General features: G+C 37.8%; 3 protein-coding genes and 2 long non-coding RNA genes across 7 annotated transcripts; 2 read left to right on the top strand and 3 right to left on the bottom strand.

Moving 5' to 3' along the window:
- Window positions 1–22,619: 22,619 nt before the first annotated feature.
- LOC110798250 (hydroxyethylthiazole kinase) lies at window positions 22,620–28,552 on the top strand. The gene is made up of 2 exons (XM_022003424.2): window positions 22,620–23,161; window positions 27,770–28,552. Exons 1-2 carry the CDS (start codon window positions 22,709–22,711, stop codon window positions 28,160–28,162), a joined length of 846 nt encoding a protein of 281 aa, XP_021859116.1. The 5' UTR covers window positions 22,620–22,708; the 3' UTR covers window positions 28,163–28,552.
- Window positions 28,553–29,279: 727 nt separating this feature from the next.
- LOC110798251 (dirigent protein 18-like) lies at window positions 29,280–30,289 on the bottom strand. The gene has a single exon (XM_022003425.2). It carries the CDS (start codon window positions 30,198–30,200, stop codon window positions 29,439–29,441), a length of 762 nt encoding a protein of 253 aa, XP_021859117.1. The 5' UTR covers window positions 30,201–30,289; the 3' UTR covers window positions 29,280–29,438.
- A 2,703-nt stretch (window positions 30,290–32,992) lies between these two features.
- On the top strand, window positions 32,993–36,093 carry LOC130465872 (uncharacterized). Of its 2 annotated transcripts, XM_056834692.1 has the most exons (3): window positions 32,993–34,891; window positions 34,977–35,055; window positions 35,135–36,093. In XM_056834692.1, exons 2-3 carry the CDS (start codon window positions 35,035–35,037, stop codon window positions 35,561–35,563), a joined length of 450 nt encoding a protein of 149 aa, XP_056690670.1. In that variant the 5' UTR covers window positions 32,993–34,891; window positions 34,977–35,034; the 3' UTR covers window positions 35,564–36,093. The 2 variants fall into 2 exon arrangements, 1 of the variants encoding a protein (XP_056690670.1); XR_008925889.1 differs by having other exon boundaries at window positions 34,977–36,093.
- Window positions 36,094–45,530: 9,437 nt separating this feature from the next.
- LOC130468011 (uncharacterized) lies at window positions 45,531–59,971 on the bottom strand. 2 transcript variants are annotated; one of them, XR_008928293.1, is made up of 3 exons: window positions 59,617–59,971; window positions 47,092–47,177; window positions 45,531–45,693 (listed from the first exon to the last, which is right to left on the bottom strand). It is a non-coding gene; the product is annotated as an uncharacterized lncRNA (long non-coding RNA). The 2 variants fall into 2 exon arrangements; XR_008928302.1 differs by lacking the exon at window positions 45,531–45,693 and adding an exon at window positions 45,867–46,569.
- A 3,839-nt stretch (window positions 59,972–63,810) lies between these two features.
- LOC130465873 (uncharacterized) lies at window positions 63,811–65,429 on the bottom strand. The gene is made up of 3 exons (XR_008925890.1): window positions 65,381–65,429; window positions 64,293–64,368; window positions 63,811–64,189 (listed from the first exon to the last, which is right to left on the bottom strand). It is a non-coding gene; the product is annotated as an uncharacterized lncRNA (long non-coding RNA).
- Window positions 65,430–72,089: the final 6,660 nt, after the last annotated feature.

Raw genomic sequence — 72,089 nt, forward strand, 5'->3', positions numbered from 1 at the left:
TGTTGCGTCACGATTAGATCGTTCTTAAAATTTTAATTTGAAATTTTCAGTTTACGTAATTTTAATTAATTTTAAAATTAATAATTTAAATTATTTTCTTGGATTTTAATTTTGAATATTGTAATTATAATAAATTTTATTTATTCTAATTATTTTACTAAAATTAAAATCATGAATTAATTTAAATACGACTGAAAATAAATTAAATTTGTGGATTCAATTATAAATTTATATGAGCTTTAAATTTTAATTAAATTTGTATGTTTCAGGTTAGACTAGAAATACATTTTTATGTTTAAAATTAGTAAAGCATATGAATTTATTGGTTTAAGTGGGAGCCCTTTTAGTCAAAAACTCTTGATTAGGTCTGCAAATCCTTAAGGTTAAAACAACTTGATTAGAATTAATAAGGACTGAATAATTGGTAGATTATTGGTGCCCTTGATTAATTGCTGCAAATATTTATGTGATGCATAACGTGTTTTACTAACCAGCTATGTGGGCCATTCATGATAATGAATGGGTGAATGGTATATATTGTATATGTACTGTTTTGCAGGTTATGAAGTGACTAGTATGGCCCAAATAGGATAGAAAATATGGTATGCGTACCATTAATTTGAATGTAATTGGTCTAAAGTACCAAAATTGTTTTTCAATTCAAATATGGTCTGCGTACCATCAAATAGTTGTAATTAGTTTAATTATAGCTTATCCTATTTGAAGAAAATGGTGCCTCCCACGGGGATTTTTGAGACGGACTTTGAAGTTGAAGCTTCAAGATGAAGTCGGGCCATACTAGATCACATTTATCTTATGCATGCTTTAAGTTATTTATTGCTTTAAATATGTCTTAATTATGCATGAGATTGCGGCTTGATTATGTTGCATGATTAAGGATTTTAGTTCACTTAAAATCTAACCAACATAGTAAGAGCCTTAAGTTCCAAACTTAAAAATTGAGTTAAAAGGTGCCATGCCAAAATATACACTTTCTTGGAAATCCTTTACATCAATCTAGTAATAGTTTTCGCTCAGCGAGGTGTTACTTATTGGTCCTAAAGGGGCAAGGTACACAAATAATTGTGAGTACATGTTAGTTTTGGTGAAACTCAACGATATAAGTAAAGAGTCCTTTTATGTCGTGGCAAATTCGATAGGTTTTCCTAATAAGTTCTTAGACGTACCTATCAACCAAGAGTAGTTTCTAGACTATTAGCAAAAGGTTTTTGCTTACCTAAAATGTTTTAGGATTGAGTCGACAAACTGTGCTTAATTCTTCAATGGTTTTAGGATCTTGGAATCATTTTATTCACACCTGCCGGAACACATAACTCGAATAAAATGCTAATAACTTGTTTGAATTGCATGATTGCTTTAATTTCAAGTTATTATTCATGATAAATGTTTAGACTTTTCATACTTCAATGTATGTTTTAATTATTGTTTATAATTAAATATCTTGCACTGTAGTAAATCCTTTTAGAAAGGTAACAGTAAATTTCCTCGATTGGTAGTGAATCCAAGAACGATTCACGGAAATGAAAGAAAATGAGCAATTTAAAATGTACGTTTCTTATAGCGACTTTTATGGTTGTTTTCGAGTATCAAAGTCGAATGGCAAACCGATTGGTGCTTGTGAATTCAAAATACAATGTAGTTTTGAGATCATAAAGCATTGAGTTTAAACGCTCAGCTTTACCAATGGTTAACAACCTAATATCTTTGTCCATTTAATTCTCGAATGAGTCTAGTCCCTAGACATTCGAATAGATCGGTGCTTAGAGAACTTTAGAAGCTTCTGGTAAGATCATCTAGTTGAAACTTAATATTCAACATAAAATGGTAAGAACCTTATTGGAGTGACATTGGACATGTCTAACAAAGTATAAAAGTCAACACTAAAGAATTCAATTCTTAAGACTATAAGAAAGGGTACAAGAAATAGGAAAACAAAGGAACAAATGAAAGGAATTTACGATTCCGTTTCCACCTATAAGTTTATGTTTAAAGAGAAGTGACCTAGCAATCAAACTTCCTTGGTATCATATACCGCTTGAGGTTCTTACTTCGGTAAAAACTCAAACAATGGAAGCTAGGATACACTAATGACCTACAAGTGGGAAATGAAGCATGGCAATGCTACATTAGTTGTAGGGTCATCTAGTTTATTTTAAGTCCTTTCAAAGGCTGGGACTTAATGGCTATTTTGTTCCATAATCAACATACCTAAATTTCTGTTTTCAAACACAGAAAGACTCACATTCAAGAAAAACAAAAACAATGTTTATTTGTTTATTTGAATGAAATGGTCAATTACAGGTTGAGTCAATATGCTTGATTAAAACAAACAACTCTTTAAAGAACTTTACTAGGTTCAAATCAACCCCTTGATTTGAGTTCCACTAATCTTTGGCATTGTTGCTTAGACCATATCAACAAGTTAACATTCAAAAGCTCTATTTTGATGGACTTTTGAAAGTTCATTGATTTCTAGATCAATTTAAGACAACTAGTCTTACTTGTTGAAAGTAACAAAAGATATGAACTATTGTTAGAACGCCTAGACAATAGAGTTCAAAGCTAAAGAAAGATTTTATGACTTTATTATTTCACATGGATTTGAGCGAATATAGGTTTATTTACTCAAAGTGATATAAGTTTGAATCTGTTTGGCTAGTTCAAAGATTCAGAAGTATAAAATCCACTTGGCAAGAAATCATAAAGATCTAGGTTAGATCATGTTGATGATTACTTGAGACCAAATATGATCATCAATGATTGTGTGTTGTAATTTCACAATCTAAGTCCTTAAGATATGGCATATCTTAGTTGGAATAATCGAAGTCAATTAGTACTTGATTCGATTAATGATGAATCATAAAGACTTTTCCTATAATTTCTAAAACAAAATGCTCAACTACCACCAAACTAAACCAAATTCGTCAAAGCTATTGAAAAGTAATTTCATAATAACTTTTCATAAAATATATCTAGAGAGTTGCAAAACTCAGTGGGAGCTTAGTGTTTGTCATTCGACAAACTAAGGCCCAAGTATAGATATATGTTTCATTGTGATTTATTCAAATGAGACACAAGGGTATTGTTTCTACCACGAATTTTTGAGAACATAATGTTTGTTTGCTCGAAATAATGTCCTTTGGAGATTCGTTTCCAAAATGACAAGTGGGAGAAAAAAGACCTCGAAAGACTTCGAGGCGAACAACAAACATAAACGGACATTCCGGAGGCTTTTCGAAGTACTTCAGAAAATCCGAACGTATTCTTTAAGGACTTTAGAAGTGGCTTTTAAAGAATAGACATCTCTTAGAAGACTTTACAAGTGCTTCAAGGAGAAAAGAATATTCAAAGGACTTTCAAGTGGCTATTGATATTCTATTGTTTAATGTTTTATACCCAAGTAGGCATAGAGTTCAAGTCACTGAAGCTATGCGATTCTTCTATTAGATAGTGAAGAAACCTACAACTTGCAGTCAAACTATTATCATGTAGATTAATAAGTTTGTGACTTGTAAGAAAGCTATGACGAAACCCAAATTCCCTAAAATGGTTAGAGGCCATATATAGACTCAAATGTTTTAAATGGTTAAGAGGCCATAAAACATACTCAAGGTTTTGATGACAAAATTGAAATTTTGTTGATTTGCAAGAATAGTTTCACACCTATTGGTTGCAAGTTTGTTTTAAGGATAAAAACCATCAAACATGAAATTGTGTTCACACACAAAGCTAGATTAGTTGCTAAAGGTTACAAGCAAATTCACGATGTGGATTGTGTTGAAACCTCATGCATAATTGTAATGCTCAAGTCTATAAATCAAGCAATGATTGCATATTGGTACATATGGAAATTGGATGACAAAACAATTCCTCAATCAAATGTTGGAATGAACTATGTACATGGTATGTCATAGGATTTGTGGATCCAAATAAATGCTTGAAAAAGAAAGCTAGCTTATGAAATCTAAGTACAGATTTAAGCAAGCAATTGGGAATTGGAATTGTATTTTAGTGAAGCTAATAAGTATTTTAGTTTCATAAAATGTACATGATTCTTATAGATATATAACAAGTTTAGTGGGAGTACATAAAACTTAATTGGTCCTATGTGTGTCATACACATATCTCTCTATTGTGAAATAACATTCAAATGCTAATAACTTAGGTTTGAAATTATTCACCAATGATGGACCAAGGCGAAACTTAGTACATACTGGGTATTAAGATCTATTTACAAAGATCTTATAATATTGTTTTGAATTAAGTAATGGTATTTACTAAATCAAACACGAAAGACTCCATTGGAGATATTCGACCCATGTGAATAAATCTAAGTAAAGGATGCTTGAACTATGTATAAGTATTTACTAAGTTAAACATCAAAGAGTCTAAATGAGATTCTTAAACCTATATTATATGTCAAAGAATTTAGCTGGATTCAGTATCTATTGAAAATGAATGAGCTAAAGTTACATGAATAGAATTCAATTGGGAATTATTCTGCAAAAGAATTTATCATGTATGATATAATATGAGGATCGCCAAAAACGTATCGTATGACTTTAGGCATGACGAACATATACCAATCTCTATTGATCTAAGTGAAGATCAACTAGATTGAGATCAAGAATACTTATGGTACTTGAAAAGGTACATAGGAACAGTTCTTGATTCAAGGAAATAATAATATGCTAAATATTGATGCTACACGCATAAACACTGGCAAAGGATCAAGCAAGACCCTTTGGAGTTAACCATTGATAAGGACGATCTATAGAGCATCGTGTTTTGAAATGGAAACATGGATTGGAGACCATGAGTTGTTGCGTGGGAAATTAAAATATTAATTTCTATGTTCCAAAGATACAGCTGGAAAGTCTTCCACATATCTGTGAACTGCTTGGATAAGTAAATCCAAACAAAGCATCACTAGCAACCTAAACAGTTGAAGTAAAAGTACTTATTGCCCAAGAAGCAATAAAATAGAGTTGTTTATATTAATAAGTTCTTCATTGAACTTGGGAAGATCACATGTCTGTTGACTTGATGGTTCTTCATTGCAAAATGCGTAGAACCACTAATGTAGCAAGAAAGACTAGATCACAAAATAAACATACTCAAAAGATCTTATCATCATATCTCGAAGAACATTCGATGAAAAGGATATTAAGATTGGCAAAGCATGATAACTAAACCTATGCAACAAGTGGGAAGCAACACTCACGTTGTAGCACTGGAAATCAAGCATAGCTTTGAATTCCATGAACTGTTTTAAAGATGGGTTTGAGGCCCATGGTTGTAAAACAATGGGATTGAACATTTATCATATATGAAATGTATTTTCATATTCCATTTAATCTTGGTTTAGTATTAAATGATGAGTCCCTTCAATTTGACGAAATATTCAAGATAGACTGTCAGGACCAGTCCTGTGACTAAGAAATGTCTATCAAGTGAACTTGAATGTCAAAAGTTGAAAATGGTCTCTGGTCGGAGTTTTCTATAAGATTGGACGCATAGAAAACGTTAGACGACTAGAATGCAAGATGACTAGTAGTTCTGTTTCTTGAACTATGTGAACATGGCAATGTCATAATCATTTGCATAGATACTTACTTTGGGAAGACTAGTATCGGACAGACCTATGAAACTTTACTGTAAGAGATGAAAATCTGTCATAAGTAAATTTCATTAAAATTATTAGACACTGAATCCTCAATACCTGAGTGATTTGAGATTACTTGTTTGAGAACTGGTTGCTTTGACGTTGACCAACCGTCGCACCGTAAAAGGAGGCTATAAAGGCAACGCTCAGGTAATCACCTATCAAACGAAGTCTAATCTCAAGATTGCAAGATTGGGATTGTCCTCCCATAAATCGGGATGAGATGCTTAAAAGTTGTACAAGGCCACTCGGAGAGCTAGAAACTGTAAAATGATGGCCGTGTTCGGATGAATCATAGGCTATGATTATCTGTTTATTTGATCAGTTGAACTCTGAAACCGAGAAACACATCTGGACATAATAAGGATGACAACTCTTACCTTATGTTCAAGAGCAAGCATCGAGCGACAAAGGAATTAGGTAATGCACACTTGTCCCTAAGGACAAGTGGGAGACTGAAGGAAATAATGCCCTTGGTCCAAGTATGCATTCAATGTTAAGTCTAATAAATGCGGTTCAGTATTAATTAACAAGTTAATAATTCAGCGAGATCAAGTGAGCTGAATGCCTAGCTAGAGGCCGCTTCAGTTCAAGTGGAATTAATGATATTAATCCACAGCTTACTCTTGACTGAACCCGTAGGGTCACACAAATAGTACGTAAACGGATCAAGTATTTAATAGCATTAAATACTCTATCTATGGATATTCGGAATCGACGGATCTTGGTTTCAGTGGGAGCTGAGATCGTCACAAGCAAGAAATGAATACTCCGGAAATGATGATATTGCCGGAAACGGAAATATGGATCGTATCGGAAATATAAATATTATCCAAGTCGTAGATGTTGCCGGAAACGGAAACATGGGTACGTATCGGAAAATACTATCGGAAATGGAAATATTGCCGGAATCGGAAATATTGCCGGAAACGGAAATATTGTCAGAATCGGAAATATTATCGGAATCGGAAATTAATTCCGGAAACGGAAATATTAAATATTTGTTCGAAACGGAATTTAATTCCGGAATCGGAAATATTAAATATTGTTCGTATCGGAAATGAATTCCGAAATCGGGAATTTTATCGGAAGCGTATCGTACGAATAAGCATCGGACGAGGCCTGCCGGACGAAGGCCCAGCACGAAGCCAGGCCATCGCCCAGCAAGCAATGGCGCGCCACAACACAGCCCAAGGCTGCGGCAGGCCTACCGCAAGGCAGGCCCAGCGCGCAGCTTAGGCCATGGCAGCCTCGTGGGCTGCGGTAGCTCGCATGGGCTTCGTGGGCGTGTGGGCTGTGCGCGGGCATGGCCTGCATGCTTGCGGGTCATGCTCGTGTGTGTTTGTGTCCATGCATAATTCCTAAAACTATTAGGATTTGATGTATGATTAAATTCCTATTCCTATTAGGATTATTTAATTAATTAGAGTCCTTGTAGGATTCTAAGTTTAATTAAATCGTATCCTACTAGGATTCCAATTCCCTTTCCAAACCTCTATAAATAAGGGCCTAGGGTCATAATTTATACGCACAATTGAAGTATTCAAAGGGTAAGTTTTTGAAAGAAAAATCAGCCATACACTTGCAAACACATAGCCGAAAGTTCCAAAGCACCTTAAGGGCGATTCTAGTTGGTCTAACTTGAGGCGGATCCGGACGTACTGTGGACTATCTACGGAGGGACGACATTTGGAGTCCTAAAGACTTGTTCGTGTTCGGTTCGGGCGCAGCTAGGGAAGGCACGCTACATCATGTATGCATCTATTCTATGCTAAATGATTATGTGTAAATAATATGCTTTCCTGGCTTTATGGTTTTTCCGCATGATTTATGAATTGTCATATGTATCATAACCTAACATATGGCACAGCAATAAGCCGGCTCTTTCCTTCGTTCGACTCGAAGGGTCATTCTGTCCCATTCATTCGGGATGTTGAGCATTGAAGCTAGCTTTTCTAGTGCATCCGCGAATTGGTTGTCGTCTCTTGGTAAGTACGTATACTCGATTTTTTCGAATTGCTCGACTATTTGGTCTAAGTGAGCTTGATATTTTGAGAGACTAGTGCTTCGGACCTTCCATCTTTTAGATATATGGTTGATTATTAGGGAAGAATCCCCGAAGACTTGTAGATGCTTGACTCCGAGGCTAACTGCGGCCTCTAGCCCAACTATGCAGGCTTCATATTCGGCGGCGTTGTTTGTGGCCTTGAAGTCAAGTTTGACGGAAATTGGTATATGGGCCCCTTCGGGACTGGCTAGGAGAACTCCGACGCCGCATCCCTTCTGATTGGACGCGCCATCGAAGTATAGTATCCAATAGTTGTCTCGTATCATCAGAAGTTCCTCGTCAGGGAGGAGGTAAGCTTCCGTGGTTTCCTCATTCGTGGCATGCTCGGCCAGGAACTCGGCTACCGCTCTTCCTTTGATTGTTTTTTCTGGCATGAATTTTAGGTCGAATTTTGAGAGCATGACTAGCCACCTGGACAGGCGACCATTTAGGGCGGGCTTTTCGAACATATATTTTAAGGGGTCTAGTTGCGACACTATATGAACAGTGTGGGCCAATAGGTAATGTCTGAGTTTTTTGGATGCCCAGACGAGGGCGAGGCAGGTTTTCTCAAGTTCTGTGTATCTCGTCTCGTACTGTATGAACTTCTTGCTCAAGTAGTAAATGGCTCGCTTGGATCCATGTACACACTTTGAGAGCATAGCTCCGGCTGCAGTATCCGTGACGGTTAGGTATAGGCGTAAAGGGGTTCCGGGCAAAGGCGGGGAAAGGACGGGTGGTTTGCTTAGATATTCTTTGATTTTATCGAAGGCAATTTGGCATTGTTCATCCCATTCGGCTTTTTCTTCTTTTCTTAATTTTTTGAATATTGGCTCGCAAGTCATAGTAAGCTTGGAAATGAACCTACTAATGTATTGCAGCTTTCCTAGGAAGCCCCTTATCTGTTTTTCAGTTTTCGGTGGGGGCATTTCGGTAATGGCTTTGATCTTGGATGGGTCAATCTCGATTCCTCGCGTACTAACAACATATCCTAGCAATTTTCCAGAGGTTACCCCGAACACACATTTTTGTGGATTTAGTCTCATGTTATATTTCAAGATTCGGGTGAAGAACTTTCTAAGTGCCGGGAGGTGACCGTGCCGGTCTTTAGATTTGACGATCATGTCGTCTACATAGACCTCGATTTCTTTGTGTATCATGTCATGGAGTAACGTGGTGGCTGTTCTTTGATAGGTGGCCCCCGCGTTTTTCAAACCAAAAGGCATTACAGTGTAGCAATATGTACCCCATGGGGTAATGAAGGTTGTTTTTTCCATGTCTTCTTCTGCCATAAGTATTTGGTTATATCCGGCGTACCCGTCCATAAAGGAGAGAAGCGCGTGTTCTGCGGTGTTGTCTACTAGTATGTCAATGTGAGGTAGAGGGAAGTCATCTTTGGGACTGGCTTTGTTGAGGTCTCGAAAGTCTACGCACATTCGCACTCGTCCATCTTTTTTAGCTACGGGGACAATATTGGCCACCCATTCTGGGTAGTTGGAGACTTTTATGAAGCCGGCGTCTAATTGTTTAGTGACTTCTTCTTTTATTTTCAAGGCTATCTCTGGTTTGAGCCGCCGTAGCTTTTGTTTTACTGGCGTCATTTTGGGATCTAGCGGAATTTTATGCTCAGCGATTTCTCGATCTATTCCTGCCATGTCTTTGTAGGACCAAGCAAAGACACCCTCGAATTCCCGCAGAGTGGAGATTAGATCGGCCTTTTCAGTGGGAGTTAAGGTGAGGCCAATTTTAATGATTTTAGGATTTTCTTCTGTTCCAATATTTACCGATTCTGTGTCCTCAATTATAGGAGTTTTGAGTTCTTGTTCACTTACAGCTTTTATTAGTTCGGTATATTCCTCTTCTGGCTCTTTTTCGTGCTCATTAGTGGCGAGACATTCTGCATTATTACTCGGATTTTTAAGCGGCATATACTCAAAAGTTTTGTTTATCTTATTAAAGTCATAGAGCATTACATCAAAAAGATCTCCCGGAGTAGATATTTCCGGGTCTAAACTATTTTTGGGAGGGGTTACAATTTTGCTAGGTTCGAACTCGGAGTCAGACTCGGATTCAGACTCTAATTCTTTGTATATCGGACCCTCTCCCGCAGATATCTTGAACTTCATCCCACGAGCATTAGTCCATTTGAAAGTCTTGCGCCACCCTCGTTGGATTTGGTCATCTTTTGAGGGTGATGGAGCGATCAACTTAGTAGGATCGAACAATTCATCTTGAAGGGCTAATGCCATAATTTCTGTTTCATTCCTCGCTCTTTTCTTTTCTAACCCAAACAATAGCCCGAAAGCATGTGAGTTGGGGAGCGTTTTTGGCATAGCATGGTTCTTTGAGGCGGGTGGCCTTTGAGAACGTAGAGGGTCGTGTTCCAGAGCATGCATCTCTTGGGTTTGTGCGACCTCTAGGTATAGATGTTCGGGATATGCTTCTTCCATCGCGCTCCTTGATGGCTATCACGGGTAGGTATTCAGGGGCCCTGCATTATTGTTGTGGAGTAGGAGACACATTAGTTTGTTTCGTGAGTCGGTTTTTAGACATTTTATGACTACCCTTAAGTCGGACTAGTATATTTGGACTACTATGTGTGCAATTTGAACTCTTTATATTTTCGAAATCTTTTCCCGTGTGACATTTATAATTATTGGTAGGTTCGGTTTTGGTGCCGAGCATTGTCGTCGTAGGAGGCCTAACAACAACACAAAGAGTTATTTATTTTGTGCTACGTAGCAATTTTTTTTTACGAACGTTTTTTGTGCTACGTATTTTCCTTTTGCGCGGGCACCGAGGCTGTTGCGCCTGACCAGAAGGCCAAGCAGCAACTTCAGCGCCCAGCGTAGGGCGTGAGAAATTCTGGCGCCCAGCCAGGGGCGTTGAAAATGCGTCCCTGGCTGGTTCTCGTTTTCTGCTTGCGTCTACTTTTGTTTATGCGACTTCGATTTTGCGTGCTTGCCTAATAACGTCCTTTACGCGTCGTGCAGCGTTTGTGGGATTCGTTACAGGCCATCCCGAGCGTCGCTTATTTTTGTGGCGATCGTTCGGGTTTGCGGAACACGTATTTCGGTATAACTCTTTGGCAAATTGGTTTATGAATGTTTGGGCAATTTTTTTTTTTTAGGTCGTTGGTTTGCTAACATTGTTTGTCACACAATCACATATTTCGCTACACATTACTAATATTACATCATGAAGCAATAATAATATGTCATGTAGTTTATGATAGGCTTCTATGGGTAGTTCTTGCGCCTGGCTTGGTACCGCTTCTATCGCAGATCCAACACATGCCCCGGTCGAGGTAGTGCCTTCAACGGACGAATTTCGCCCAAGAGGCCAATCACGATGTAAGCCAAGGGGGCATGCACCAATGAGAGGGACCTAATGGGCGAGAGATTGGGTTTGGGACGGGTGTACTACTAGCGAAAGTGCCGAGTGGACAACATTCGAAGCGTATGCACCCCCCGGTTGGAGATGGGTATCCTTAGTCCCAACTCCCGAGATGAAACACCAAGGGAGCCAAGATTCGTTATGCGGTTCTGTCCGTTCACATTAATATGCTGATTTTCAGGTCGTCCCAACTTGATGGGGAAATAAACGCGGGGTAGGATCGTTTCACCCTTCGGCTATTTTGATTACCTACAAGCACGAGTATTTCCTTCACTATCCCCAGTGGAGTCGCCACTAAGAGGGTGTCGAAAAAGCACGTGGCTAATGCGTGACCTCGTCCGATCCCTCGTGGGTGTGACGTTTCTTTTTGTCAAATCAAGTGTAATTGGATTTCCTGTGAGTTTACACCCAATTGACTAGTAATATAGGAGTCGCCATTCAGTTTTTAACGACAATGAGAAAAACTGACAAAACCCGGTTATCGTGACATAAAGGGAGTGCAATTATGTTTGACCACGACGGCCATAGGTTCCCTTGTGATCCCTGGTGTGGGGATCTCTCAACATACACCTGCAAGGTTGAGATTGAGGGTTCGGGGGACTGTAACTACCGAGAGGAGTACTCGCTCGTCGATAACTCTAGAGGCAGGATATCCTTACTAGCTCAGCATAAATAATTGAAGGGACATGCGTTAACTATTAAACTAATCTGAGTTGATTTTAACAATATGCAACACATAATACTAGATCGATCACGATTATCTGACTTAGATTGCTTTAAGGGACCTAGCATGATAGTTCAATTTCCCAAAATATTATCTTTATTAGGCGTGGTAGAACAATCAGATTTAATTAGTTTAACATTTTATAAAAGGGCGAGGAAAGCAATTAAATCACAGAAAAGGGACACATTACGACGCACCCTTGAGAGGTGCGTCACGGTTCTCAGAAAACTAACCACTTTGACTTTGCTATTTCTCCTTTTATTTAACGAATCTCAAATTATGGGACAGGATACGTTCTGTTCGATTTATGGATCGATTGCGACAGAACGCGTGATCAGTTTTGCAGCGTGAGGCTTAGGCTTAGGGGCTTAGAGTCAATACTCAAAATAATAATTGTGTGTGTTATTCTTTCACGTCGAACTTAAGGCCCTATTTATAGAAAAGAGTTCGTGGAAAGATAGAATTGTAGAACTCTAATCCACGAGGAATTAGGAAAGAATACGTCCCAGGTAATTTCAGCGCCCAGGCCTGGGCGCCGAAGATTTCGGTGCCCAGAGCCAGGCGTTGCAAATAGGATCTGGGCTGTTTTCTTAGTCAGATTCGGATTCCTAGAATCCGAAGTGTTTGAGATTTAATTGAGTCTTTTAGTGCGTATTAACCTTATGACGGAATGCGTCTGGGCCCGTTACGAACTCTAGGCTCGTTAGGATTTTAATTAATACGTGACTCTTATTTTCGAATCATATTAGGAATAGGATTCTCTCGTAATCTCTATCTCATTTAGGATTTATGTTTTAGTGCAACACCTAATTCTGACAGGTTTCTATCTTTTATGACTTGCCACTTTTAACAACTACCCATTACGGCAGTTACTATTTTTAGCAGGTTTCCATAAATAGCAGGTTTCTATAAATAGCAGGTTTCGGGTGAAATGAAAAGGGGAATTGAGATTCTTTATTTTATAGGAGATGCGTTGTCAAGTGAAGATTTATGCTTTCATCATCGAACCTTCCCTTTCGGGAATGGGGACAAAAGTAGGTGTCTACAGTGTGCTTGAGAACTGGTTGAGAGAGTTTGATAAACTCATTGTAGCTGTGAATTACCCCGAAAACCTTAGGGTGAATAGTGTTGTGTACTACCTAAGAGGTGAAGCTGATTTATGGTGGCAACGATGTGAAAATACCCTTAGAGCCACACCTAAATTTTGATGGGAAGCATTCAAAACTGCACTAAGGAACATGTTTTACCCACCTTATCTGAAAAAGCAAAAGGCGCAAGAGTTCATTGAACTCAAAATGGGAGGTCTGTCTGTGACGGAATACTATTCTAAGTTTATAGAGCTGTCTAGGTTTGCACCTAAAGTGGTGACAATGGAAGAGCTCAGGGCTCAAAGATTTGAGAATGGTTTGACCATGGACTTACAGCTGTTGTTGTCTGGAGAGACCTTTACCTCATTAGACACCCTGTACGGAAAAGCTGCTCACCTGTATGGGTTACAGCAAAGGAAGAATGGTAGTGCTAAAAAGAGAAAGGATGGTGGAAGCTTGAATCAAGGGAATAACCATCAGAATCAGGGGAATTTTAAGAAGCACAAAGGAAATAGGAATTTCCATTTTAGGGCTAACAATGGTGGTAATCGCAACAACCAAGGTGGTGGAAATCAGTCTGGAAGAAATGGAATACGGACCTACGAATGTAGGCGCTGTAACATGAATCACCCTGGAAAGGATTGTGATGGAAATTTGGTGACTTGTAGATTCTGTCAAAAGTTAGGCCATAGGGAGTATGAATTCTATTCTAAGAATGGAAAGCCTAACCAAGGTAACCACCAAGGCAATAACCGGAACAATCAGAACCGGAATGGGGGAAATGGAGGTGGAAACCAAAGGAACCACCAAGGTGGTAACAATAGCAACAGTAATGGCAACCACCAGAACCATGGAAAGCCTGGAGGAAACCAACAGCAGAATGGGAACCGAAACAACAATGGGAACACCAATGGAGGTGGCTATAACAAAGGAGTTGCCCAAGGAAAGTTGAATGTGATATCTAGGCAAGAAGCGGAGACTTCCTCTGACGTCATAGCAGGTACTTTTTCTATTAATTCCGTTTTAGTTAAAGTTCTATTTGATTCTGTTGCGACTTATTCTTTTATATCAGTAGATGCTTTGGGGAAACTAGGGTTGAAAGATCCTGAACCAATTGAGGTACCTATAGTCATACCTAATGGTAGTATAGTGAAGTGTACCAAAATTCATAGAGATGTGCCTTTGACCATAGCCAAGACCGTGTTCTTATCTAACCTAATCGAATTTGAGTTAGGAGAGCTAGATGTAATTCTAGGGATGGATTGGTTGGCCAAGTTCAAAGCCAAAATAGATTGTGAGAAGCAGAAGGTTCACTTGAGGTCTATCCTAGGCAAGGTAGTGTCATATCGTCGTTTTGGTAAGCCTAAGAACATAGGAATCATCACGACAATGGAACTCGTGAAGCTAGTCTGTAAAGGGAACTCAGCCTTCTTATGTAATGTGAGAAACCTAGAGCATGTGATCAAGGATCAGCTTGAGGATATTACAGTAGTCAATGAATTCCTTGATGTATTTCCAGAAGAGATCCCGGGGATGCCTCCCAATCGACCTATTGACTTTACCATAGATTTAGTGCCTGGAACCGCCCCTATTTCAAAAGCACCCTATCGAATGGCTCCAGCAGAAATGAATGAGTTAAAAAGCCAACTAGAGGATCTATTGGAGAAAGGTTACATTAGACCAAGTGCATCGCCTTGGGGAGCACCAGTGTTGTTTGTGAAGAAAAAGGATGGAAGTATGAGGCTCTGTATAGACTACAGGGAGCTCAATAAGGTCACGATCAAGAACAAGTATCCATTACCTAGGATAGAAGACCTATTTGACCAACTAAAAGGATCAGGAATCTTTTCAAAGATCGATTTGCGTTCGGGTTATCATCAATTGAGAATCGCTGACCATGACATACCAAAGACCGCATTCAGGACTAGATACGGACATTATAAGTTCACTGTTATGCCTTTTGGGTTAACCAATGCCCCTGCAATATTTATGGACTTAATGAACCGTGTATTCCATGCCTATTTGGACAAGTTTGTAGTGGTTTTCATAGATGACATCCTAGTGTATTCAAAGAGTGAAGAGGATCACGCGGAACACTTGAGATCGGTGTTGAGGACCTTGAGAGATAACCAGTTGTATGCCAAGTTCTCAAAGTGTGAGTTTTGGTTGGAAAGAGTTGCATTTTTGGGATATTTTGTGTCAAAAGAAGGAGTGGCAGTTGACCCTGCTAAGATCAAAGTTGTTAGTGAATGGCCTACACCTAAGAGTGTGACTGACATTCGTAGTTTTCTGGGATTAGCTGGCTACTATAGGCACTTTGTGCAAGACTTCTCTAGGATAGCCAAGCCCATGACTACCTTGATGAAGAAGGAAGCAAAGTTTGAATGGAGTGACCAGTGTGAGGAAGCATTCCAAGCCTTAAAGACGCGATTAACAACCGCGCCAGTATTAACCTTACCAGATGAGAGTGGTGCATACGATGTGTATAGTGATGCCTCTAAGAATGGTTTAGGGTGTGTATTGATGCAGAACGGGAAGGTTATTGCGTATGCATCAAGGCAATTGAAGCCATATGAATCCAATTACCCTACCCATGATTTAGAGCTGGCTGCTATAGTGTTTGCATTGAAGATATGGAGACACTATCTGTACGGTGTGAAGTGTAGGATATTTATGGACCACAAAAGTTTGAAGTACATCTTCACACAGAAGGATTTGAATATGCGCCAACGAAGGTGGTTGGAGTTAATTAAGGACTATGATTTGGATATCCAGTACCATGAGGGAAAAGCCAATGTAGTTGCGGATGCCTTGAGTAGGAAATCAAGTCATAGTGTTAATGCGTTAGTCGTTGCTAACGAGCTGTGTAAGGACATGCAGCGTTTGAACCTTGAAATAGTAAGTGGTGAAAGCCTTGTGGGAATAATGAATTCCTTAACCATCCAGCCGTCGATATTTGATGAGATTAGGGAGAATCAGGCAGGTGATGTAAAGTTGGAGCGAATCAAGGAAAAGATTTCGCAGGGTAAGGAGTTAGATTTCCGAATCCATGATGATGGAAGTTTGAGGTACAAAGGCAGGTGGTGCGTGCCTCAAAAGTGTGGAGAATTGAAGGAGAAATTGATGAAAGAAGGGCATAACACGCCATATTCTGTGCACCCAGGGGGTGACAAGTTGTATAAGGACTTGAAAAAGGTATATTGGTGGCCAAGGATGAAGAACGAAGTGGCTGAATTTGTGGCTAGATGTCTGACTTGTCAGAAGGTTAAGATTGAGCATAGGAGACCTCAAGGGAAGGTCCAACCTTTAGAGATTCCAAGCTGGAAATGGGACTGTATTTCTATGGACTTCGTCACTTGTTTACCTAAGTCAAAGACTTGGAATGATACAATTTGGGTTGTGGTAGATAGGTTGACTAAGTCAGCAGTGTTTATACCAATGAAGGAAACCTGGAAAATGGAACAACTTGCTAAAGCCTACATTAAGAATGTTGTGAGGTTACATGGAGTTCCTAAGGATATCGTATCAGATAGGGATTCAAGGTTTCTTTCGAATTTCTGGAAAAGTGTGCAGAAGAGCTTTGGTACGACATTGAAAATGAGTACAGCCTTCCACCCAACCACGGATGGACAAACTGAAAGGACTATCCAAACCCGGGCATGCGTTATTGATTTTCAAGGAAGTTGGGAAGATAACCTGGATTTGATTGAGTTTTCATATAACAATAGCTATCATGCTAGCATTGGAATGGCACCATTTGAGGCTTTGTATGGACGAAAGTGTAGAAGTCCACTTTGCTGGTACGATATTAGTGAAACCGTAGTGTTGGGACCTCAAATGATAGAGGACACCATGAACCAAATCCGAACCATCCAATCAAAGATTCAAGCGGCGCAGGATCGCCAAAAGAGTTATGCAGACTTGAAACGTAGGGATGAAGAGTTCAACATAGGTGATAAAGTGTTTCTCAAAGTGTCACCAATGAAAGGTGTCATGAGATTTGGAAAGAAAGGGAAGTGAAGCCCTAAGTACATAGGCCCATATGAGATCTTAGAAAGAATCGGAAAGGTAGCCTATAGACTAGCCTTGCCTATGGACTTGCATGGAGTGCATAATGTGTTCCACATATCTCAGTTAAGGAAATATATCCCGGATAAATGGCATGTGTTACAACCGGAGACCATAGAATTAGACCAAAGTATAACCTTTGAGGAAAGACCTGTCAAAATCCTTGATAGCAAAGTGCGTAGTACGCGTACTAAAGATGTGAAAATTGTCAAAGTGTTGTGGTCTAATCAAGAATCGGAGGAAGCCACTTGGGAAGCGGAGGACAAAATGAGAAAGAAATATCCCGAGCTTTTTCCCGAGGTTAGTTGAGTTACGGGGTCGTAACTCGTGTCTTTTAAGGGGGGTAGAGTGCGGTAGAATTTCGCGCTTTTTACCTTGTTTTCCCCTATTTTATGCTCAATTTAGTGCTTTCTATTGAATTTGCACTTATTATTGTCCTGTTTAATCATGTAAAGAGTACAGCAACTTAAAATTTTTGTAAATGAACGTATTGAAAGTCTCAGAAAGTCTCAAGTTTTGAGTTGAATTTTGATTTCCAAACCCAAGTTTCGGGACGAAACTTCTTTTAAGGAGGGTAGACTGTAATACCTCGTATTTTTATAATATTTATAAGTATATTTTATTATATTTATAAAGCATTTTACGATTTATTAACATTTAAATAATATTTAAATGCATTTTATTTAATGTATTTTAATTAATTAGAATATTTATTATTTTAATTAATTACGAAACGAATTTAATTCTTAAGTCGGGAAATTAAATGAGTTGCAAATGATTTTTAAAGCTTCTGGTTTTAAATAAAAAGTCCAATTCGTTTTACTAAACGAGCCCAATCAAAAGAGTTTAATTTAAATCCTAAGCTAGCCAAAATCATTTATTTCCTAAGCCCAACTCAAATCTCCTAAGCCTAGCCCATCAAGGGATTAGGGAGCCTATAAATAGACTCCCCCATCATTAAATGAGCCCCTAAAATTCATAAACCCTCTTTTCTCTCTTTCTTGCCCAACACTCCTCTTTCTCTCTCTCCCTTTGTTCGTCCGGCTCACTCGGCCCGCAAGCACGAGCCTCATGCCGTGCGTCGCTGCTGCTCGTGCCTCTCGCGCGGCACAGCTCTCGTCCCCCTCTTGCTCGCTGCTGCTCGTGCATCTCGCACGGCACAGCTCCCTCCCCTCGCTTCCTCTGTTGCTGCGTCGAGTGTTGTTGTTGTCGTGTGGTGTGCTGCTGCTTCCCTCGCACACCCACACCCTCGCTCTCTCTCTCGTCTCTCTTGCGCGCCCTCGCGCCAGCCCCCGCGCGCGCTGCCCTCTTGCTCGTCGCCCCTTGCTGCGCGCGCGCACACACGGACGTGTGTGTGTGTGTTGTTCGTGTTCGTTTTCCAATCTCTTTTCTCCCAATCACATTAATTCGTGGTTGTTCCGTGCTATAGGCCGGATTGGTATAATTCTCTTCTTCCTTACCTATTCTATTTAAATTCCGTATTTTAAATTATTATATTAATATTGTTTTGAGTAATTAAAATGCTGGGAACCGGTTATGAATACCGTGGTTTGAGGATTTGCGTGTTGTGATTCATTAGGCTTGTTTTAATTATTAAAGGATAAATTTTCAGATTTGTTTATTGAATAAAGCATTGATTTTTATGATGATAAACTAGTGTTATTGGGATTTTCAAGTTAGGGTTTTAACCTAGACCTAATGAGTCAATTGATTAGCATAATTAGGTGATGATTTTAATTATGATAATCAATTATATTTTCAGATTTGAATAAATGTTTAAAGTGTCGATTTTTATTGATTTTAAAGGCGGAAAAAGTATGTTTTCGTACTAGGGATTGATTTTGCAAATTAAGACGTTTTTATTATTGAAAAACGATTGAATTCTAAAGTCTAAAGGAGGTTTTAAATTTTATAAAGTTGCTGGAAATTTAATGAACATGGAAATAATTTAAGTTTCATTATTATGATGATAGGAGGTGATTTCTAGTTGAGTGCTCGTTATTGCAAAGTGGCCCCTACGCTTAGGTATTCAAGGTACGTACAAGTCTAGGGCGACCACACCTTTTGTCAATGACATTACATGATTGTTGATGATGTGAATTACATTATGTGAAATCATGTCTATTTTAGTGAACGAGCATGGGATTTGTGATGTTGGATTTATTGGATCAATTGTTGAACAAGCATGTTGGAATTATTATGAGTATGGATGTCATTGTCAATCATGTTGTCCAATATTTATGCATGTATGGTTTATTTCACATGCAAGGGATGGATTATTTATTTGTATGCTATTGTACGGGATGTCTAGCATACTTTGAGCCAATTATTCGTACTTCGTTGTACTATTTATTTTACCACATGTGAAGGGTTAACTCACGTAAGCCACCGCACATGTAGGGTTCAGTTGGGAATATTATGTATGAAATGAATTAGGATTTGTCGTGCAAGGGCACAACCCTCATGTTAATGTGCATGATGTGGAGTCTCACTTTGGTGAGGAGGAACATGGTAGTAATATCACAAGTGTCTTTCCTTGTTGATCACAAGTCCTAAAGCATTTAAAATAAGATTGTTTTGGTTGTTGTTTATTAATTGTATGTGTGCATGTTGGTGAGTCTTGAGTTCGCCTTTAATAATATATTAATAAACGTAAAGTGCAACCAGAACAAGCTTCAAAACTCTTGGAACGTATATACCTTGAGTATGAACAATGGGGGGAGTCTTGCCAGAAAGCTCGTACTCCTACTAATGATACAAGACGTTGTTTCATTTATATTATGCGCAGGAATTCCGTCGGTATGGCCCGACACTCGATATGGCCCGATTTTATTATTATATATTTGGTGTATGGTTGGCTCCCATCACCTTTTCCCTTTGTGGATTATTCTTTTGGCCCGTTCGAAGCTTATTCTAATTAAATTGTGAGTCAAGAGTCGAGTCAAGAGTCGAGTCTTGTATTCATGATTGGTTGTTAATTATTATATGGCTTTTGCATGTTGATTAGTACTTAGTGAGTGATGCATGTTTTAGTTTCATTCACTCTATGCTTGTAAGTACTCAGCTTTTGCTGACTACGTGCTTTGTGTGTTTTGGTCATGGCCTTTGCCTTAATGACCCTATGATGATCTATCATTTGCACTTGCATTGATGGGAAGTAGAATAAAATAGCAGGTTGGTTGATCGGAATCATGTGGCTTGGGATGATCGAGAGAGTTGCATGTTTTCGTATTTTGAACTATTTAACTTAACTTTAATTATGTTTGAAATGTTTGAATTATTTATACTTTGGGTTTTGGGCCATTATGGTTCCAAATTGTAGGAGGCCTCAATGTTTCATTAATTATGTTTTTTTAAAAATTAGTTGACATTTAATTCCGCTGCGTAATTCTGGTAATAGTCTTAACCGTTATCACGGTGGCGATAATATTTTAGTAATTCCTTTATTTTAAGTTGGAAAATGATTTTATAAAAGCAAGGAATTATTAGGGTGTTACAATTTGACCTAGCCTAAGGGAAAAATCAAACGATATGCCGCTTTATCCAAATTAATTGCCACATAGTCAATTAGCATAATTCAGGATACATACTATGTGATGCGTGCCTTCCCTAGCTGCTCCTGAACCAAACAAGAACAAGTACATGACTCCAAGTGTCGTCCCTCCTTAGATAGTTCACAGCACGTCCGAATCCGCCTTAGATTTAACCGACTAGAATATTATCTACGGTTTTATGTGCACTAGGGAAACTCACAATACTTGTGATAGGCAATTGTAATTATAATACCTGATGTATAAATTGTGATTATGAACCACGTATTTATAGGGTGGAAATAGGGACATAGAATTCTACTAGGAATTATTTAACTAATCCTATTAGGACTCTAGTTAATTAGTAGCATTATAATTTAGGATTAATTAAACACTAAGTGTTTCAGATTTATCCCAAAAGTCTAAACTTAGTAGAAATAGGAAAACTAATTTTTTAAGGCCCAAGTTACTTGGCGCCTAATTAATCGAACAAGCCTTGGTGCACAAGGAGCTCGCCACCAACGCAGCCTTGCAGGCCACGCTGGTACGCGCCCCTGGCTTGGCCCAAGCGAGTTCTCGTTGCACGCCTTGGCCCATTGCTTCACTGTTGCTTGTCGCTGGCCCATCGCACAAAGTGTCAGCACCATTGTTGGGCGCTTGGCCCAGCGCTGGCGCTGGGCCTTGTGCTCGGCGTTGGCACTGGGCTTGTGCCTGGCGCTGTGCGTGTGGGTTTTGCTCGTCGAGCGATGGGTTGACTTGCTTGTCGGCTTGTTGCTTGTCGTGCTTCTAATTCGTTTTAAGATTCCGGAATTTATTTCCGATTCGAACAATATATATGTTTCCGTTAATATTTCCGATTCCGGCAAAGGGTACCAGATGGATTTTCCGGAGGTGTTTAAAGGGTGCCTGAAATTTCTTCCGGAGGTGTTTAGGGGGAACTGAGAAGTTCTACCGTAGGTAATTAAAAGGCACCGGTATAATTTTCCGGAGGTCGATAGTAATTACTGGAAATGGCTAACTACCAGTTGTTTCTGAAAGGTTTCGAAACAAAATTCTAGTTTCGGTATAGTTTTAAACAAAGAACTTCAATGATTGTTAAGTTAATGATGTTTAGTACAAGAACGTGAACTAAAGTAACTCAAAAATGCTAAGATTCAAGTCATCAAATACAAAGATTCAAGTCATGAAATAGTTAATGGATGAAAATAGGATGAGTTTTTGTTTATTCAAAACAATAGGATGAGTTAAAACAAGGGGCAATTTGAAAGTATGAAATTTAAATATATTTAAGTTATCCCCCATTTAGGTAAAATCGTATCTGAATTTAGAACCACCCTTTAATAAAAGTTTGAACACAGAAGGAGGAGCCTTTCCGAGTTAATCTCACTGATTGGGAAATTTTTCCAATCAAATGACATTTTCGTAAATAATTGTTGCTTTTATTATGAAAATGCCATTAAATGTGGGTTAAAGTACAATGACATATCATCAAATATGGGCCACATGTACGGTCATTATTGTATTTTCATAATACATCAACAACTACTTCCTCCGTTCCGGAAATATCGCACAATGGTTGACTTTTACTCCTCTAACCATTACTTTGACTCTTAATGTCTCAAATCGTGTGCAAGTACAAATTATAAAAAAAATATTATTTAGAAAATATATATCGATACGAATCTAACATGACCCCACATGATTAAAATTTCATTACGTACAAATCACAAAATAAAGTCAAAGTCGTAGTGTGAATAGTGTAAAAAACAAATGGTGCGATATTTCCGGAACAGAGAAAGTATATAATATACAGTCAACAGCTCACAATACACAATAAGCTTATACTAATAAACAGTCCACAACTATAAATATACAGTCAATCACTTACCAATAAACAATATTGCATTTTAGTAATTCATCAATTCTCATAGAATATACAGTGAACGATAAGTGGTATACAATCAAACTGAATAATATGCAGTTAATAACTACAAATATACAGTCAACACCTAACATTATACCAACTACAGTTTTTAAGCAAAATATTTACGAAAATACCATTTGATTGGAAATTTTTTCCCATCATTTACATTAACTACGAATTTCTCCAAAAGGAGAGCCAAAACAAAAAAAGTTTGTACACAGAAGGAGAGCCAAAAAAAAAAAAAAATGGAGAGCTTCCTCTCAAACAACCAAGAAACACCACAAAAATGGTCCCAAATATCATGGGAATTCCTCTCAAAAGTGCGCCAAAACTCTCCATTAATCCACTGCATAACAAATTACGTATCCATGGATTTAGCAGCAAATACCCTCTTAGCCGCCGGAGCTTCTCCTGCTATGCTCCATTCATCCGATGAAATCCCCGATTTCACTCCACAAGTTGACGCCCTCTACATCAACGTCGGCACACTCACTGCCGCCGTTTTACCGGCAATGAAGTCAGCCGCCGAAATCGCCGTAAAGCATGGTAAATCGTGGGTGTTCGACCCTGTCGCCGCCGGTTGTTCCAGTTTTCGATTAAGGGCTTGTTTGGACTTGCTTTCGTTGAAGCCCACTGTTGTCAGGGGTAATGGGTCTGAGATTATTGCTCTTTCTCGTGCTTCTATGGGTGACACTAAGGTAGTAGAATTTAATTTCATTTTTGCTACTTTTTGTGTTTTATTAGTTTGTTTATTTAGATCATTGTTATTTAATTCTCTAATCCCCGGAAAACAGGGAATCGATAAAGGGGAATTAATACATTAAAGTGGCACATTTTGACCTGATTTTCAAAACTAGGTAGCGAATTGCGTTCCGTACGTTTTTATATACTCCCTCCGTCCCATAATTATCTTCCTGTTTGACCAAAAATACGGATTTTAAGAAAACTAAAATATAGTACAAGAAAAAGTGGAATAAAGTACAAATGATGATTGAGTTGTATGGAAAAGTGGAATAAAGTACATGTGAAAGAGAATATAGTACATGGAAAAAGTGGAATATAGTACATGGGTGGGGTTTTCAATTCAATTTTAATTAATATAGTACATGAGAAAGTGGGGACCTTAGTAGCCAAAATTAAAAACAGGAAGATAATTTTGGGACGCTCGTTTAGGAAAGCAGGAAGATAATTTTGGGATGGAGGGAGTATTAATTTTGTGCTGATTGTTATGTATTTTTGTTGTTAGATTTTGTTAGTTTGATTTCATGGCATTGAAATTTCAGGCTTGTATAGCAAATGATATTAGCCTTATACTATGAATAAGCAAGCCTTTACTATGAAATGCTGAAATCTCATACCGAAATCTGATATTAGCCTGATACTATGGAACGTTCTGCAATAGTAGGCCACTTTCTAAATATAGTATGTCTAACTGTTAACTTGCCTTTTATTTTATCCTTGATGATACACTTACCTAAATCTCTAATGGAATACATCCTGTGTTGTATAAGTGTATTAGAGAAAATACTTGTGGAATTCCAGTTCAGTTCCCGTCAATCAAATGTGGTCTTTTACATAGGTACATAGGGATTAGGAAGTACCAAATTCAAATGTGAGCTCATAATCTTCTGCTCGTTGAGCCATGACAACGTGTTTATATGACTCTTTATTAGTTAGTGGAAACTGATTTGAGTTTGGAATTAATGTAGAAGATAGGAGGAATCTTTGTTTGGAGAAGGGATGTACACACTTGTTATTTTTGTCTAATCCATTACCCAAATAGCACCACTATTTGTAAGAACCAAATGTATATTTCGCTTTCTGCATGTTGGATTATGGAGTCTTTCCATTAAGGCTGATTTGATGTTATGGCTTTACTTCTTTGGCGGTAGTGCTCTTGGAGAAGATGGCATGATATTATCCTTGATGCTTCTGAAGCTTAAATCTTGTTCATTACTGTTTGTTTTGCTTCAATACCTCTCTTATTTTGTGAGGTCCTGCTTTGGATGTAAATCTCAGTTTTTCTCCTATTTAATGTATATCGTAAGATTGTGTTAGTCTCCTGTGAAAAAAAAAGAAAAAAGATTGTGTTAGTCTGATTTCATGTCTTTCACATTGCATGTTGGTTTGTGTACAGTTAATAGATTGAAATCCATTATTAAGAGTTACTTTTAATTGAACATAAATATAATCTTGTAAATAACGACAAGAATTAATGTAGCCAATTACCCATTACTATAATTAATAATAAGCAGATTTTGAACACCAAAAGGCCTATTTGCGGAAAATGGTACATTCTGGGTAATAGATCACATTTCTTTTTTGGAACATCCTGAAAAAAGTGGCCACTTTATAAATTTAGTCGGTCAAAGTCGTCAAACCTTTAACTTTTACAAAGTACGTATGATGATCAATGATGCATTCAAAGGATACCCGTGCCATCTTAGGATGTTAAAACTTAATTAGGGAAGGATACTTCAAATCCTGTCAATCAAAACGTGGTCTATTACTTAGGGATGGAGGGGAATAGTAGTACTAGTAGCACATTTATGAGATGGAGGTGAGTAGTAGTACTGGTAGCATTCAAAGGATAACCTTGCCAGCTTAGGGGAGTGGTAGTACTAGTAGCACATTAGAGAATCTTCTGCTTATTGAGCATGTGAATATGTTATGCGCTATTCATTTGCATTTAACTCTTTATTGGTGGTGGAACACTGCTACTTTATTTGAGAATGTCTTTAATGTAACTATGTAAGAGTTAGGAATTAGGATGAATCTTTCTTTGGTGAAGAGATGCACATACTTGTCGTATTTCTCTACATTATTACTTAGATAACACTCATTTTTGTAATAATCAAATGAATATCTTCCTTACGCTCTTTGGATTATGGTCTATTTGGCGAACTCTTCAAAATTTTCAGCTCCTAATTTTTATCTTGTAAAATTTCATTTAGGCTCCGTTTGGGCCAGCGGAAAACGTTTTTAGTGAAAAATGATTTTCTGTGTAAAATATTCCAAGGAAAAACACCGTTCCAAATTAGTTTTCCTTTGTTTGGTTCCTTAGAAGAAAATTTGTAGGGGAAAGGGAAATGGGAATAGATGGTTCATGGTTGAGGATTGATGGGAAGAGAGAAGAGTGAGGTAATGAAAAGAAATGGACAAGTGGTTGTTGAGTGATAAGGTCGCAACTTGCGACAAATAATTTGTGTCGCGCATATGACGTGTTAGGTGACATGTCACATCTAAATTGGAAACTAGATATTTTCTAACATAATTACAATATTGTTAGAATCAAAGAAAAAGGTAGGAAACCTTTAATATCCAAATTTGCAAAACATGTCATTATAAATTTTTTGAAAAATATATATTTTGTAGGGACTTGAATAGCTAAAATAACATGTTCACATACATGGGAAAATCTATGATAAAACAAGCTCGCTGCACGAATTAGTTTCTAACAAGATTATGGAGAGACAATCAAGTGGGGTTTTGAAATTTAAATAAAAGCGCACAATTCAAATCTCATCATTTCTCTAGAAATTCTGACTTTTGCGCCTCGCTTAGTCTTTGATAGGGTTGTGAATTAATTTTTAAAGGTAGATACGAACCCAAATTTAATAATTTTTTTTGATATGATAAGACTTGAACTCAGTTAGAGTAATTAATTTGTTATAGCCACATCTACAATGATGCAAGGAAGTAGAAAAATGAGCAGAGGGAATTATTTTAACATCCAAAAACTAACCTATAATGACGTACCAAAGCTTTATTATCTTAAAATTAGCTTTCATTACTCAACTAAATTTCCCATTTTAATGGGTCTCGTTCTTTCTAGCGGGGGAAGAGAGAGAGAATCTTTCACCACAAGCTAAACTCGGATCGCAATGGAACCTTTTTCTTATTTCAATAATAAGACATTGAGTAGTAGTAGCTTTTGATGCATTCCCTCAACATCTTTCTTCATTATCTATATGATTAAGACATGCAAGTCTTACTATGTTTTAATTAAGAGAGGGATGTAGTCGCTTAAGTGAAGCTTTCAAAATGAATAAAGATCCTCATCACTACCCGTGGTCCAACCCGCATGTCTAGAGATTTCCCCACAAGGCAAAGGATCGCCCACATGGGATGCGTACCGTTGTTATGATTGGCCGTTCGAAGTCTTATCCGGTACAACTAATAAGAACCACAATGCAACGAGAATCTCACTCTATCATAAACAAAAAGCTGACCTCACGTCCCCTCTGCATAAAGGAAAGGAAAAGTTTATCCGCTCATAATGATTATAGTGTTTTTTCGGGTTGGAGGTCAAATAGTAGCCATGTCAAGTCCTCTCCCTCTTACATAGGGAAGAATACTTAACATTATCCATGGAAGAAAGCTTTGAGGAATGAAATGTTTTCATGGATAAGAAGGATAGAGAGCCTCCGCCTGCGTTTTCAGATGAGTAAGTGAGCGCTTTTCCTGCTATGAATGAATTTCTTTTCAAGCTTGCTCTTCGGCTTATCGCTTTATGACAATTCTAGCGTAATCACTAAATCCATTCTTCTTTCATTCCTATGAAAAGAGAAATAGACCTTTCTTTTCATCATTCATATTTGTCATTCAATCGCAGTGCACTCTCCACAAAAACGTTAATTCCCGACCTTCCCCAATTATCATTACCTTGAACACCCTCACCTCCCATCACACAAGCAGAGCAAACTTTTGAAGGTAATTAATATATATTTTTCAACATAAAAGTATATTATTAGATTGTAATTTCTCTTTTTTAATTTTTAACTTACAAGATAAATGAAAAATTATATTTACTATAAATTTAATAAAAATTCGTTTCCTTTTTTTGTATTGACTGCCTTATTTAAATATTTTCATAGTAGAAATAGGCGTCGATGGTAAATAATTTGATGAGTCACGACCTATTTGCTAACGTTGTGGCACCATTAAAAGAGTGACACATAGGATTGTGACACATTTTAATTGTCGTAACTTGCGATCTTTATTTATCATAACTTCCTTCCAAATGGAAAATGTTTTCCACCTTGAGAGAGTTATTGGAAAATAGTTTTGCACCCTTTGCCAAACCAAACAATGTAAAATGATTAAAAAGGGGAAAATGGTTTTCACAACCCAAACCCTCCCTTAATTTTAGTTTTCGTTGTCATACAATGTTGGTTTACTTTGGACTTATTATTAACAGTGTGTTTAAATCTTATTTTCTTATACGAATGCATGTTTTCTGCTTAGATTGTTTTCCAGGAGTGCATATTTTGAAATAACTTATTAAGGTTTTCAACATTTTATAGGGTGCAGATAGCTTGCATGAATCAAGGGATGCTTTAGAAGCTGCAAAATCATTGGCTCAAGCAACTGGTGCTATTGTTGCTGTTACTGGAGCTGTGGATATTATCACAGATGGGATACAAGTCATTGGTGCACGCAACGGAGTGCAAATGATGCAAAAGATAACAGCAACGGGGTGTTCTGTCACTGCTTTAATTGCCGCCTTTGTTGCTGTTGACCCTACTCATGCCTTTGAAGCTACGGTTGCAGCATTATCTGTATTTGGCATTGCCGGTGAGTTGGGTATGCAGGATGCAAAAGGTCCAGCTTCATTGCGTGTTAACTTGATTGATTCGTTATATGCACTTGATCAAGTGAGTATACTTCAACATGCTAAAATATCCCCGTTATCTTGATGCATAAAGGTATTTATAGTTGGTATTCATTTGGATTATTAGTAAAAAAAATAAGTTTGGAGGTTTTCTATAGGTAACGACCCTTAAGTGACATATGCTTGGTATTGTTGCAAAGAGTACAAATTTTGGATGGTTTTGATTGATTCTTTTAGTTAGAGTCGCTATGGTTATGTGAATAAACCTCAACCCCAGGGTGATTTTCGAATAGGTTTCCTATTTTTTTTAACACTAAAATCATGTTGTAGTGATGTTCAGCGTATTATATTTTATCTTACCGTGTATGTTAGTATTCTGATTGTACAGTAAGTTGATGCTTAACTGTGATCATATTGGCATTTGTTTGTCAAAAAAAATGATGGCAATATCAACGCAATCTGGCTATGCATTATATTTCCATAGTTTTACTCAATATATCCCCCCCCCTCCTCCCCCTTAATTGGAGTTTTTTAAGAACAAGTCTCAGAGATAAGAAAAGTGGTAAAGAAACTGAAGCTTATGGTGATAGCGAAGATAATGATCTTGTTTATGTTGTGACATTTGATCCTCCTTTCTCATGTGTGCTACTAGTGTGATCCCTGTCTTTTAAAGTCGTTGGAAGCTTAATCGGCCGTCTTATTTAGAAAATTGATCCGGAAGCTTATAGAGGATCCATTCAGATTCAGTTAAGATTTTACTTATCATTTGGTATTATATTTTGATAAATTGATCATGGAAGGTTCATGACTTTGAACTATTTTATGTTTCATTGGCCGATCAGCATGTGTTATTATTCATGAAACGTTAGTGGTTCCTTTAGTATTGTTTTTCCCTTGACAGTTGATTTATCTCAGATTACCAGTATTACAGATAGAAGCCCGATAAATTTATCAGATTCTAGCCTTTTCAAAGTGTTATTCTTCGCCTTCTACAGGACTTCCAGCAGTTATTAACTTATTACCCTTTCTGTATTTTGGACTTTTCTTTCTTTAAGAATATGTGGCTGTAGAACACTAGAATATGTACCTTTGGAACTCTCTTGAACCCTGTCAACAGAAAAAATTTAGGGTGGTGGTGATAGTAGTTGTGTTTTTTGCTATTGACAATTTGACATGGTGGTCAAAATAAAAAAATTCAAACATGTGGAATAGATGTATTATATTACATTAGTAGAATGAATTACACACTTTCTTTGACTCTCATTCTTACCATAAAGAGGGGAAAACTAGAGATCAGAACACATACATAAACCAAAGCATAAATAGATGACCGATGACTTTCAGAATATCCTTTCTTTCTTTTAGTACTTAAGATGGATGAGAAGCCTGAGCAATGCCTCTGCGCCATCAGTAACATGCTGTCCAGATGGTATCAATGGGCGAAGCTCAGCGAACCCACAAGCGTTCTTGAACTTCCCTGTGCCACCTGTCACTGATAACCTAGAATAAGGACTTCCAATCCTGTAAATACCATAGAAATTGATGCTGTCCCCATATTCTCCTCCCTCTAGCATAGCAGTGAATGCCATCATCTGTGTGTTTCCTACAGCAGAACTCGCAACATAAACACCCTGAGCCGTTCCAACTGTCTGTGAACCCAAGTCTGGAGAAGTTGTCAGAATATCTTCAATAACTGTAATAGTCCCGAATCCAAGGCCTAAACCGTCAGGTAAAAGTTGTGCTGTGTTGATGTTCTTCTGGTTGTTGTTGTTGTTATTATTATTGTTGTTAGATCCAGCAAAGGCAGTACCGGCCAACCCCGTTCCTAATGGGACGCCATTCATGTTCATGCCAGGCAAGGACCCGTCACTGTTAGGAATGGCCACCCCATTTTTGGGAGTAAAAAACCCAAGTGGCCTAGCAAAAGGAACCTGCCCACTGTAGATATTCCCAAGAAGCCCCGTGATTGGCCGGGCAGTGGGGTTACTCCCTCCTAGAATGTCGTGCATGTATAACTCAATCACAGGAGCTTCAGGTGAAGCAACAGCTTTTGCTGTGTGCACAGCTGCTACTGCTAGTAGCAGCATTGAGACAAACAACGACATGGATGATTTCCTCAACATGTTTTCCGGACAAGTATGTAGTTGGGCGAGGGGATCTATGAACGCTGGATCGGATGTTCTCTGTAATGTATGCTTTGAAGGGTTTTGTTTGAGTGAGATGGATACAGAAAGTTGAGATTTATATACAAGAGGGTTTATAAGATTATGATGGAGTTGGTAAATTGGTAGTGTAGTTGTTAAACTTGTATCACAAAAGAATTATCAGATACTATGATAATTAGATGGACTTCGCTGCTGCGGAATATACAGCGCATTTTAGCTCGTACAATCAGAAGAGTTATTTTGTAAAGAAATGTTGAGGGCCTAAAAATGTCTAGTACAACAAAACCACTCATCTGTATTTTTATTCATAAGAACTACTCAAATTTGGAATGAGAGGGAAACGGGTGTTGTTGCCAGTGAACAAAACAAATCTAAAATACGGAGTAGTAATCAACCCCAACAAAAAGAAATAAAAAAGCACAGAAAGATTGTAACCTAAAACACTGACGATTGGCAAAAGTCAAACTACGGTTGTGCATAGGCGAAAAAACATTTACTTTAATTGATAGAAAATCTAAGAGCATGTACATGGTAATGTACGAATGGTGCAGGGGCGTGCACATAAATCATGGTGCATCTGCACTAAAACGCAAAAACTTTAAAACAAGACGCAAAAAACAAAAATAATGCAAAGAAACGAAAAATGACGTAATAAACTAAATAGAAAGAACATATTAGAGTAAACGAAAAGAACGTTAACTAAAACCTGAAAAGAACAATAATATTAAAAAAGTCAAAGAAAATGTACAAAAATGAAAAGAAATATTCTCTCTCCTGATAAATTATACAAAGAACAACTATTTTTCAAAAGGAACATCATGTGAAAAATGCAACAGAAAAACAACAACAAAAAAAAAATCAAATATCGATAAAATTATTAAAAAAATTAAAAAAACGATAAAAAAGTAAAAAAGACCACAAATTAATTATATATAAAACAACAACAACAATTTTTTTTATAAAACACAAAGAAAAAAGAAAAAAACTCAAACTCAAAAAAAAAAAAAGACAACAAATAAAGGAAAAAAGAATAAAACACCTGAAAAAGAACACCATTTTCTTTTGCCTTATCAAACAAAAAACATAATGAAAGAGACGAAAAGAACAACAAATCTGTGTTCTTTTATAAGCTGTATTTGTTATTTTCAAAGCATTTAGTGCTCTAATTATATAAAAAGTTAATAATTTAAAAAGAACAAAAAAACTAATATAAAAAAGAACAAAACACGGTTTTGATGGACTTAAAAGCAGATCTATGTTCTTTTAAAAATATTTTTATTTTCCCACGCATAAAGTCTTCTATTAAGAAAAGAAGATGAAACGACGTTGATTTAATTTGTTGGACTTAAAACCAGATCTATGTTGTTTCTAAAACTGTATTCTAATTAAAAGAAAGAAGATTTAATTGTGTTAATGATGTTAGACTTAAAACCAGATCTATGTTGTTTTAGAAAGTGCAATTTGTTCTTTAAATTAAAATTGTGTTCTAATTTATTTATTTTAAAGATAAACTCATTAATGGTTTTGGACTTAAAACAAGATCTATGTTCTTTTTAAAACTGTTATTTGTTCTTCTTTTTAAAAGTACGGTAATTGTGTAAAGAGTTAAAATGAGATCTATTTTCTTCTTAAACGTTGTGTTTGTTCTTTTAGCATAATTTATTCTTTTTATTAAAAAAGTGTTATAATTTAATTAAAAAAAACTTTAATTATGTTAGACTTAAAACGAAATTAATGTTCTTTTAAAACGTTTATTTGTTCTTTTAAACTTAATTATGTTAATAATTCAGTTACGAATAGATTTATTATAAGCATTATTATTATTATTATTATTGTTATTATTATTATTATTATTATTATTATTATTATTGTTGTTGTGGGAGTTTTTTCAATGGTTGATGACGAGGAGGTATCCGGTTTCACGTAGAGTCGAGTTCAGTCCACGTCGGGCGGCTTTCCTGCAAAACAAGAATATTCACGTAGGAATATTCCCTCCCATGCTTAAGTAAGGTTAGGGTTTTAAGGAAGAAGTTCTTAGTAAAAAGAAAGCATTAACTATATGAACTTGAAGGGTGTTTCTCTGTCTAGGGACTTGTGTCAATTCCTTGTCAATTCCTTGGGAATTGAGTGTATTTATAGTCTCCCCCTTTTGGGGGAAAACCCTAGGAAGGTTTCACATGATTGGCTAGTTTACCATAATATGACAAGTGTCACTATCATAATATTCTTCTATGTTGGGCCATGGGCCTTTAAGAGGTTTGTACTCTTATTTCAGCCATACATCATCAAATGCTTACTCCTAAGTGGCTGCCAAATAAGCATTTTGCTTGCTGAAATGTGCCACATGTCACCCTGTGATTGGGCCACGCAGGCTGGGTATTTTTACCCACATCATTTGCCCCTCAAGAAGGGTAATAGAGTAAAACAGCTTGTATAGTGCCCATTCTTGACCAGTGATTTCTCAATCAGGTTTTTGGGACCGAAGAGAGAGCGCCAAGTGGCGACTATTCCAATTCTATCCTCCTATATATGTGGAGGAGGGGTAAAAAAATTTATTTTTACTTTCCAAAAATCAACCTCATTGCTTTCTAGAGAGAGAATTTACAGAGAGATTTCGACGAATTCTTTGACTCGGCCGATTTCTTAGGACGAGAAAGGATTGTGCGACCCCTCCGTCTCCTTTCTGTGCCGCCTGATTTTGACGCCATTATCTCCGACATTTTTTAAGGTAATTGCCTAACCATCTCGTCTCTAATCTTATTTACGTCTCTTAGTAATTTTTTCATTACTTTTGTCATTCGTCAATTTTTGCACCGTCCGTTATTTTGGGCGGTGTTTAAGGTTCTTGAGCCGTTAAGGTTAGAACTTCTGGATATGGTGATCTGATCTGCGCCTCACCAATATCCCTCATTTCTTAAGCCCGTCGTTAATTTCGGCCTACCTTTGCGTCTTATGCAGGACACGATGTCGAGGACGAAAAAGACGGCAAACATTGCTGACTTGTGGCTAAGGGGTCAGCAGATGGACCCTTCTTTCTCAGGGGGGAGATCCATCAGAGTGCCGACGGGGGAAATAAGCCGGACTCCGCCAGGCGAGGCTAAAAGCTCTCGTCAAGGAGTTACATACTTTGATGAGTTTTGGATGGAGGAGATGGAAGATGCTGGTCCATCGAGACAACCCGCCGACTCGTTCGAGGAGTCGGAGCAAGATGAGAGCAACGGCGAGGTTGTGGGTGAAGATGCCGAAGAGGAGGCAGTTGGAGTGACTCAAGTTGTTGCTGGAGGTGTACAGGGGGAGAATGCTCAAATTTCTGCGGATCAGATTGGGGCTGATCCGAAGTGGTTAAAATGGTTGGAGAAACATGGGGAGAATTATGCCGCTGGCATGAATACCGGCCCTGGTTATGAGATGAGGTTTCTTGAAAGCGAGGCGTCCACTATTTTTGACGTGGGCCCAGGTTAGTCAAGTGTATGCTGGAGCTTTCAAGAGTGGTTTACGATTTTCAGTCCACCCTTTTGTGGAGGAAGTGTTGGATGGGTTCGGCATTGGTCTTTGCCAATTGTCCCCCAATTCGTGGACGAACGTACTTGGATACGTTGTTAAGTGTGAGTTGTTGGGCCTAAGGCCGTCTTTTAATGCTTTTCTAAGTTTGGTGCGTTTTCAGAAGGTAAAGGGAGCCGAAGGTTGGTTCCAATTGGCTAACAAGGGTGAGTATGCTACTACCTTTGACAAGCCGTCAAAACATCATTTTTGGAGAATGAGATGGGTGGTGATGTGGACCGCGGACGAGGAGGCGGAGCTGAAGTTTTGCCGTTGGCAGTTGGAGCCCCGCTTTGCTGGGGGAAATGAGGAGTTGCCGGCCCTGACGGCACAAGAGTGGGATCAGATTGTTGTCCACTTCGAGGCTGAGTCTGTGACGGTGCAGACTAAGAACTTGCACATCCCTAAATCCTGGCTCCCGTCATGTTCTCAGTTTAAAGATCCAGTGTTTCTGGCAGCGGCTGGTCTAGATCATGGGTTAGACCAAGATATCGAGGCATTACTGCTTATTTGTGTTAGCTATTATTTACTAACTGACAAAGGTATAAATTTTTTTTTGCAGTCGTTGCCATGTCTAAGCTCCCGGCCCAGGAAAAAGGAGGAATTAGCACCAAAGAGTGGTTGACTCAAATGGTCGACCAGAAGCTGAAGGGGATCGTTGGAGGTGCCCCGGAAAAAGTAAGTTGTTTATTTTTTATTAGCTTTGGTATATGGCTCGGCATTTTCCTTTATGTTACCTGTGCTGTTATTGTAGAAGGGCGAGAAGAGTCAGGCCAGCCCCAAGCGCAAGGCCGAGGACAAGCACGCTTCTACTGCGGGGAAACGTCCCAAGGTTAAGGCGGGAATCAGGCGTCCTAAGAAGGAGGACGTAGCTGAGAGGTCGGCTGATTCCCCTGTCGAGGTCGTTCCCATGGCCGTGACTCCTCTGCGGCAGCATCCTCTTCCAGAGGGTTCGGTCAAGAAGGGGGACGCCAGAGGAGGAACCGGGCCCAGCAAGAGGGCTCCTTCGCCTACGCCGGTTGAGATCCTCGATGGTGAGGACGAGCAGCCAATAGCTCGGGCGGCCCAGACTCTGGAGGCGCCTCGTCACCGGGTGAGCGATGATCCAGGTAGGTGTTGGATTCTCGAGTTTAGTTGTTTCTTAATTAAGTACTCTTGTAAACTCCCGTCTCTTTTTTGTGCAACTTCTGGCAGGCAGGCGGCACTGGACGAGGAAATTCGCAACATTCCTCCGTTACGGCAGTTTGGGGCCATGCAGGGGGTTCTCCTGGATGTATGCGTCCAACTTTTGTTGTCGTTTCGTCTTTGTACTTTGCGGTTATTATCCTCTCTAACTTATATTGTTCTCGCAGCTGTTTATTAAAGCCGAGGGCTTCAAGCGCTGGCGAGCTGACGTCACCAGTCAGCTTCAGCGGCAGGTTCATCGGGCCACCAATGTCGGCGACTATGCCATGGTGACGGTGGAGAAGGTTCGGCTGGAAATGCAGGAGACCATTGAGGCTCAGAGCAAAGAGCTTTCCGTCCTGAGGAGTGACAAGAAGCAGTGCTTGATTAAAATAAATGAACAAGTACTTACTATTGAAACCCTCAATGCCGAAGCCCTTTCTGCCCAGTCGTTCCTCCAAGAAGCTGAAGCCAAGGTGAAGGAAGCCGTGGGCCTACGGCAACAGGTGGCTAGCCTTGAGGAGATGGTCTCGGCTTCTCAAGCTGAGATTTCTCAAGTCAGGGCTGAGGCTAAGCTGGTCGCGGACGAGACGAGGGAGAGAACTCGCCGAGCATGAGACGCCTACATGGAGGACTTCTCTTTTGCCTAGTTTGAGCGGCAGATTGAGAAGCAAGGTGCCATCATTGCCGCCGAGCGACAAGGTATTCCTCCTCCCGTGTTTGAGGATTCTGACGCCGAAAGTGAGGAGGTGAACTCACCGGCCCAGGAGGAGGGAACTTCTACTCAACCAGCCCAAAAGCCTGCTGCCGACGGTCCAGATGGTGTGGACGCGTCGACCTCTGCCAACTCTGCCGCTGCTCAACCTGCTAGACCCTAACTCCATTTCTCCTCATCAAAACAAGTTTATATGGCGCCGCGAGCGTCTATAATGAATAATTTTTATTCCTGTTTGACACCTAGGGCGTTTGTTTGGATAATTTTTCATTTTTGTTTGGATTTGGCGCTGTTTTGTGCGCAAACAGGTGGTGATTCGTCACCTTTTTTATGTTTTACGTTTTTATATTGGGACTTTTAAACGCCTTCTCTGTTATGTGTATGTTTTGTGTGTTATTGGACGTCTAGCTTTGTGCCCCAGAGCAGGTGTTTGTAAGTCTCTGAACAGGACTCCCATGCCCAAGTTTATTTTAGTTGATTGATTGACGCAAGTCAATCAATCAGTATGATTGCTGCTGAACTTGGGGATGGGGATTGTTGAGTTGTTTTTTGTGTCGGCACGTTTTATATCACGACATATAGGTGTAATCCTATGTGCATTGGATAAATAAACGTCTTTTTGAGAAAACGACGGTTGTTTTGGGGGGTTTCCCCCGTCTTAAAATGGAAGCGGCATGTTTTATGCCGCGGCATATAGGTGTAATCCTATGTGCCTTGAAAAAATAAACGTTCGTTTTGAGAAAACGACGGTTGCTTTGGGGGTTTGCCCCCGTCTTAAAATGGAAGCGGCATGTTTTATGCCGCGTCATATAGGTGTAATCCCATGTGCCTTGAAAAACTAAACGTTCGTTTTGAGAAAACGACGGTTGTTTTGGGGGTTTGCCCCGTCTTAAAATGGAAGGACATGTTTTATGCCGCGGCATATAGGAGTAATCCTATGTGCCTTGGAAAATAAACGTTCGTTTTGAGAAAACGATGGTTGTTTTGGGGGTTGCCCCGTCTTAAAATGGAAGCGGCGTGTTTTATGTCGCGGCATATAGGAATAATCCTATGTGCCTTGGAAAAATAAACGTTCGTTTTGAGATAACGGTTTTGATAGGTGATTAGCCTATGCTTGTGCTAATCTGGGCCACTTCTTAGGCTTCAATCAATTAGGCTTGGAAATGTTTGCTAAGCTGGGCCACTTCTAAGGCCTTTATTTGATTAGGCTTTATGCATGCATATGTTAGATAAATTAGTAATCGACGTGCGAGTAATAAATAGTACCAAACGAGTAGTATTATTTATAGCATTGTAAGGCAAATTTAGCCGGTTACAAGAGAGTTTACTACCCTATCAGGACCGTCAAAGGTCATTTTCTAGGCAACAGATCCATCTATGAAAGACGAAGTCAAAATACATCTTAGAAAAAATATTTCTTGAGATTGTCTGCATTCCAGGTGCGCAGAATAGGTCGGCCTTGCATGTCTTGAATGCGATATATTCCGTCCCTGACTTCATCATAGATCTCATAAGGTCCTTCCCAGGTGGGCGTCAGCTTGCCCTGCTCGTTGGCTCGTCCCACAGACTCCATTTTTCGGAGAACAAAATCTCCTACCTTAAGCACTCTTTTAGAGACTTTCTTGTTGTACTCCCTCGCCATCCTTATCTTGTACAACTGTTGTCTTAGTGCCGCATTTCCTCTAACTTCGGGCAAAAAGCCCAAGGCCAACTTCATCATTTCCCAGTTGGCATTCTCGTCATATAGCATGACCCTCAGTGTAGGTTCACACATTTCTATAGGAAGTACGGCCTCGGCTCCATAGGCTAGCAAGAATGGGGTTTCGCCGGTGGAGTTCTTAGCCGTGGTGCGGATTGACCATAAGACATTTGGCAGCTCATCAGCCCAAAGACCCTTAGCTTCGTTCAGTTTCTCTTAATCCCCTTAGAGATTATCTTGTTGAACGCCTCGACCTGGCCATTGGCTTGGGGTCGTCCTACGAAAGCGAAGCAGCTGTGTATGCCGTGGTCTGCTAACCATTCCTTCATCTTAGGCGTCTCAAACTGAGGCCCATTATCAAAGTCGATATCTTGTGGAATTCCGAAGCGAGTCATAATATTTTTCCAAATAAACGCCCTTACATCACAAGTTCTTATATTCTTGAGTGCTTCTCCCTCTACCCACTTGGTGAAGTAGTCGATGGCTACAATCACGTAGCGCCGGCCTCCAGGGGCTGCTGTGTATGGTCCTAACAGGTCCATCCCCCATTTAGCAAATGGAATGGGGCTCAAAATAGGGGTGAGAGGGTGCGCCGGCCTGTGAATGAGATGAGCGAATAAGGACGCAGTTGTGCCCCAAGTTGATCGTCAGGAGAGACCCCCACTGGCACCGTCCTATCTCGACGTGATTCGTCAAGGATGATTTCATAATGGCCGCCTACTGGCTCCGACCGTCTTGCCTGCATGTGGGCCGTTGCAAGAGCAAAGGTTTCTTTCTTGACTTTATCTTCTTTCTCGTCCAATTTTATCTTTGAACCTGCTCTGGCTTCATCAGTCTTGCGGCCTCCCCAAGCCTCGGGACTTAGCGTAGTAAGATAACAATCTCTTGCTAGCTGTTGGTCACCATGAATGGTGCCGACCTGGCCTTTATCACAGACATACTTCATAAGCATAAGATGAGTGACGACCACCGCTTTGGTCTGATTTAAAGTGGGACGGCCCAAGATGATATTGTAAGCAGTGAGGTCTTTCACAATCAGAAATCGGACGTTCAAGCTCCTACTTTGATGTCGGTCTCCTACTCGGAGGGGTAGGGTGATGATTCCTTGGGGGTGAATTATGCCGCCTCCGAATCCAATGATGGGGTAATGAATCTTTTCAATCGTCTTAGGGTCGTGTTCAAGACGGTTCAGACACGCTGTACTGATAATATCTGACGAACTCCCCGTGTCTACTAAGATACGCCTTACTTTGAGGTTTGCCACTTTCAGCTCAATAACTAGGGGATCGTCATGAGGGGTGGCTATCTTGCCTCTGTCGGCTTCACAAATTTCTACCTTAGGGAAGTGATCCATTGGAGCTTTTCCTGACAACATTACCTGACCCAACCGGCTTGCATAATCCTTTTGCCCTCTCATTGTTGGGCCCCCAGCGGCTAGGCCTCCTGAGATGACGGCTACACATTCTGGATCAGTGTCATTGTCATCACGCCGATATGACGGTGACCTACTTTTCTTATAGAACATTTTACCACTTCCCCCAGTACTCGTGCTGAGATATGATTTCCGAAATCCTTTGGGGGCTAATTCATCAAGAGCTCTACGCAGACTCTTGCAATCTTTTGTATCATGGCCTACATCACAATGGAACTTACAATAAAGAGAGTTATCCCGGGTTTCCACCGGCGACTTCATAGGGAACGGCCGATCAATCTCATATCTATCGCTGATGTCCAACAGTATCGTATACAGGTCGGTGTTATATTCAAATTTCTCTTTATCATATGGTCGTCCTCTCTTCTGCCCTTGTGAGGTATTAGCCTGATACCCCTTCTTTTCAATGGCCCACGTCCCATTTGGACGGTTGGTCTTTTTATCTGTCTTATCCTTGCGCCGAGAGTGGTCTGTGGTTTCAGTTCCCTTAGATTCCTTTGGGACGGAACAAATTTCTGTGGCATAGATAAAGGATTCGGCTTCGTCCAGGGCATCAGCCATAGTTCTCACACTCTTTTTCACCAGATCAAACTTAAAGGAAACTTTCTTAAGTCCCATACAAAAGTTATCAAAGGCCACCCCATCAGGTAGATCCGGAATATGTCCTGACTCCAAATTGAAACTTCGCACATAGCTTCGCAAAGATTCGTCTTTTCCTTGCTGTATTCGGCCCAAATGCATGCTCGTCTTTTTTTCCTCTTTATAAGCCATAAATCTTACAGAAAACAACATCTCCAGTTCTGCATAAGTGTTGATTGTTCCAGCATGCAGCTTCTTAAACCATTTTGAGGCAACTCCTTTTAGAGTGGCCGGGAAGTATTTGCACCAACTTGCATCAGTAGTCCCTTGGACATACATGTGGTGACGATAGGCCAAGAGGTGTACGTCAGGATCAGACGTACCGTCATAGACATCAATAGCCGGTGGCTTCACCTTAGGCTCCTTGGGAGCGTTCATAATATCAGCACAGAATGGAGTGGTGTAATCAAGGATGAGGTCGGCTACTCCCTGTTGAATGTGACATATTGGGTCTTGTCTCCTACCCTGAGAGGTTCTACGTCGCTCGCTGTCTGCGCGAATCACATTGGTTCTGGTGAGACGACGCAAAGGAGCAGCAAGGGGTGAATCTTCCATAACAGGGGTGGAGCCTGTGTCTGACAGCTCATTTTCTTGAGGCCTGTCTAGCTGAATAACTGGTACCCTTATGGACGGTCCAGGTTCGGGCCGAGCAGTTGTTAAAATACGACGCGGAGCCATTGGCTGGAAAGAAGTCCTAGTCCTGTCGAAACGTCTGTCACGCTCGTCATTTCGAGCTTGGTGTTGCCGCCAGACATTAGACCGAGTGAATCCATTAAAGAACGGCATCCCCGTCCCATGAGACTGAGAGCGGATGGTCTTGATCTCATCTTGAAGTGTGTCCATCTGCGCCTTAAATCCGGCCAGAATATGTTTGAGTTGACCAGCTGACACCGACAGATATGGATTTCCTTCATGAATGTATCAGCGTCGATCTCAAGTGACCGCCTGGAGGAAATGAAGGCTGACCCGTCTCATCTTCCACATGGACTTGCTCAGATTGTGGTTCAGGAGGGGGATCAGGACAGCCGTCCTGCCCCACGTAATGGTTTCTTCTCTCGTCTCTCCCTCGAGGAGGACGGTCACCATTCATTGTGGTCTCGTCAATTTCGTTTCGATTGATGGACGCGTCTCCGAAGTGCTGGACGTCTACCATGTTACCTTACCTCCCCACAGACGGCGCCAAATATTGTGGGAGTTTTTCCAATGGTTGATGACGAGGAGGTATCCGGTTCCACGTAGAGTCGAGTCCAGTCCACGTCGGGCGATTTTCCTGCAAAACAAGAATATTCCCGTAGGAATATTCCCTCCGATGCTTAAGTAAGGTTAGGGTTTTAAGGAAGAAGTTCTTAGTAAAAAGAAAGCATTAACTATATGAAATTGAAGGGTGTTTCTCTATCTAGGAACTTGTGTCAATTCCTTGGGAATTGAGTGTATTTATAGTCTCCCCCTTTTGGGGAAAATCCTAGGAAGGTTTCACATGATTGGCTAGTTTACCATAATATGACAAGTGTCACTATCATAATATTCTTCTATGTTGGGCCATGGGCCTTTGAGAGGTTTGTACTCTTATTTCAGCCATACATCATCAAATGCTTACTCCTAAGTGGCTGCCAAATAGGCATTTTGCTTGCTGAAATGTGCCACGTGTCACCCTGTGATTGGGCCACGCAGGCTGGGTATTTTTACCCACATCAATTATTATTATTATTATTATTATTTATTATTTATTATTTATTATTATTATTATTATTATTATTATTATTATTATTATTACATGTATAAAAAAGAACTCTTTATAGATTTATAAGAACATCCTATGAACAAATTATATGGAATGAGACATAAAAAATCAACTTCTAAAAATGAACATTACAATTTGAAAAGAACAGTATATGAAAGCACAAGTAAGCGTACCTTAAACGCTCGATCAAAATTCATCAACAGCATGAATATCTTAAAATATTCAAAACTGATCTCAATCAGAAAATTATCGAAAAATATCATGCACTCTTGCGATTTTTTTGATGTTTATCATATTTATTTTTCCGAAAATTACATAAAGCAAAGTAGAATTTTGCTTAATTCACTCATTTTCAACCAAGGAGAAACAATTCAAAATGAATTTTAGAGAGAGAATAAGGAGAAAATGTATTGTATTTTACTCTTTCACTCACTATATCACTTTTTCTCTCTCAACAATTATCTCTTATGTTGAGAGAATATGAATCCTCTCCTCTTTCTTTCTCTTAAATGTATTTCTAAAATTCTAAAATGACTAAGGATTACGATTCATAAGTACAAATATTATATGTATATATAATATATATATATATATATATATATATATATATATATATATATATATATATATATATATATATATATATATATATATATATATAGTTGCTGAAAAATGGAAAATGACAAAATAGGAATTAGAATGAAAGAAGATTTGAGAAGGAGAAATGAAAATTCTTAAAGAGTGCAAAATGAGAACTGTGCACGTGTTTTTATTTTGTTTTTTTAACAGAATATTGTAAAAAGAACAAATAAAAAAACTAAAAGAACAAATAGAGAGGCTAAAACAACAAGTCAAGTACCTTGGGCCACAACAACATGTGATTCTGAATCTTCATTAGCATCATTCTATTCTGAATTATCACGAACATTATTCATAATATCTGGAAAAAAAATAAGTTAGGATGTATAATAACAAGAAAAAAACAAAATAAAAAGAACGGAGGATAAATAGAAAATAGTTCAAAAAATAACACCATAAAATAAAAAGAACAAATTATGAAACGCAAATGGTCTATTTTCCTACTTGTAGACACCTAATTTGTGTCACCCCTTTGGGATGATGACAATACCATTATCCTTGTTAGGTGATTGGAATAACTCCAGGCGGAAATCCCAATTGCTAAGAATACTTCCAAAGTTTAAGATCCAAAATCCAACCCTCGAGACCGTTCCCCTTTCGGTTCTCGGTACAAAATACAACTTTCCAAATCCAATTTCAAAATCCAAGTACAAACTCATCTAGTAGACCATCCCATTGGTTTTACTAGGCCTTTTCCACTCAAAATCATATAAGGCAAGTCAAATTCGTGCGCCGACCCACAAAACCGAGCATGCTGGGCCCCGTCCCGTAAAACCGGAATTCAAAAACCCGAGAAAGGCTTGTTTTTAGACGCTAAATGATGCCTTAAACTCCAAGAAAATACAAAACTCCAAACCTAGTACTATTCGTACAACAGGTACAACACTACAAGACGAAACAAGGACGATTCCCCGTCCTTGCTTTGGCGGCATTCAAGCCACGTCACCAGCGCCCAACGCTGGTCCAGCGCCTTGCGCTTACGTGTGCTGGTGCCTTGCACCCATTCCTTCTATAAATACCCCTCATTTTCAGCAAAATAGGGAGGAGAACAACAATACAACGTCATAATTTCGACATTACGCCTCAAAATACAACTCAAAAACTCCTCAAAAACACATACAAAATTCCTAAATTCAAAAAAGCAATTGGGAGCTCTTGCCTAAACCTAACTAGGTAAATCCGAATCCCACTCTAATCAACTATGTTGCTTTGATTTCTAAATGATTAGCAAGTTGGTGTTTTTAATCAATAAAAAACACCACTTGCAACAATCATACATGTTTTCCAAAAATACAAAATACAAATTTTCAAGATTCAAGGATGTCTAAGTTGTTTGCAATCACCTCTTGGACTAGAATCACCTTCAAACATGGGGTAATCAAAGATGACACCTTTTAACATTTAAAGGTTTAGTCTTTGGAGATTTAAAACTCCATTTTCAATATACAAGTTCAAGTTTTCCATTTTCAAGATCTTACCATGTTTAGGGTTGTTCATAGTTATTTCCCTAAACTAGGATCATTTCAAGTTCAAATTTCAATTATTTCAAGTTCAAAACTTCAATATTCAAGCTTCCGAGTTCAAGTTTAACATGCAAAATCTAGGATATTTGGGTTGAGCAACCTCTATCAAGTTGAGAATTTTGGCTCTGAATTTGTGTCGGGCGCACTTATTTTTAAGGAGCTGCTTGGCGTTCGAATCTCATGTGCCCAAGTGCAAATTTTAATTATGCACCTTTCAATATTGCAATTTCAATATCTCACCTTTCAATACCGCAATTTCAATATCGCACTTTCAATATCGCACTTTCAATACCGCAATTTCAATACCGCAATTTCAATACCGCAATTTCAATACCGCACTTTCAATTACGCATCTTTACTTGCCTAGTCCATTTCTAGGCAATGTGGACCTACTCCCTAGTCCTTTTCTAGAGGGTCTTGTATTTAATAATTCCGCACTTTATTTAGTATTGTGATGTTGCTTTATTTGCTTTATCGCTTTCATCACCAACATGCTAAATACAACAAAATACAAAGGTTACATCACGCTTAACAAAGATATTTTTGGACAAACCGGCCTTAGGTTCCTTAAATCAATCTTTAAAGCAAAGTGACCACCATACAATTAGAGATTCAATTTGCTCTAAATGCAAACCCACATAGTCTAATCTAGGGTTTATTTTCGAAAACATTGTTGTGCCAACGTACTTGAATATTTCTAAAGCTCGCCGAATAAGCACTTTTGTTCCCGTGCCCGGATATCACCCATCCATTTCAAGGATTCAAGGCCTTATCCAACATAGGTCTCTCCAAACAAGACTTTAAACAATGTTTGGTGGCGACTCCTTCGAGGTACAAAAATTCTACGGTTTTCTAAAGAACCGCCCCTCTTGTAGAACCGGAAACAAGTTTTGACACAAAAAAAACCCCTACACTACTATAATGAAATTGTTCTTTTAATATGAGCATATGTTCTTTAATTACGTGAAACTGTTCTTTTCTGGAAAAAAATAAGTGTAATTACATAATCAAAATATTCAAATCAACGAAATCAATGAAATCGTGTAAAGATAAATAGAAAATAATACAAAAATAACACAATAAAATAAAAAGAACAAATTATGAAGCGCAAATGAAATTGAAAATAATAAGAAAAAGAACAAATTATGAAACGTAAATGGTTTATTTTTCTACTATAATAAAATTTTTCTTTTAATACGAGCGTATATTCCTTAAATACGCGAAACTGTTCTTTTCTGGGAAAGAAAACATAATTACATAATCAAAATCAACGAAATCAACATGTTATTACATAATTAAATCCATTAAAATCATCAAAACACGATTATTACAAAGCCAAATTCATCAAAATAGTCAAAATAATCAAAAACCCGTTTATTATAAAATCAAAATCATAAAAAAAAAACAATTTATTATTACAAAATTGAAAAATTACCTCCCAAAATCTGATTATCAGCTGCAGATTGAATTCAGATTTGAAAAAGAAAAATGAATGAAATTTGCGATTTTTTTGATTACTTTCTCTCTCTAAAAACCATTTTAGAATACCTAGTTCGCACTTTCTCTCTCCTCTTCAAAGTTTGAATTCAAAAAATCACTACTAGAAAATTCGCTTACAGAGGCAAGACATAATTGCCTCTAAAAACGAAGATGTGGCCTCTAATGAGTTTTTGAAGCAAAAAAGTGGATGCCTCCGTTGCTAATTAGTGGTTGCCCCTAAAGGCCCCTTTTGAGGCAATATGACATGTTGCTTCTAAAAGCACATACATTTAGAGGCAATTATATATTCTTGCCTCAAAATATAATTAGGGGCAACATATATATTTGCCTCAGATTATAATTAGAGGCAACCACATATTCTTGCCTCAAAATATAATTAGAGGCTAACATATATAATTCTTGCCTCAAAACATATTCAGAGGCAATATCAAAAAGTTGATTCTAAAGACATATGTTTAGGGGCAACCATATAATTTTGTCTCGAAATATAATTAGGGTCAATTACATATGCCCCTAATGATATTAAAATGATATCTAAAACATTCATGTGGTTTTTAGAGGCACCAAAAATAATGTGCAACTTTAATAATATTTTTCATTATTATATATCTTGCTAATTACACAATTTTACAACTAAACCAAAAAAATTCATGAAAATAAACATTGGTATTATTAACTCCAGAAAATGTTTGTATAAATAATTACATAATTAGTACCTCTCAAAAATGTCGGCATGACTTTAAATCAAAATAAGTAAATGACGTATTATTAAAATGAGCAACAAAATCTCATTTAAAAATATAAATCTAAAATTACGATGCTATTCTCTTTATCCGCTTCCAATTATCCTCCTGCACCCCTATCAATGCAACAAAAAAAAAAAAAACGTGTTAGCTTCTGTATAACATAATCTGATCATCCAAATACAAACTTGTTATTTTTTTTATTCAAACGAGGAATAAATCCAGCAAAAAAACAGCAAAAATAGAAAAAATAAAAAGCAACAGAAATTAAAGGAACAAACAGCCTAGCTAGAGCCTATATCAGTGGAGATAAGAAAAACAAAATTAAAGCTTATTAGCATATTAGAAGAGAATATATGTTTATTAGCTAACATTGTTTTGTTGATTTGTTATGCCTTTAACCAATTCAATTGATGAACATCATAAATATTTACTTGTAAGAAGTGGCTAACCAGTAGAACTTTTGAGGTTTGTGTGATTCGAACGTCAAGACGTATTTAAGTTGTCTACACCTTGTTTATTCTCTAGAGCCTGCTGTTTGTGGATATTTTCATTGGTAATTTTCATCAGGCAATCCGTGCCAACCCATTCATCCCAACTGTTGGATACAAGTGTGTGAAATGTAACAAATCTATATCTAACTCCCTTGCACGAACCAGACAGATATTAGATATCAGATAATATACCACTTAAAGTAGTTCAACTATCATTGGATTAAACTTGAAATCAATAAACTTGTATTACATCACAAATACAGAAACAGATTGCCTCCACCATGAATGAGAAATTACTTATAGATCCATAATTAGAACCACCAGCCTTGGAGAGTGAAAAAAGATTTTGAAGATCATGCAGTTTAAAAGAAAGCCAGACTTTTGTACCATGACGAGTCCCATTCATACATCATGTTGGAAACTTACAATTGTTGCAATCTTGTATGGTTTCCAATCTCTAAAGGCAGGGATCCTGAGAAATTATTTGGACCAAGACCCCTAAATACATATAGAGTACGACATTTATCAGTATTTATCCCATTTTATTTTAAAACTGAAATTTCTCTTGTAAAGGAAACAGTTTAAACATTTTCTCAGCATAGGAAAATAGGAATCAAAAGAAAACTGATGCTTACATAAGACTCATATGATGTGGATAACAACAAGGTAAGAGGAGATCTGCAACAGGTATAATTATTTCTTTAGTTTTAGAGTTATGTGCATTATTTGGAATGTTTCAGCATTATATTACACAAGACATGTGAGAATTTCAAATCCGACAAAAAACATAAGACACGTGACATCTCAAATTCAGACTAGAAAGATCTCATTCAATTCCCAGAAAAACTTAAACAGATCCTAGAAATCTGGTATGAATCCAGACATGAAAATACCAAATATCATTTGGTATTAATCCAGACATGAAAATCCAGATTCCAAAAATGTTGAGCTCAAGTAAAAGATGAAGCAAATTATTGGATAAAGATATGCAACTTGAGAAACCAAGTGTTGTTGTCTCACCCTAAGCCACGACTGCATACCACTTAGTTGAGCAAGACCCATCTCCAGCAAGGCAGCAAGTAATCTACCCAATTCCTACAATATAACTGATGAATATTTGCACTTGTCAGTTGTCATATAGACAAGTAAATAAACAGTTGAATTTAGTCCTTGCGCTTCTGAATTGTGTATCAATAACAATAGATAGATAATAAAATCAAAGTAAGATTTCAATAGTTTGCATAAACCTAATTGAGCAATTTAAAGCAGCTGCAGGCTTTCTCAATTATTTTCAACATATTCAAAGCAGGAACAACATCAATCAAGCATAAACAACAAAGTTCCACAAGAAATTCATCAGCAGACTTAGTAGGGACAAAATAAATAATGTATTACAAGAAGGAACCAAATGAATCAAGGCTGAGCACAAATTGCAGAGCACAATGGGAAACTTGGAAATCATTTACTATATACTAAAGTGGTCACCAAAAGATTTCCCGAAGTACACGTGTCACTTTCTTAGCAATTATTTTCCCGCCTAAAACTTTTATATTTTTTTATATTTTTAATTAATAGCAAAATTTACTGATGATTATCAAAGGCAGTTGTGATATCTTAGGTGGTTACATTATTTGGCTAAAAATAAAAGAAGACTTTGTGCATAACACTCAAAATAAAATATATTTTACTTAAATAAAATATACATATTATTATTAATTAATTATTTAATATTTAATAAGAAGTTGTGATACTCTTTTAAAAGAGGTAGTTGTACGCCTAATATATTTTTCTCCTAGATATTAGGCATGCATTCAAAGAATATCTAAATATCTAAATTTCATATCTAAATTTCTCCTATATATTAGGCATGCAACCAAAGAATATCCCTATAATACGTACAATTAATATCCTTTTAACAACTTTTTTAATGCTTTTTAAAAATAAAGGATAAAATCTTCTGGGTTAAAAAACCACGTATTTAAAATTTCTCCCTGATATTAGGCATAAAAAGATAGGGTTGGTTATTTTTCGTCTAGACTATATAAATGATACACGTTTACCCATAAAATTGAAGGAAATAATGCCCTTGGTCCAAGTATGCATTCAATGTTAAGTCTAATAAATGCGGTTCAGTATTAATTAACAAGTTAATAATTCAGTGAGATCAAGTGAACTGAATGCCTAGCTAGAGGCCGCTTCAGTTCAAGTGGAATTAATGATATTAATCCACAACTTACTCTTGACTGAACCCGTAGGGTCACACAAAATAGTACGTAAACGGATCAAGTATTTAATGGCATTAAATACTCCATCTATGGATATTCGGAATCGACGGATCTCGTTTTCAGTGGGAGCTGAGATCGTCACAAGCAAGAAATGAATACTCCGGAAACGATGATATTTCCGGAAACGGAAATATGGATCGTATCGGAAATATAAATATTATCCAAGTCGTAGATGTTGCCGGAAACGGAAACATGGTACGTATCGGAAAATATTGATGGAAATGGAAATATTGCCGGAATCGGAAATATTGCCGGAAACGGAAATATTGTCAGAATCGGAAATATTATCGGAATCGGAAAATAACTCCGGAAACGGAAATATTAAATATTTGTTCGAAACGGTAATTAATTGCGGAATCGGAAATATTAAATATTATTCGTATCGGAAATAAATTCCGGAACCGGGAATTTAATCGGAAGCGCACCGTACGAATAAGCATCGGACGAGGCCTGCCGGACGAAGGCCCAGCACGAAGCCGGGCCATCGCCCAGCAAGCCAGCGCGCCACAAACGCCCCAAGCCAAGGCAGCGCCCAGGCCCACCACAAGGCAGGCCCAGCGCGCGCCAAGGCCACAACAACGTGTGGGCCTCGTGGCATGGGCTGCGAGCTCGCAGGCCGCGCGCGCATAGGCGCCCCTCGTGGGCTGCCGTGCGTGTGTGTGTTTGTGTTCATACACGAATCCTAAAACTATTAGGATTTGATATATGATTAAATTCCTGATCCGAAAAGGATAAATTAATTAATTAGAGTTCTAATAGGATTCTAGTTTAATTAATTTGTATCCTAGTAGGATTCCAGTTCCCCTTCCATACCTCTATAAATAAGTGCCTAGGGTCATTATTTAGAGAAACAATTGAAGTATTATAAAGGTATGATTTTGAAGAAAAATCAGCCACTCTCTTGCCCCTAACCAGCAGAAAATCTATACTACCTTAAGGGCGATTCTAGTTGGTCAAGCTTAAGGCGGATCCGGACGTGCTGTGGACTATCTACGGAGGGACGACACTTGGAGTCCTAAAGACTTGTTCTTGTTCGCTTCGGGCGCAGCTAGGGAGGGCACGCAACAAAGTGTATGCATCTAAACTATGCTAAATGATTATGTCTAAATAATATGCTTTCCTGGCTTTATGGTTTTTTCGCATGATTTATGTTTTGTCATATGTATCATAACCAATCAGTGGTATCACGAGCCTCTTATTATTTTCATAATCTAAATTGCATGAACATGGTTAAATATTACAAATTTGCAAGGAATTAAAAGGGGTGATTAATTTTCGTAATTGTTAATTAATTGCAAATTGCGTTTATTTAATTATATGTACGCAGTTTTTTCGGCAGTTTCTTCGTTACTCATCCAAATCGAGTGATTTTTGTGTCAATTCCGCATGTAAAAGGCATTCTAAACTTTTGACAAAAAAATCTTTTTCGGCCGAACCCAGAATTCCCAAATTCGAAGCCTAACTATGACTTTTCGGAGGTTTTAGTTTTTCGAACGCAAAAGTTTGTAAATTTAAGATGTTAAATTAAATATTTGCGATTCTTGTTGATAAATCTTGAATTTTTGATTGACCTACTGTATATGTTTAACAAGTTTGAATGCCTAGCCTTGTTAATTATGCAATCTAATTTGTAATTATGATTAATTTGCTGAAATTCGAATAATTTAGAATTGATTTGATTTTCATAATTAATTAATAATTTGATTAGATATTTATGATTAAAAACCACCATAAAAATTGTTAATTTGTGTTAAATTATAAATTTTTATGACCTAGATTTGAATCCATGTTAATCGGAAATTAATTGATTAATAAATTTTCGATTTTTCGCCCTAAAATTAGGAAATTAATATGTTTTATTAATTTGTCGTTAATTTTGAATTAAAAATTTTAAATTTTTATGAAATTCGCTCATAAACTTGCACGCACAAAGCAATGGACGCTACGTGTTACCCTTAAGGGGTGTTGTATAGTGCGGGCATGCGACGACGAGCAAGGGAGCTCGTCGCCCATGCGGTACGAATGCAGCGAGCAAGGCGAGTGGCGCGCGAGCACAAGGCAGCATCCCTGCCTTGTGTCGAGTGCTGCGCGCATGTGGGCGATGGGCGAGCAGCGATGGCAGGGCACAAGCAGAGGCGCGCGCGCGTGAGGGCGAGAGCTGGTCGCCCAGCGATCGCAGCTCAGCGCGCCAACACGCGTGGCCTCGAGCGCTTGCTTGCGCGAGCGAGCGAGCGAGCGAGCACCATCGTAGCTGCTGCGTTTGCGCGTGGCGGCTGCGATGACGTGCCATGGGCCAGCAATGGTCGTGCAATCGATGGGGCTTGGGCGCAAGCCCAAGTGCTCGTCATGTTACGATTATCGAGTTTTAAATTTTAATTTGAAATTTTCAGCTCATGTAATTTTAATTAATTTTAAAATTAATAATTTAAATTGTTTTCTTGGATTTTAATTTTGAATATTATAATTATTATAAATTTTATTTATTCTAATTATTTTACTAAAATTAAAAAAAAAAACCTTGAATTAATTTAAATTCGACTGAAAATAAATTAAATAAATGGATTCAATTATAAATTTATATGAGTTTTAAATTTTAATTAAATTTGTATGTTTCCGGTTAGACTAGAAATACATTTTTATGTTTAAAATTAGTAAAACATATCAATTTATTGGTTTAAGTGGGAGCCGCTTTTAGTCATAAACTCTTGATTAGGTCTACAAATCCTTCAAGGTTAAACAACTTGATTAGAATTAATAAGGACTGAATAATTGGTAGATTATTGGTGCCCTTGATTAATTGCTGCAAATGTTTATATGATGCATACAATGTGTTTTAACTAACCAATTATGTGGGCCATTCATGATAATGAATGGATGAATGGTATATATTGTATGTGTACTGTTTTGCAGGTTTTGAAGTGACTAGTATGGCCCAAATAGGATAGAAAATATGGTCTGCGTACCATTAATTTGAATGTAATTGGTCTAAAGTACCAAATTTGTTTTTCAATTCAAATATGGTCTGCGTACCATCAAATAGTTGTAATTAGTTTTAATTATAGCTTATCCTATATGGAGAAAATGGCGCCTCCCACGGTGAAATTAAAGACGAAGTTTCCATTTTCGAGACGGACTTTGAAGTTGAAGCTTCAAGATGAAGTCGGGCCATACTAGATCACATTTATCTTATGCATGCTTTAAGTTATTTATTGCTTTAAATATGTCTTAATTATGCATGAGATTGTGGCTTGATTATGTTGCATGATTAAGGATTTTAGTTCACTTAAAATCTAAACAACATAGTAAGAGCCTTAAGTTCCAAACTTAAAAATTGAGTTAAAAGGTGCCATGCCAAAATAACACTTACTTGGTTATCCTTTACATCGATCTTAGTAATAGTTTTCCGCCATAGCGAGGTGTTACTTGTCGATACTAAAGGGGTAAGGTACACAAATAATTGTGAGTACATGTTAGTTTTGGTGAAACTCAACGATATAAGTAAGGAGTCCTTTTATGTCGTGGCAAAATCGATAGGTTTACCTAATAAGTTCTTAGACGTACCTATCAACCAAGAGTAGTTTTTAGACTATTAGCAAAAGGCTTTTGCTTACCTAAAAGATTTTAGAATTGAGTCTAAATACATAATGTGCTTAATTCTTCAATGGATTTTAGGGTCTTCGAATCATTTTATTCACACCTGCCGGAACACATAACATGAATAAAATGCTTAATGAACATTGAATTATGCATGTATGCTAGAATTTAAGTTTATTAAGAGAAACTGTGAATGGTTATTTATTTGTTTATTCTTTTCAATTGTAGTTTTAATTATGGCAAACAACAATTCATTCAACATTCAATCAATTCTCGAAAAGGAGAAGTTGAGCGGGAAAAACTTCCTTGACTGGCAAAGGAACTTGCAAATAGTTCTTATGCAGGAAGAAAAGGAGTATGTCCTGGAAGAGGCGATGCCCGAAGCCGTAGGCGACGGGGTCACTCAGGCAGCCCTCAATCGTTGGATTGATGCCAACAAGGATGTGAAATGTCTAATGCTTGCCACCATGAGTGCAGATCTGCAGAAAACGTTCATAAACTCAGATGCTTTCACGATCATCAGTGAGTTAAAGAACATGTTCCAAGATCTGGCTCGAGTCGAAAGATTCGAGACTCATAGGCAAATTCTTGAGACCAAGCTTAAGAAAGGCGAGCCCGTAAGTCCACATGTTCTCAAAATGATTGGACTCATTGAGAATATGAGTCGGCTGGATCAGCAATTCTCTCAGGAAATGGCTATAGACACCATCCTCCATTCTCTTCATAACGGGTATGATCAGTTCAAACTGAACTACAGTATGAATAGTCTGGACAAAACGCTCACTGAGCTTCACGGTATGATGAAGACCGCTGAAAAGACGCTCAAAAGTGATAAGCAAGATGTGATTATGGTGGGTAGGGGCAAGTTCAAGAAATCTGGCAAGAAGAGGAATGCTAATAAAGGTGGCAAGAAAGCCAGCCCAACTAAGCAAACTGGCGGCATCAAGTCTGAAAAGAAGAAGGTGAGCCAACCCACTTCTGAGTCTTAAGGAAGAAGAAGGGGCATTGGAAGAGAGATTGCTTGAAGCTTAAGGAAGATCAGAAGAACGGAATTGTCTTTCCATCTTCAGGTATTTTCGTTATAGACTGTAAACTTGCAAATTCAACTTCTTGGGTATTAGATACAGGTTGAAGCTCACACTTATGTTCCAATTCACAGGGACTAAGAAGAAGTAGAAGGTTAAGCAAGGGTGAAGTCGACCTACGAGTGGGAAATGGAGCAAGGATTGCTGCATTAGCTGTAGGAACTTATTATTTGTCGTTGCCCTCTGGGATAGTTTTGGAACTGGAAGAGTGTTTCCATGTTCCAAGTCTTACTAAAAACATCATTTCAGTTTCTTGCTTAGATGCTAAGGGATTTTCCTTTTTAATAAAAGACAATAGTTGCTCGTTTTATTTTAAAGAGATGTTTTATGGGTCTGCTAGATTAGTCAATGGACTTTATCTACTAGATCACGACAAACAAGTTTATAACATAAATACCAAAAAGGCCAAAAAGGATGATTCAGATCTTACCTATCCGTGGCATTGTCGATTAGGCCATATTAACTTGAAACGCTTAGAAAGACTTCAAAAGGAAGGAATTCTAGAACCATTTGACTTAGAGGATTATGGTAAGTGCGAATCATGTTTACTTGGCAAAATGACAAAGCAACCTTTCTCTAAAGTTGGAGAAAGAGCAACTGAACTATTGGGTTTAATCCATACAGATGTATGTGGACCAATGAGTACAAATGCTAAAGGTGGTTTCAGCTACTTTATCACTTTCACTGATGATTTCAGTAGATATGGTTATGTCTACCTAATGAAGCATAAGTCTGAATCCTTTGACAAATTCAAGGAATTTCAGAGTGAAGTAGAGAATCAATTAGGAAAGAAGATTAAGGCACTGCGGTCTGATAGAGGCGGTGAATATCTGAGCTATGAATTTGATGACCATATGAAAGAATGTGGAATTCTATCAGAATTGACTCCTCCTGGAACACCACAATGGAACGGTGTGTCGAAACGGAGGAACAGAACCTTGCTAGACATGGTTAGGTCAATGATGGTCAGGCCGAACTTCCATTAGAATTTTGGGGACATGCACTAAATACAGCTGCACTCACTATAAATAGAGCTCCGTCTAAAGCTGTCGAAAAGACTCCATATGAGTTATGGTTTGGAAAGCCTCCAAAAGTGTCTTTTCTTAAAATTTGGGGATGTGAAGTATACGTCAAACGATTAATTTCAGACAAAATTCATCCGAAATCTGACAAATGTATCCTTGTGGGCTATCCAAAGGAAACAAAGGGGTATTACTTCTACAATACATCTGAGAACAAGGTGTTTGTTGCTCGAGATGGTGTCTTTTTGGAGAAGATTCACATTTCCAAAATGACAAGTGGGAGAAAAGTAGACCTCGAAGAAATTCTAGTCGAACAACAAACTCTAGAGAATGCTCAAGATGACATTCAGGATGAAACTCAGAGATCTTTAGAAGTATCTGGTGAGAACCATGGTCAATCTAGAGATGTAACCCCGCGTAGATCGCAGAGATATAGATCTCAACCGGAAAGGTACTTAGGTATTTTGACGAACGAGAGCTTTGAAGTTCTATTACTTGAAAGTGATGAACATGCGACTTACAAACAAGCTATGACGAGCCCTAGCTCCAAGCAATGGCAAGAAGCCATGCAATCTGAATTAGACTCCATGTCAGAAAACCAAGTATGGGATTTGGTCGATTTGCCAGATGGCTACCAAGCCATTGGAAGCAAATGGGTTTTCAAACTGAAAAAGGACAAGGATGGGAAACTTGAAGTTTTCAAAGCTAGATTGGTTGCAAAAGGTTACAGGCAAGTCCACGGTGTGGATGACGATGAAACCTTTTCACCAGTTGCAATGCTAAAGTCTATTCGGATAATGTTAGCTATCGCTGCATATTACGATTACGAAATATGGTATATGGATGTCAAAACCGCTTTCTTAAACGGCGTTTTAACAGAAACTGTGTTTATGACACAGCCTAAGGGTTTTGAGGATCCAAAGAATACTAAAAAGGTATGCAAGCTAAAGAAATCAATTTATGGATTGAAGCAGGCATCAAGGAGCTGGAATATACGTTTTGATGAAGCAGTCAGTGACTTTGGTTTCATCAAGAACGCGGACGAATCTTGTGTATACAAGAAGGTCAGTGGGAGCAAAATTGCTTTCCTAGTATTATATGTCGATGACATATTACTTATCGGAAATGACATTCCTATGTTGAACTCTGTCAAGATTTGGCTTGGGAAATGTTTTTCGATGAAGGATCTAGGAGAAGCACAGTACATATTGGGCATCAAGATTTACAGAGATAGATCTAAAAACATGATTGGACTTAGTCAAAGCACTTATATCAATAAGGTGCTTGATAGGTTCAAGATGGCAGACTCCAAGCGAGGCTACCTACCCATGTCTCATGGAATAACTCTAAGCAAGACTCAGTGCCCAAAAACACTTAATGAGCGTAGACGAATGAATGGGATTCCATATGCATCATTGATTGGGTCAATAATGTATGCTACGATATGTACACGCCCAGATGTTGCGTACGCACTCAGTGCTACGAGTAGATACCAGTCAGACCCAGGAGAGGCACATTGGACTGCTGCCAAGAATACTCTGAAGTACCTGAAAAGGCACAAAGATGACTTACTGGTCTATGGTGGAGATGATGAATTAATTGTTAAAGGCTATACGGACGCAAGTTTCCAAACCGACAAAGATGATTTCAGATCACAGTCTGGGTTAGTCTTCTACCTCAACGGAGGTGCAGTAAGCTGGAAAAGTGCTAAGCAAAGCACCATTGCGGATTCAATAACTGAAGCGGAGTACATTGCTGCACATGAAGCAGCAAAGGAAGCTATATGGCTAAGGAAGTTCATAGGTGAACTAGGTGTAGTCCCCTCCATTAAAGGACCAATAGCCCTGTATTGTGATAATAACGGAGCTATTACACAGGCAAAGGAGCCTAGACACCACCAAAGAGTCAAGCATGTACTTCGTAGATTTCACCTTCTAGGAGAGTTCGTTGAAAGAAAAGAAGTCGAGATAAGCAAGATTGGAACTGATGACAACATATCAGATCCATTGACTAAACCTCTGCCGCAGGCGAAGCACAACTCGCACAGTGCAGCTATGGGAATCAAGCATATTGGAGAATGACTTTGATGTCCTTATTTAATGTTTTAAAGTTTTAGAGTTTAATTCTTTGTAAAACATTATTGGTTAAATCATTCACAATAAATGAATAGAATTCATTTTTCCATTTAATTTGTGGTTTATTAAATGATGAGTCCCTTCAAATTGACGAAATATTCAAGATAGACTGTCAGGACCAGTCCTGTGACTAAGAAATGTCTATCAAGTGAACTTGAATGTCAAAGGTTGAAAATGGTCCCTGGTCGGAGTTTTCTATAAAATTGGACGCATAGAAAACGTTAGACGACTAGAATGCAAGATGACTAGTAGTTCTGTTTCTTGAACTATGTGGACATGACAATGCCATAATCATTTGCATAGATACTTACTTTGAGAAGACTAGTATCGGACAGACCTATGAAACTTTACTGTAAGAGATGAAAATATGTCATAAGTAAATTTCATTAAAATTATTAGACACTAAATCCTCAATACCTGAGTGATTTGAGATTACTTGTTTGAGAACTGGTTACTTTGACGTTGACCAACCGTCGCACCGTAAAAGGAGGCTATAAAGGCAACGCTCAGGTAATCACCTATCAAACGAAGTCTAATCTCAAGATCGTAAGATTGGGATTGTCCTCCCATAAATCGGGATGAGATGCTTAAAAGTTGTACAAGGCCACTCGGAGAGCTAGAAACTGTAAAATGCATGGCCGTGCTCGGATGAATCATAGGCTATGATTATCTGTTTATTGATCAGTTGAACTCTGAAACCGAGAAACACCTCTGGACATAATAAGGATGACAACTCTTACCTTATGTTCAAGAGCAAGCATCGAGCGACAAAGGAATTAGGAAATGCACACTTGTCCCTAAGGACAAGTGGGAGACTGAAGGAAATAATGCCCTTGGTCCAAGTATGCATTCAATGTTAAGTCTAATAAATGCGGTTCAGTATTAATTAACAAGTTAATAATTCAGTGAGATCAAGTGAGCTGAATGCCTAGCTAGAGGCCGCTTCAGTTCAAGTGGAATTAATGATATTAATCCACAACTTACTCTTGACTGGACCCGTAGGGTCACACAAAATAGTACGTAAACGGATCAAGTATTTAATGGCATTAAACACTCCATCTATGAATATTCGGAATCGACGGATCTCGTTTTCAGTGGGAGCTGAGATCGTCACAAGCAAGAAATGAATACTCCGAAAACGATGATATTTCCGGAAACGGAAATATGGATCGTATCGGAAATATAAATATTATCCAAGTCGTAGATGTTGCCGGAAACGGAAACATGGTACGTATCGGAAAATATTGATGGAAATGGAAATATTGCCGGAATCGAAAATATTGCCGGAAACGGAAATGTTGTCAGAATCGGATATATTATCGGAATCGGAAAATAATTTCGGAAACGGAAATATTAAATATTTGTTCGAAACGGAAATTAATTGCGGAATCGGAAATATTAAATATTATTCGTATCGGAAATAAATTCCGGAACCGGGAATTTAATCGGAAGCGCATCGTACGAATAAGCATCGGACGAGACCTGCCGGACGAAGGCCCAGCACGAAGCCAGGCCATCGCCCAACAAGCCAGCGCGCCACAAACGCCCCAAGCCAAGGCAGCGCCCAGGCCCACCGCAAGGCAGGCCCAGCGCGCGCTAAGGCCACAACAACGTGTGGTCCTCGTGGCATGGGCTGCGAGCTCGCAGGCCGCATGCGCATAGGCGCCCCTCGTGGGCTGCCGTGCGTGTGTGTGTTTGTGTTCATACACGAATCCTAAAACTATTAGGATTTGATATATAATTAAATTCCTAATCCTAAAAGGATAAATTAATTAATTAGAGTTCTAATAGGATTCTAGTTTAATTAATTCGTATCCTAGTAGGATTCCAGTTCCCCTTCCACACCTCTATAAATAAGTGCCTAGGGTCATTATTTAGAGAAACAATTGAAGTATTCTAAAGGTAAGATTTTGATGAAAAATCAGCCACTCTCTTGCCCCTAACCACCCGAAAATCTATACTACCTTAAGGGCGATTCTAGTTGGTCAAGCTTAAGGCGGATCCGGACGTGCTGTGGACTATATACAGAGGGACGACACTTGGAGTCCTAAAGACTTGTTCTTGTTCGGTTTGGCCGCAGCTAGGGAGGGCACGCAACAAAGTGTATGCATCTAAACTATGCTAAATGATTATGTGTAAATAATATGCTTTCCTGGCTTTATGGTTTTTCCGCATGATTTATGCTTTGTCATATGTATCATAACCCATCAAAAATATACTACACCGTCGTTTCCGAACAATAATCTTTCGCTGCGGGTATTCATGGCGTAAAAATTAAATTTAGTTGCGGATATTACTCCATTGAACGAATCATGGAGTATACAAACTAGAGTAATTCGACTCTGTACTCCTAACTTTAGGAATCCTGCAGATCCATACAACATTGAAATGGTTCTTATGGATGAGAAGGTAATTTGTCTAGCTTTTTAACGATATGTATAATCATTTACTATTGAGAAACCATGTACGAATTACTTAACTTATTGCTCTTTTCTTGATGTTAATTTTTAGAGGGATAAAATACATGCTGCTGTGAATTTTTTTTTATATGTGATAAAGGATTTCTAATACTACCACAAATGTAGTATACAAAGAAGTATTCCAAATTTTGGCTTAATAAGGTACTCCTTTAAATTTCATCTATTGTGTGTTACATGTTGCATTTTTACATTGTTCAATTTTTAATTTCACTCCGCATGTTTCACGTTTTATATATAATTGTCTCAATAAAGAAACTTAACCTATTTTTTATTATTTTGTATGAACTAGGAAGTCTTCTATTTGTACGGTTGGGGGCTGGAGAAATACAAAGATAATAATATTTGATAATAATACATTTAGGTAATACTTTAATCAGCTTATCATTCACACATAAAACAACAACTATTAACGTAACTATCTAATATTATACTATATAAAGTCATTTATTGTATTATGGTGTTGGTTTATTGTGTTTAGCAGGGGGAAATATTGGTTGCATTATACTAATGAAAATTGATATACAACCATAAACTCTTTAAACAGTCAATTAAAGGATTTTAGCATGGATTATACACTCAGTTCTTATCCTTTCAACAGAGAGACGAGCATGACCCTTTTCTACAAAATAAATAAAAAGCAGGAGACAATTTCTTTAGTTGCGAAAATCGTTAGAACCTAAAATTGACAGGGGCGTTGAAATAAATTAGAAAAATTATCACCTCATTATAGCAAAAACCAATGGGCTTGAGAATTTGTTTCATTTCCATGAATATCTCAAGTGGTTTGTTCAAATTGTCTACACTTAGCTGTACATTAAGAGATGACTAACATAAAATACAAATACATATCATGTAAATCATAGTTGATAGACAATCACATGCCTGGCATCTAATTCATTTAAAAAAAATATTAGGAACGAAATAAAAAAAAGGTGAGGATTTACCTCTTAAGGTTGATATAGAAATGTAATTGGATTCTGTTTGCATACGCAAAATCATTGCCTAGTCATTCACATAAAGTAATACAATTTACTTGGATTAGCCTCTTATGCTCTGAAATTCACACAAATGTAATCGGATTATTGATCTATAGGAATGAGGAAGATGAAGAACAAAGAAGATGAAGTCTAGGTAGAAGGAAGGAAGAAGATGATGAACAAAGAAGATGAAGTCTAGAAAGAAGGAAGAAGAAGATGATGTACAGGAGGAAGGAGGAAGGAGGAAGAAGGAAGAAGAAGATGAAGTACATGAAGAAGGAAGAAGCAGAGTTTGTGTGTGTTATTTTATTTACATTGAAAATGCCGTCTATGGCAACTAAAATGTTTTATCAAATTTAGTTTTTTTTTCTTTTATCCATTTATTTACATTTGAGTTAATTTTTTTTTTTTTTTATCATTTATACATTTGGGTTTTTTTTTTGGCATCATTTGCCTTTTAGTTTTGTTATTTAGCTATACATTATTTTCCTTTTAATTCATAATTTCTTACCCATCTTTCAGGAATGTATCCTTTACTTTAAATTACGATCTCAATAAGTTCAGATACATGAACGTATAAAAATAATAAATTATAAAATTTATAAACATACGTGCATGGCACGGGTTCCGAACTAGTACTCACATAATTAGATAACCTTGGACGGATTACGGTTTCATAACATAGAAACCAGACAATCAAATTAATCGGATCAACTAACAAAACCCTAATTTTTTTAATAAATCGTAATTTTTGAAGCTCAAAACAAGGGGATTTGAGAAAATAATAAAATTGAGGAGAAAATTAACCACTATTGCTGAGAATGATGACTGAGAGAAAGAGGACGGCGACGAGTTGACATTGGTGACACGAATTTATCAGAGAATTTGAAAGAATTTTATGGAAATATTTGGTCTTTTAGAGTTTTCTAGATGAGAGAAGAGAGCAGCGGAACCATCAACGAGAGAGAGGATGGACGTAGGCTAGAAACTCAGGCGACGGCAGTGGAGGGCAGCGGTGGTGGCGTTTGGCGTGGGTTTTGGTGGGCAAAGCAGCGTGGATGGTGTAGCGTGGGAGAAACCCGACAAACCCAACGAGAAAAGAAATCGGCTCATAACTTTGAGTAAGCTTGAAGATGAATATTCATAATAAATAAAGGATTGATTAGAGTTTGTTCCTCAAATTAAGACTTTAGAGTTTGTTCCTAAATTACAGGCTTTGATGTACAAGATTTATTTTTACTTGTGCAACAACTCTTTACTTTTATATCGGGTTGATTGCTCGATTTTATATCGGGTTGATTGCTCGATTTTGTATCGGGTTGAACGGATATGGATTAAGCTAGGTCAGGTTGATGGGTTCATTTGGCTAACTGGTTGATTTTGAAAACTAACGGGTATATTTTGTACGCGTGGTTTCCGATTATAAACAGGGAAATTTGTAATCGAGTTAACAACTATGATTAGTTTAATAACCAGTATTGAAAAGTATTAAATGTTTATCATGGTACTGTATTAAATTATTTATATATTACTTAGGTTTGTGTAATTATAATCGATTAAAATAAAATTTAATAACATATAATAGTTATATAGAAGTAATTAATTAAGTGGGTATAATATTAAGTAACATTGACATAGTTGACTTGCCAAGTAACATTGACTTGTCCAGTTAAATATAATTTACTCCATTTGTCCTTGAATGTTAGTATCTTTTAGAATCTAAGACAATCCAACAAAAGTACAATTGCCGCATGAATTTCAATACAATATAATTCATGTAGGTAGGAGAGAAACTATTAAGAGGTTTAATAGGGATAAAATTTTACGGAGTAAACAAGTGGGTCATTTAGATATTTATAAGCTTTTCTTTTAAACTTTCCATGCACGATAGCTCTTATATATATATATATATATATATATATATATATATATATATATATATATATGGCATGCACTACTACAAAAATGGGCAAAGAGACCCGTCCAAAATAGCCGAAGAGACCTCCTTAAAGGGGGTCTCTAGATGGGGGGGTCTCTTTTTAAAAGAGACCCCCTCTAGGAGAGGGGGTCTGTTTGTTAAAAGCTAGAGACCCCTTACGTAAGAAAAGGGGTCTCTTATATAAAGTTTGTCAAAAATATTTTAGAGGGGAAAGAGACCCCTTTTTAGAGATATGGGATCTTTTTGTTAAAAATATTCAGACCCCATAGGTAAGATAGGGGGTCTCTTTGAATTTCTTTAATTTTTTTATTCACGAAATTAAGACCCCATATCTCAGATATGGGGTCTCTTTGAAATTTTTTAGTATTATAACTAGAGAGCTCTTTTTATACATAACGGGTCTTTTTTCATTTATATTTTTTAAAAACACATTAGATAATAGCAGGTATAAACCTGTAGTTTACTTAAACCTGATGCTATTAAACTTTAAACCTGCTGTTAAACGTGTTTACACCTGCTGCATTCAGAAGTCGTGTTAAACTTGTAACTTACACCTGCTGCTATACCATTTCGTATTAATTCATTAACAATTCCATAATAATCCATATTATTACCAAAAATATATTTCCAATAAATAATGTTCAAAACGCAAAAGTTTTACATTAACTGTAGTTTCCATAAACGTAAAAGCTTGACATCATAATTTCCAAAAACGTAAAACAAAAGGTTCTAAAATCTAATCATTCACACCAATTTACCAATAACTGGAATCGAAACTCATGGAGTTATTTCCATACCAACATCTTTGTTTTCTTCGTCTTCGTCTTCATCTTGCTTGAGAAAATACTCGACCCACACGTCTCTAACCTCATCCACATTTTCCGATGAATAAGTTTCTTGAGAAAACTGTAAATAAGTAAAAATAATTAGTACTATTATTTAAGCAAATGCATAGTTAGTATTTGTTTGAAAAGAAAGAAATTCTCCGAACTATATCAAATATATAATTTTTACAGTCTGATAATAATCTTAATCATATATTGCGCATTGAGCTAACACAGTTTAATAGAAAATTGAGTTAAACCATTAATTAAGTGATTAGAAGCTAGCTACAAGCGCAAACTTAGTCAAATTTGACAAAATACAGTTTAGTGCAATGAAGTCGGACTACTGATATAAGAAGAAGAAGAAGAAGAAACACCAGAGATAGCGCAAGTGAGGAGAGGAAGTGGAATAGAAGAATTTTATAATTCAAACTTATCAAACACTAAAAAATAATATGAATACAAAGTACATTATTTAAAACACAAAAAAATTGCAATAGGGTATTAAAATAAACCTATGATAAGAAAATATGTTATGCTGAAATCTTGGATTATAGTATATAGCTTAAGATTGGTCTCTATATAAGATTGTAAAGGGATGAGATGAGAACAAAATAGACAAGTCTTTGGGTTTTGACTACAAAGTATTCAGTGAGCAGATAAAACCAACACATAAACTGGACGACAAAATAATAAGCGAGAGAATAAGTGAAGCTTTCGAGGTGAAAGAACGTCGTGGTGAGTGTAAGTGTATCTCACCTTTATGTGTTTGGAAGGGAGCAAAATTTGGTGTCTTGTCTTTGTGTTTACTTGGATTTGGTGTCTCGTCTTGTCTTCTGTATCCTTTGTAGCTGCTGAGTAAGTTAATTTGCTCATTCAGCTTATCAAAAGAAAGAAAATACGTCTTTGGATGATGAGGTATGGTGTTTGCCACACATCACAAAGAATGGACAGTCTTACAAGAAGCTGAAGGGAAAGGAATCAAGTATGTGAAGTGTACCATGCTGCAGATGCAATTCACTTAAACAAGTGAGAAAAAACCTTCTCTTATCAGGAGCTTACATTGTATCAGATCTAATGATGCATGATGATCTCACTAAATTGTTGTTGGTTTAAACACTTTTCCTCAACCTAATCCATATCCGGCTCCCACAAACTAAAAGTGGATAGCTGATCAGATGCAAGGAGATCAGAAGTAAAAATACCTGGAAGATCCCAAGGGTGAATCACAGAAGATGACTTCTCCACTATTGAAGGGATTTCACTCTCCACAAAATAGATAGCAGTAGAAACAGGAACTAGCACAACCTGTGAAACAAGACTTGAGCAATCAATCAACCACAACACAAACATACAAATACTAATAAACAACTATGACCAATAACTAAAGGGCTAAAATATTATAACCTTGTCTTCTCCACGGCTGCCGATCTTATTCTTTGAAGTACCATGCCCACCCCATCGTCCATTCTGCAAATTAGCCACAAGGATATCATCTATAATGAATGAATTAATTGTTCCATGACCTAAAATACAGCAATAGCAGATACATAGAATACGATGTTAATCACATCACCGCCTTTTCACCTGTAAAATAAGGGGAATATAGATTGTGTTATCGGTAAAACTATGATTCCTATTAGAAGGTGATCACCATTAAAAGTGAAATCACTAATCATTCTGAAATCAAGTTAGAGTCAAACCCACCATCAGGCTTGCCATACCGATCAGTTCAACTACGTCACAAACTTCCATTCCCACTTCCACTGTCACCTCCCTTAACATGCAATCTAAACCGGTCAGCCATTCTACGCTCTTGAAATAAAATTACAGTAAATTAGAATGAAAGAGGAGAACGAAGGTCAGAAGATTTTGCTCACCTAAGCTAGTTAAAGAAATCACACCTTGATAGGTAAAATGGATGATTGGATTCAAGAAACTAGCAATACCAGCAAACTGAAAGGATCCTAACAACAAAACAAACTCAATATGAAATCTGAGCCCGAGAGAGTTTCTTCATAGCCATAATATAATGATGTAGTGCTTCATGTTATATGTGAATGAATAAATTAAACAAGTCCCTGTTGGTATCCTTGCGATATACTTCATATGAAGTATTGAGCATCCGGAAGAAAAACAAAAACCTTGAGAAAAATACATTTGACATAGAAAAGGAAAAAGAATTTCAAACATAATAGGGAAATACATCGAGCAAGCTCTGTTTTCAATCTAGGAAAGCCTCCAAGCAGTACTCATCTCCAAATGATTCAAATTTACAGCAAAGCGCAAACAAGAACATAAGAATAAAGATAACAATACTATTTTAAATATGATCTGAGAATCCAACAAGCAGCTTATATGTGGAAAAGAAACACGAAGCACATAAGACAGTTAAATATCATACGATTTAACTACTAGAGCTAAGCCTTGCATTATTCCACAGATTCCTCCAAGCTTTTTGCCACTGGACACATTAGTCCTCAAAAACCTATTCATGCAATTAACTCCTAAGCAAGCTAAATCAACAAACAACAACATCAGGTAAAGATGTTCTTTCTTAAGCTAAATTTCATTTTAGGATCTTCTTACACTTAAACGTCACAACTCACAACATAAATATATAGCAAATCTTATATTTTAACAAGTTTTGAAACACAGGAATGGACCTCCTGAGCTTGTTCATTTAAATTCAATTTCATATGCATATAACAAATAGAATTATATCACCAATTAACTCAGCTAAGAGGGGTTTATAGATCAGTGAAATGCACACTGAAGGGAAGAATTTTATACTTTGTCAACGACTCAACGTCGAAAAGCCTATCACCACATTCATCTACATTACATCCATCTAAAGCAGGCACTACTCTAGCCACACATCACACGCTAATCACCCTTATTGGCAGCCAATTCTTCTTAGATAAGTAAAAGAAACAATCTGCAAGTTTCTCAAACAACAAGAAACTACCTTATGATTGTAGCCTTTTGCCGAACGAGACAGATTGGTACTATCTTCTGTTGTCATCGCCTTTTAAGATTTTCTCATATTCAGCCTTTTCTATTGAAGTAACCTGAGTATGATAGGAAAAATATAAGTTATATATCAAGCAACCATGGAAACGGAAAACAAACACATAGCAGAGAGACTATCAACTGCCTATATTAGTAAGAAGCAACAATGGGAACACAAATACGTAGCAGTGTTATTATCGACTGCCTATAATGCAGCAACAACGGAAACACTTCCAGAATACAAACACATAGCAGATCTACTATCGACTACTCATAACAGTAAGCAGCAACCAAGGAAATTAAAACAGATCCATTGGTATTAACCTACACTTGTCCCCACATCTCAATCATACATATTTCAAGTTATATTTTCATTTTCATAATGAGCCAAAAAAGAAGATAACTCCAGGGGAAAGGATGAGAAAAGAAGATAGCCTCACTGTGTCACATGTATATGCTTGTCAGTACAGAGTCCATATGATAGATTACAATCGGAAAAAGTCATAAACTGCAAAATTACATAAACAGAATGCCAAAGAACAAAACTTTGATCTGACAACAGCTGAAAAATAGACACAAGAAAAGGTTTAACTGAACTTCAAAGACAGTGTTCGAACTTTTTTTTTTAAGGGAATGACAGTGTTTGAACTTAGCAATGCCAAAATTTCTTCCTGGCACATTTCAACAGAAAAACACAGTAGCAAACAACTAAACTCAAATCATACAACACATTTGAACCAATTAGATCAAAATGGACATGGAATTGCATCTCAACAATGAACACATATTATTGGCCACTGCCACAACAATAGACTATCAGATCAGGTCGAAGAAGACAAATTAAAATTAACAAAGGTCAATGTTGTAAAAAAAAGAAAAGAAAAGAAGGAAGACAGGGCTCTATGCTGAAACTCTCAACCCCGAGCTCTATGCTTTTTTTCCTAAAAGATAAAAGACGAGTATGTTTTCTTACCGTAATAGAATCATACAATTAATCTAGGTTTACACATGTTGAAGCCATATTATTGTTTTTCAAAGGGAAAATACAATAGATAATGTAATTTGGAGAAAACATAAGAATTTATTCAGTCTATCAACTGCAATACTCTTTCTCATTCGACTCTTTTTTTTAATCTTACTGGGAAAAGGAGAAGAGGAACAGAACAAGCATTCTGCAGTCTGTACAACAAAAGCATTTTCCCAGAAACATATTGCTGATCAAAATGTCCCCGTGTAGAACAAGTATGTAAACATGACAAGGTGGAAATCATATTTTCCCGTGAAACTGGAAAAATCCTAACCCACAATTGCAATTACATGAACATTTAAACACAAAATTTCAGGAATTGAAATTTCACAAATTCAGGGGGGGAAAACCCAACTTCGTAGGAGAAATTGAAGTTGAAAAATTCAGAAGAAAAAAACCCCAATCTTGTAGCAGAAATTACAAATTGAAATCGAAAATCGAATAAACCCACAAGGTATTCAGAAATTCAAAAAATAAAATTAAAGAGAAGAAGAGAATGAAGAGAGTGTTGAGAAAAAAAAAACCTAAATTTGTAGTTCGTTAGCAACGATGGTGAGGTCGCCGATGGTACGGTAGTTCTCCGGTGGTAGTGCAATTCGCCGGTGGTGGTGAGTTCGTCCATGAGTTCGCCAATGGTTGTCTTTCCTGAAACCTAGCTCTTGAATCTAAGGAAGAAGAAAGAGGCAAACACAATAGGGTGAATTTTGGTTTAGCAGTTTAGCGAAGGTTTGGGGGGCAAATGAATGAAAGTGGAGACCCGTTGGATTAAACGACGGGTCTTTCCGCATTTTACTTTTTTTTTTTAATTATTATTTTACTTTAATTTGTATGGGAGGTGGGTCATATGATATATAAGAGACCCATTTTGTTAAATCAAGGGTCTCTGGTGTTTTTCATTTTTTTTTCACGTAAAAAAAGGACCTTTTTTATACATTAGAGACCCATTAATTCAGATGACGGGTCTCTTTATTTTTCCCTCTAATTTTAAGTGGGCCCTTTAACTCATAAGAGACCCGTTATATATAATATTAGATCTCTCATATTAAAAAGACCCGTTATGTCGATCAACGGGTCTTTTGCTAAGGGTCTCTTTGCCCATTTTTGTAGTAGTGATGGGTGAAGGTTTGTAGTAATGCTTCAATAATAAATTAAAAAAAAAGTTGAAATAGGCTTTATCATGTCAATAAGTTTCAATAAATGTCAACAAAGTCAACAAATTCACTCCAACTCTATAATTTTCTCTCTTGCAAGCATTTATGACTAGGTCCAATTAGTTCAATTAGAATCAATCAAGTATTCAAGTTTAATTAATTCTAATAAGTCCAGTTAAATTTATGTTTAGGGTTTAGGGTTTTAGGTTTTACGGTTTAGGGTTTAGGGGTTTAGGGTTTATGGTATAGGGTTGTAGGGTTTTAGGGTTTAGGGTTGTGCGGTTTTAGGGTTCAAGGTTTTGGCCAAACCCAGGCCAAATCCTTAATTATGAGATTTTATTATAGTACAGTCTTCACTTTTCCATTGAACTCGGCAGTAATGTATTAGATGAAATCTACGTGATTGGAATGATTGTCTTAAAGTTTGAAATAAGACAAGACAAGATACATGACACAACACACTGTATTTCCTTGGAGGATCTTTTTGTTCATCTTTATTTTCCATAATTGGTAATCTCTTATATCATCACGTAGGACCGAACTCAGTAGACTACTATTGATGGATTCATGGTTCCACAAATTAATGGAACCATGAACGAACTGGTTTGGTGCAAGCACATGCAAGGTATTTACTCCAACCAGTTTTTGGTGTTACTTTCTAATGTCAGTTCCTTTATGGGGTGCTATATAGTAGCCAGCTGGTGTGGGGAAACATGATGCATACATGTGAAATTAGAGGAAGAGGAACTTCTGGATGCAAATGTTTAACTCAGTCTGCCCTCTCGAATGGTTGAAGGAAAAGGACAGCCATGAATCTGTTAGGTTATGATTCATATGACAAAACATAAATCATGCGGAAAAACCATAAAGCCAGGAAAGCATATTATTTACACATAATCATTTAGCATAGTTTAGATGCATACACTTTGTTGCGTGCCCTCCCTAGCTGCGACCGAACCGAACAAGAACAAGTCTTTAGGACTCCAAGTGTCGTCCCTCCGTAGATAGTCCACAGTACGTCCGGATCCGGCTCAAGATTGACCAACTAGAATCGCCCTTAAGGTGCTAGGATTTTCGGCTAGGTTAGTGCAAGTGTATGGCTGAATTTTTCTTTCAAAAACTTACCCTTTGAATACTTCAATTGTGTCTATAAATTATGACCCTAGGCTCCTATTTATAGAGGTATGGAAAAGGAATTATAATCCTACTAGGATTTGTTTTTATTAATTAGAATCCAACTTGAACTCTAAATAATAAATATAATCTTATTAGGATTAGGATTTAATCAATATGTAGAATCCCGATAGCTTTAGGATTCGTACAGGAACACAAACACTTACGTACGCACGAGCCGCACGCCCATGCGCAAGCCTCGCGGCCCACGCACGGCGCACAGCCCCTTTGCCCGCAACCCATTATGCGCGCGCGCCAAGGCTTGGCTGGGCCTGGCCTTGCGCTGGGCCTGGTTGAGCTTGGCGTGTGTTTGTTGCGTGTGGCTTGCTAGGCAACGGCCTGGCTTCGTGCTGGGCCTTCGTCTAGCAAGCCTCGTCCGATGCTAATTCGTACGATACGCTTCCGATTTAATTCCCGATTTCGGAATTCATTTCCGATACGAACAATATTTAATATTTCCGATTCCGGAATTAATTTCCGTTTCAAACAAATATTTAATATTTCCGTTTCCGAAATTATTTTCCGATTTCGATAATATTTCCGATTCTGACAATATTTCCGTTTCCGACAATATTTCCGATTCCGGTAATATTTCCATTTCCAATAATATTTTCCGATACGTATCATGTTTCCGTTTCCGGCAACATCTACGACTTGGATAATATTTATATTTCCGATACGATCCATATTTCCGTTTCCGGCGATATCATCGTTTCCGGAGTATTCATTTCTTGCTTGTGGCGATCTCAGCTCCCACTGAAACCAAGATCCGTCGATTCCGAATATCCATAGATAGAGTATTTAATGCCATTAAATACTTGATCCGTTTACGTACTATTTGTGTGACCCTACGGGTTCAGTCAAGAGTAAGCTGTGGATTAATATCATTAATTCCACTTGAACTGAAGCGGCCTCTAGCTAGGCATTCAGCTCACTTGATCTCACTGAATTATTAACTTGTTAATTAATACTGAACCGCATTTATTAGACTTAACATTGAATGCATACTTGGACCAAGGGCACTAATTCCTTCAGTCTCCCACTTGTCCTTACGGACAAGTGTGCATTACCTAATTCCTTTATCGCTCGATGCTTGCTCTTGAACATAAGGTAAGAGTTGTCATCCTTATTATGTCCAGAGGTGTTTCTCGGTTTCAGAGTTTAAGTGATCAAATAAACAGATAATCATAGCCTATGATTCATCCGAGCACGGCCATGCATTTTACAGTTTCTAGCTCTCCGAGTGGCCTTGTACAACTTTTAAGCATCTCATCCCGATTTATGGGAGGACAATCCCAATCTTGCGATCTTGAGATTAGACTTCGTTTGATAGGTGATTACCTGAGCGTTGCCTTTATAGCCTCCTTTTACGGTGCGACGGTTTGTCAACGTCAAAGTAACCAGTTCTCAAACAAGTAATCTCAAATCACTCAGGTATTGAGGATTTAGTGTCTAATAATTTTAATGAAATTTACTTATGACAGATTTTCATCTCTTACAGTAAAGTTTCATAGGTCTGTCCGATACTAGTCTTCCCAAAGTAAGTATCTATGCAAATGATTATGACATTGTCATGTCCACATAGTTCAAGAAACAGAACTACTAGTCATCTTGCATTTTAGTCGTCTAACGTTTTCTATGCGTCCAATTTTATAGAAAACTCCGACCAGGGACCATTTTCAACTTTTGACATTCAAGTTCACTTGATAGACATTTCTTAGTCACAGGACTGATCCTGACAGTCTATCTTGAATATATCGTCAAATTGAAGGGACTCATCATTTAATAAACCACAAATTAAATGGAAAAATGAATTCTATTCATTTATTGTGAATGATTAACCAATAATGTTTTACAAAGAATTAAACTCTAAAACTGTAAAACATTAAATAAGGACATCAAAGCCATTCTCCAACATGCTTGATTCCCATAGCTGCAGTGTGCGAGTTGTGCTTCGCCTGCGGAAGAGGTTTAGTCAATGGATCTGATATGTTGTCATCAGTTCCAATCTTGCTTATCTCGACTTCTTTTCTTTCAACGAACTCTCGTAGAAGGTGAAATCTACGAAGTACATGCTTGACTCTTTGGTGGTGTCTAGGCTCCTTTGCCTGTGCAATAGCTCCGTTATTATCACAATACAGGGCTATTGGTCCTTTAATGGAGGGGACTACACCAAGTTCACCTATGAACTTCCTTAGCCATATAGCTTCCTTTGCTGCTTCATGTGCAGCAATGTACTCCGCTTCAGTTGTAGAATCCGTAATGGTGCTTTGCTTAGCACTTTTCCAGCTTACTGCACCTCCGTTGAGGCAGAAGACAAACCCAGACTGTGATCTGAAATCATCTTTGTCGGTTTGGAAACTTACGTCCGTATAGCCTTTAACAATTAATACATCATCTCCACCATAGACCAGGAAGTCATCTTTGTGCCTTTTCAGGTACTTCAGAATGTTATTGGTGATAGGTTATGATACATATGACAAAACATAAATCATGCGGAAAAACCTTAATGCCAGGAAACATATTATTTACACATAATCATTTAGCATAATTTAGGAGCATACACTTTGTAGCGTGCCCTCCCTAGCTGCGTCCGAACCGAACAAGAACAAGCCTTTAGGACTCCAAATGTCGTCCCTCCGTAGATAGTCCACAGTACGTCCGGATCTGCCTCAAGTTAGACCAACTAGAATCGCCCTTAAGGCTACTAGGAAATTCGGTTAAGTGTTTGCAAGTGTTTGGCTTATTTTTCTTTCAAAACTTACCCTTAGAATACATCAATCCCATGTGCATAAATTATGACCATGGGCCTTTATTTATAGAGGTTTGGAAAGGGAATTGGAATCCTAGTAGGATACGATTTAATTAAACTTAGAATCTTACAAGGACTGTAATTAATTAAATCATCCTTTTAGAAATAGGAATTTAATCATACACCAAATCCTAATAGATTTAGGAATTGTGCATGGACACAAACACACACACGCACGGCAGCCACGAGGGCCGCCCATGCGCGTGCGCTTGGCCCACGCTACGCAGTCCACGCTACGCAGCCACGCCTTGGCGCGCTGGGCTTGCCTTGCGGTGGGCCTGGCGCTGCCATGGGCTGTGCGCGTTGGCGTGCGTCTTGCTTGCTGGGAAATGGCCCGGCTTCGTGCTGGGCCTTCGTCCGGCAGGCCTCGTCCGATGCTAATTTGTACCATACGCTTCCGATTAAATTCCCGGTTCCGGAATTCATTTCCGATACGAACAATATTTAATATTTCCGATTCCGGAATTAATTTCCGTTTCGAACAAATATTTAATATTTCCTT

Source organism: Spinacia oleracea, chromosome 1 (genome assembly GCF_020520425.1).
Source record: "Spinacia oleracea cultivar Varoflay chromosome 1, BTI_SOV_V1, whole genome shotgun sequence".
NCBI lineage: Eukaryota > Viridiplantae > Streptophyta > Magnoliopsida > Caryophyllales > Amaranthaceae > Spinacia > Spinacia oleracea.

Bases quoted from the DNA above. Each gene is read 5' to 3' on its own strand.
- LOC130465872 (XM_056834692.1), top strand. From the start codon at position 35,035: ATGCAGGGGGTTCTCCTGGAT. The intron at 35,056-35,134 runs GTATGCGTCCAA...TTGTTCTCGCAG, and splicing joins TGCAGGGGGTTCTCCTGGAT to CTGTTTATTAAAGCCGAGGG.
- LOC110798250 (XM_022003424.2), top strand. From the start codon at position 22,709: ATGGAGAGCTTCCTCTCAAACAACCAAGAAACACCACAAAAATGGTCC. The intron at 23,162-27,769 runs GTAGTAGAATTT...AACATTTTATAG, and splicing joins CTTCTATGGGTGACACTAAG to GGTGCAGATAGCTTGCATGA.
- LOC110798251 (XM_022003425.2), bottom strand. From the start codon at position 30,200: ATGTTGAGGAAATCATCCATGTCGTTGTTTGTCTCAATGCTGCTACTA.